This window comes from Gossypium hirsutum, chromosome A05, assembly GCF_007990345.1.
Source record: "Gossypium hirsutum isolate 1008001.06 chromosome A05, Gossypium_hirsutum_v2.1, whole genome shotgun sequence".
NCBI lineage: Eukaryota > Viridiplantae > Streptophyta > Magnoliopsida > Malvales > Malvaceae > Gossypium > Gossypium hirsutum.
The window spans coordinates 101006173-101078261 of NC_053428.1; the positions used below are offsets into that span (position 1 = coordinate 101006173).

The 72089-nt window shown below is 34.2% G+C and overlaps 3 protein-coding genes and 1 long non-coding RNA gene across 4 annotated transcripts; 1 reads left to right on the forward strand and 3 right to left on the reverse strand.

Moving 5' to 3' along the window:
* Positions 1 to 21861: 21861 nt before the first annotated feature.
* On the reverse strand, positions 21862 to 25000 carry LOC107961459 (uncharacterized). Its single transcript, XM_016897585.2, has 8 exons — positions 24754 to 25000; positions 24299 to 24473; positions 24108 to 24202; positions 23772 to 23877; positions 23313 to 23530; positions 23120 to 23162; positions 22766 to 23010; positions 21862 to 22557 (listed from the first exon to the last, which is right to left on the reverse strand). The coding sequence occupies exons 1-8, from the start codon at positions 24924 to 24926 to the stop codon at positions 22167 to 22169; spliced, it is 1446 nt and encodes a 481-aa protein (XP_016753074.1). The 5' UTR covers positions 24927 to 25000; the 3' UTR covers positions 21862 to 22166.
* An 8130-nt stretch (positions 25001 to 33130) lies between these two features.
* LOC107961460 (uncharacterized) lies at positions 33131 to 33925 on the forward strand. Its single transcript, XR_001701297.2, has 3 exons — positions 33131 to 33369; positions 33598 to 33656; positions 33779 to 33925. It is a non-coding gene; the product is annotated as an uncharacterized lncRNA (long non-coding RNA).
* A 21580-nt stretch (positions 33926 to 55505) lies between these two features.
* LOC121228980 (secreted RxLR effector protein 161-like) lies at positions 55506 to 56017 on the reverse strand. The gene is made up of 2 exons (XM_041112033.1): positions 55846 to 56017; positions 55506 to 55759 (listed from the first exon to the last, which is right to left on the reverse strand). Exons 1-2 carry the CDS (start codon positions 56015 to 56017, stop codon positions 55506 to 55508), a joined length of 426 nt encoding a protein of 141 aa, XP_040967967.1.
* A 4414-nt stretch (positions 56018 to 60431) lies between these two features.
* On the reverse strand, positions 60432 to 67377 carry LOC107960970 (AP2-like ethylene-responsive transcription factor At1g16060). Its single transcript, XM_016897216.1, has 8 exons — positions 67148 to 67377; positions 66990 to 67072; positions 66735 to 66743; positions 66569 to 66657; positions 66275 to 66348; positions 66055 to 66105; positions 65883 to 65959; positions 60432 to 60973 (listed from the first exon to the last, which is right to left on the reverse strand). Exons 1-8 carry the CDS (start codon positions 67366 to 67368, stop codon positions 60432 to 60434), a joined length of 1146 nt encoding a protein of 381 aa, XP_016752705.1. The 5' UTR covers positions 67369 to 67377.
* Between the last annotated feature and the right edge of the window lie 4712 nt (positions 67378 to 72089).

Here is a 72089-nt window from a genome sequence, read left to right on the forward strand (position 1 = left end):
ATAACGTCACCATAGCCCTCTGATATGTTGCCCCTGCATTCTTTAACCCAAAAGGCATCACCTTGTAACAGAATGTTCCCCACATCGTTATGAAGGTAGTTTTCTCCATATCTTCCGGGGCCATTTTGATCTGATTGTACCCCGAGAATCCATCCATGAAGGAAAACAATGAATGTTTTTCCGTGTTATCCACCAACGTATCAATGTGTGGTAAGGGAAAATTATCTTTAGGACTTGCTCGATTTAGGTCATGATAATCCATGCACATTCGTACTTTGCCATCTTTCTTTGGTACCGGGACTATGTTAGCCACCCATTCTGGATATTTAGAGGCTTGTAGGAAGTCAGCATCAAATTGTTTCTTGACTTCCTCTTTTATCTTCAACAACATCTCAGGCCTCATCCGTATTAGCTTTTGTTGAATAGGCTTGCATTCTGGCTTTAATGGGAGCTTATGGACCGCTACATCTTCATCCAGTCCTGGCATGTCCTGATATGACCATGCGAATACATCTTTGTATTCGCGGAGCAAAGCAATCAAATTATGCCTGGTGCCCCCTGAAATAGAAGTCCCAATCTTCACTCCTTGCCTCCTTTCTTCAGTTCCCAGATTTATTGTTTCAACAGATTCTTGATGAGGCAAAATCTGTTTATCCTCTTGTTCCACCATTCTTAGCAAATCAGGAGACGAGACATAGTCTTCAGCTTTTTCTTCGGCTTCGAATTCTCCTAAACAAACAGCCTTCTCAAATCGATTTCAGGACTCGTAACGGGTTTGTTCATGCTGTTGACATCTAAGCACCTGAAAGTTGAATGGAAAAGGGAACTATAGAGGGGCATCCAAGTATTGAAACCAACAAACGAAATGTTATGGCATGGGATGAGGCAAATGTAAGGATTGGCTATGACATGAGAAAATGATTATGAAATTAGTGATAATGTGAAAGATTATGACGAAATGCATCTTCATTGATATTCATTTGAATGATAAAGAGCGAATGCAGGCTCTTACAAAAGAATTCTATTATATCTAAGGACATAACAGAATGTTAACGTTTGAGCATTACTCTGAAGACTTATAAACTACAAGAAGATCCTCGACAGTCCAATTGTTCAACTTGAAACCCAGGGGATAAGGGAGTATCCTTGAGACGTCTTTACTTGCGTTAGCTTCTTTGTCAATGACATTTATACTGACATTCTGAAGACCCCTTTCAATTAATAACAGCGTGCTTTGTATATTATCCTGTCTGGGGTATATCATTCTTGCAGATGTAAATGTTTTTGACAAAGGAGGGTACGTTATGGGCTCCCATTCTATTTCTCGGCCCAAAGTTCTCGCGATCCTTCTCTCCTGATCCTTCTTCCACTGTTTTCTTCTTTGACGCATGTTCGGCTGGAACCCTAAACCGTATCGGGCCTTGTGGTGCACTGGCTTTAGGGCCCAGACTATTCCTTGCAGGTACCTTCCCAAACCTTTCCTTGCTCGGGCTTCCTTTCCTACAGTCAACTTGACACCCATCTTGGTATTTCTCGACAGTTTTGGCTCGGGAATTCTGTTTCCCTCAGCGACAAATGTGGCATTGACAAATTCAAGAGATCGGAAGGAACATTCCATAGCATACTTACTCACTTTAATATATGGTGCGTCGGTAGAAATAGATGCTACAATGTCTTCTTCTCCCTCGATAGTGACCAAACAGCCATCCATGATGAATTTCACCTTTTGATAAAGGGATGATGGGACCGCTCCAGCAGAATGAATCCAAGGTCTTCCCAATAGACAATTGTATGATGGTGTAATGTCCATGACTTGAAACTCAACATCGTATATGTAGGGACCCACTTCTAAAGGGATCTCAATTTTTCCCATAACTTCTCGTCTTGTTCCATCGAATGCCCTTACTGTAGAATGGCAAGGCCTTAGATAGGACAAATCCATTGGAATCCTGGAAAGTGTGGCTAAAGGCATGACATTGAGTGCCGATCCATTGTCGATGAGCACATTCGGTATTATATAGCCCTTACAACGGGTTGTGATATGCAATGCTTTCACTGAGCCTCTACCATTGGGCGGTATTTCATCATCATTAAAAGAAATAAAATTATCCGCATTCAAGTTGTTCACCCACCTATCCAGTTTTTCAACGGATACATTATTTGCCACATAAGCTTGATTTAACACTTTCAGCAGAGTGTTCCGGTGTGGTTCTGAATTCAACAGCAAAGATAATACCGAGATTCGCGCTAGCTGCTTACTTAATTGTTTTACCACGTTGTACTCACTATGCTTGATAAATTTTAAAAATTCTTGTGCTTCTTCCTCGTCCACAGGCTTTTTAGCTTCTTGTTCAAGCACAGTTTCATACTCATCTTCAGTCACATGCATCGGTGCTTTTCCTTTCTGTTTCAAGTCACTGTTCTTTACTGATTCGACCTCTTTTGAATAACATCTTCCGCTACGAGTGAAATGACCTACTTCCCCAACGCTTCCAGTCATGGCTTTGGGTTTTTCATCTTCAGGTGTGACGATATTAATGTCATATTTCCATGGTACTGCTTTATTGTCCTTGTAGGGGAAAGGAGATGGTACCTCGATTATCACTTTTGGTTTCACTGGTTCCTTCTTCACGTCATAATAAATTATTAACGGTCGGTCGGCGCTATACGGACAACCTGACGATTGATTGTCAGAGGTACATACTTCTTTCTCATTGGCCTCTTCGCCTTTATAAAAAATCCCAATCTCCTTATTGTCCATCATATTTTGCAGTAATCTCCTGAACTCTTCGCAGGATTGAATATCGTGCCCCTCAATACTATGGAATTCGCAAAAACTTGAATCTTTTGTATTCCTTCCCTCGAATACTCTGTTAAGATGACAAAGTGAACCCTTTTCAACTAGCACCTCCCAGATTTTCTGCAGAGGTGTTCTTATTTCAGAAACCCGTCTTCTACTTTGTCGTTTGTCCTCCTCTCCTACTACGCTCACATTCCTTTCGGCGTGGTTTGGGAATGGGTTCCCGGATGTACCGCCAGTGCCATCAAATCGCAGAATACCCGCATCGATAAGTCCTTGAACTCTCCTTTTGAAGGCCAGGCAATTTTCCGTAGAGTGCCCCTGGTTCCCGGTATGGTATGCACAACTAGCATTTGGGTCGTACCATTTTGGGTATGGAGGTTTAAGGGGTGCCATGTAATTGGGAGATATTAATTGCTTCTCCAGAAGTTTTGGGTACAGTTCCCCGTACGACACAGGAATAGGGGTGAATTGCTGTCTCTCGGGATTGGACCTTGTTGGTCTTGGTTCATTTCTGGGTTGGCTTTGAGTGGGTATAGTGTTTTGTGGGAATGAGGTGATGGGTCTTTGGTTGTTCGTGGTGTAAACGGGATAGGAAGGAGATGGTGCTTGGTAGTAAGGGTTTTGAGGGGGATAATAGAAATTTGGAGGTGGATAATTTCAAGGTCGGGGTTGGTTCGGATATGGATTAGAGGCATAACGACTTCCCATTCCCACCATGTGGGCTTCTAGTTCTTTCTTCTTCATAGGTGCTACCCTTTTTGAACCTTATGAGCCTTCCATTCTACCGCTCTTGACAGCATTCTCTATGAGCTCACTAGATATTACAATATCCGCAAACTCTTTCGTGGCACTTCCCACTAATTTGTCATAAAATGGCGTCTTTAAGGTGTTGATAAAGAGAACGGTTATCTCCGTTTTTGTTAGTGGGGGTTCCACTTGGGCCGAGACGTCTCTCCATCTCTGCGCATACTGTCTGAAGGTTTCTGATGGCTTTTTCTCCATCATTTGCAAGGTCATCCGGTCTGGCACTATATCTGACACATGTTTGTACTGCTCGCAGAATGCTGACGCCAAGTCCTTCCAGGATCGAATCTTTTCTCTACTGAGTTGGTTGTACCACCGAAGAGCTGACCCTGTTAGACTATCTTGAAAGCAATGTATAAGTAGTTTATCCTCGTTCACATAACCGGTCATTTTTTGACAGAACATGATGGGATGTGCTTTTGGGCACCTTGTCCCATCATACTTTTCAAAATCAGGCGCCTTGAATTTCGGAGGCAAGATTAGATCAGGTACCAAACTGAGTTCTTTGGCACCTAGTGCGGAGAAGACTTCAGTGCCTTCTATTGCTTTGAGTCTTTCCTCTAGACTTCTATATTTTGCATCATGATTATCCAATTTCAACTTGGCTACCTCTGCTGGGTCGTCCAGATCTGGAACTAGTGGATCAGCAGGGCTTGCCCCTGGGTTCGACACGAATATTCCTTGCCCTAGATTAGTGGGTGGAGCAGGTGGCATAGGTCGTTGTTCCAAGACTGTGGGTTCCCCTTGAGTATACCCTCTTTGTGTTGTATATGCGGGTGGTGGAGTGAATCCTGGGGGATAGAGTGGATCCTGATCGTGGTGAATTCTTGACTGATGTTCCATAACATCGGGGTTCTGCACGGGTCCTTTTCCTTTGACCAAAGTTGTCATCATCTCCATCATTTTGGCCATTTGATCTCTTTGCTTGAGTGATTCCTCTCGAGATCTCACCATTAGGTCTCTCGTTTCTTATTGCGATTTGGCCAGTTGCTCTTGTAATTCCTTTTGAGCCCTTTCCGTCCTTTCAATTCTCTCATTGAATTCAACCTCCATTACTCTAGCTTGTCGGCGCGTTTTATACGGATGACGTGGTTCCAGTCTTGTGGTATTACAACTGCGAATTATATATTTTATCTTCAGCGACCAAGTATGGGATATGCAATGAATGAATGGAAGCATGAATGAATGCATGAATGTCAAATGAATGTCAGTCATGAATGAATATGCAAAAATTTGGTGTTAATTTCAAGATAGCCCCTATTTAGGCATTTCCTTAATCAAAGGAGTCTATTACACAACGTTTCGGTCACTCGTATAATTGACTCCTCCATTAGAAACCCCTTTTTGGCAACCAATCTCTAATCAACACCTTCCTAACAAGATGCCTTCGATGCATGATGAAAAATAGAAATACAGACAAACGACCTTGGTTAGCGCAACACATATAAACAGAGAAAAACTGTGGAAAATCTAACAAATTAAGCTACTTGGTCCAGTGGACTCGATTCCCTTACTTAGAAAGCACAAATGTAAAAGAAATAGAAGGTAAGATGTGCTTTTCCCGTGTACTTATTTCGGTGACTACTAAACGAGCGGAGGTTCGGCATGGCTTTAGTTGGGTGGCTCGTATGGTTCACTATATGCAATTTTGGTTCTAGATGGGTACTCGAATCGTCTGCACTGTCATCTACTAAGATTAGTACAGAGCCTCGGTCATGGCCCATCATAGGCTTACGAGTTCAATTTGAGGGATTACATTTACTTATGCCTATGCGGAGGGACAAGTTAACTCACGAAAGCATAAGTCATATGTAACCCGAAAGTATTCACTAGCCTGTGCGGAGGGATGAGTTAACTCACGAAGGCGTAACGTTTACTTTCACTTAAACGGACGGAGCCTGGGTAGAGAGCTCATGTTATGCGAAAATGCAAGTGCACGGTGTGTGGGGAAAAACTCAAACCTTTACGTTTTACTTAAAAAACTAAACCAAAACTAAAATCACAAAAATTTAAAGTTGAAAAACAACCGGATAAAACAAGTTAGAATATATACAACACGATGCAAATGCATGATTTTTTGAAAACAAAAAATTTGAGGATCACGACTAAATGTTAATTTGAACAAGGAACTTTGAAAATTTTGACAACGCGAGTTTAATTCGACTCGACTCGCAAGTTTGGTCCCCAGCGGAGTCGCCAACTGTAGCAACGTAAAAAAAAAATTTAGTTTCGCTTGGTCACTAATTGTGGCGATTTATTAAGTATTTGAAAACCAACTTTCGATTTTATTAGCAAAGGGAGTCGCCACCGATCCTTTTTATAGGTGTGATCGGACACCTAATAAAATTATTTTAAAACAAAAAGAAGGCCAAATTTAGATCTACGTGAAAGTCCAGAGAAAAATTGGGGTTCGGGAGTCAGTTACGCGCGAGGAAGATATTAGCACCCTCGCGACGCCCAAAATTGGTATCTCATAAACATGTGTTGACTTGATTTTCAAAAATACGAGTTCAATATAATATTTAATCGTGATCCGATTGAAAAATGAGAATTTTTAGTTTTTGATTTTTTTTAGAAAGGGTGTCCCGTTTTTTAACACAAGCCGACGAATTTCACCCAACATAGCAATGAAATCGATGGCTTAATATTAAATCGGTACATTGCCTTATTTTTTAAATTAATTAAAACATGAGAAAAAATATTCCTAAAGTGAGAAATTAAAAATAGATAAAGGACGCAAAAAAAATGATATCATTAATGAAAAATATTAACATGGAATACTAGAATATTAGAATAACAATAATAATGATATTTACAAAATAAAAACAAATCATGTACTAATAATAAAATAGGAAAAATGATATATTTGGTAATAATAATATAAAATAATATGTACATAAAAATACATATATATGCATATAATAAAAGTATGTAATAATAATAATAATAATATCTACAATAAAAGAAAATATTAGGAAACGTACATAAAAAATATATACATAAAAAATTTACAACAATAATATAAAATAATGATATGTACAAAAATATATATATACATATGTACATAAAATATACACTAATATAATAATAGTTATAATAATACTAGCAATAGTAATAATTTGTAATAATAATATATATACAATATGGTATTTAAATATATATATGTATATATAATAGTATTTAAGAATATATACATAAGAAATATATAACTAATGGCATTAAAAAATATATACATAATAAATATAAAATACCTAAAAAAAGAAGGGGGAAAGAAGAGAGAAGGGAGGGGGGAAAGGAAATCCGGCCAAGGGGGGCCGATCACCGGTCGATCGTCGGTCGCCGCTCGTCGTCGGCCACTGCCGGCCACCGTGGGCGGTGGCCGTAAAAGGTAAATTTTTTTTAACAATATATGTATATATAAAGAAAGAAAAAAAACAGCACAAAAAAAAAGAAAAAAAAGATTCGAAAGAAGAGGAAAAAAGAAAAAGATGCAACTTTTTTATTGATGTTTCTTTTGTGTTCAAAATTTGAAGGGATTTTTGTGTTTTTTTTCAATCTTTGTAAAATCCCCCCTTACATGATTTTGAATGGCTTTTTATAGCCATCTTCTACATGATTTTCTATTATTTCTTTTTCTATTTTGTAGGTGGTGGTGGTAGACAATGGATATAAAAAATGGGAGGAAAAATGGGGCAAGTGGGAAAGTGGCTAGGTGGCTAGGGTTTCTTGGTTTTTTTTTTGGGGTTAGGTTTTTCTTTTTTTTTTGGGTTAGGTTTTTTTTTGGGGGGCTTAATGGGCTTTTGAATTGGGTTTAATATTTGGGTTTTATAATAGGTTTGGGTAGATGTAAATGGGTCATGAGTTAAGGGTTTTAGTGGGTTTAGAGGTTTGGTTGAGTTTTGATATAATCGGGCCCGGGCAATTTGGGCTTCTACAAAAGATATTAAAAGTTAATTCAAAAGATAAAAAAAAAATTGTACCAATTTAAATAGATCTATACACAACGATATAATTCAGTATTGATTGAAATATATTAAAAATATTAAAACTATCAAAACACATTAAATTTTTTACATGAACTAATTTTAAATTATTTGGTAGTAATTTAAAATCTATTGGTACATATGGGATGATATCTACCATCATATTAACCATAAATAAAATAATATTTTAATTGAAAGATAAATTATTTAATTATGTTAGATCATAAACATGGATAATCTATTTTGGACCAAACATTGCAATATGAAGAATAAATGGTTCTGCAATGAAAAAAAAAAGTCCCCCTCGGAAGAAGTGAGTTTAGGAGCAAATTAAGGTTTCTTTATATCGATTTTCAATGCTTAATATAACAAATTGATATGAATTTAAGGAAACTATTCCCCTACTTTAATCATATTTCATGGACCACTTTTTCTTTTACTAAATATTCCTTGATTTTATTCAACAAATTTGTCTAACTTTCCTTCTAAAAAACTTTCTTAAATACATTAATTATATTATTAATAAACTATATAAAAATTCTCATTTTAGTCACTAAAAATAAAAAAATTTATAATTTAGACACCCACGTTATATAGTTTGTTCATTTCGGTCACTCTTATTACAAACTCTAACAAAAATCTTATATAACTTTTTTTTGACATGTAGACCAATCATAAGATACTACAATTTATCATGTTATAAGTGTTACATACTACTTTAAAGGATTAAAATATAATTTTTTTCAATACTATTTATTAACCAAAAAAAAAGAAAAAAATTAAATAATTGAAAAAACCCAATAATCCAAACCTCATCTTCTCCTCAAATTTTAGTTTAGACTTGGAAAAGAAAAACAATAATACAGCTGATGTTGATTATTGGACCCAAATTATCCTTAATCTCATTATTAACTTTTAGATTAAAAAATTAGAAGACATTTTTATCAAACTGGGAACTAGTGAATTACCAAATGGGAAATGGTCTAATCCAACAAGAAGTGAAGTCGTTGCTGAAGTTATCGTAGCAGCAAAACCTTGAATAATCTGATCATCACAAGTTTGAAATTCAAATTTTAAGTTAAAATTTAAGATGAGGTCTGGATTTCTTGGTTTTTTCAACTATTTAATTATTATTACTTTGATTAATAATTAGTATTGGAAAAAGCATATTTTAGTGCTTTAAAGTGGTATGCAACACTTATGATATCGCAAATATAAATCATGTAGCATTTAATAGTTGGTCCATGTGTCAAAAAAATATCATATAAGATTTTTGTTAGAGTTTATAACAGGAGTGAGCAGAATAAATGAATTATGTAACCCAAGTGCCTAAATTGCAATCTTTTTTATTTTAGGTTTCTAAAATAAGAATTTTTTATACTTTGAATGGCAATTTGTAAAATTTACCCATATATTAATTTTGACCTTTTCAAGGTGGTTAGCTAAATCAAGACTTGACTAAGCGGAGTCTCACGACCCTTTTGGGGCGGATTATTATTGTTTTCGAAGACAAATTAAAATATTCTTTTATATGTAGAATATTAATAAAATTAAATAATATAATTAAGAAATTAAAACATGATAATATTTAATTTTAAAATCTTGATAATTGATGCTAGAATGATAAATTAATTTTTTATAAACGTAATAAAAAATAGATGAAAAAAATAAAATTATATACCGAATATTAAAAACCTGCAAGTAATGCAAATAGTCCCTAAAATTGAGACTAATATAAAAGAAAAAAAACTAATAAAATTGATTTTAAAATAAAATATAATTAAAGAAATATGAAAATATTATTTATTGTGATAAATAATATGTTTTAGTTATTATTTTAATATTATAAAATGTTGATATGTGGATCAATGAAAGTTGCCATTGCCTGTCGTAACATAAACTCCTTCACTTAAAAATTATTTCTTATTTTACATTAAAATTTTACATTAAATAATATATTATACATGATTAATATGATTGTCATATTCCATTTTTATTTTATATAAATTTTGTTGATCAAATTCTAAGTTAAATTAAAGTTATTTACTTGATATAAAAAAATGAAAATAATATATTTTTTAATATTAGAGTAGAGAAAAAAGATTATAAAATTTGAGTTGGAGTTCGTGTGAAATGAAACCAATACTTCATAGAATATTCTTAATACCAAGTTTTACACTAAATATCAATAAAAGTTATTTTTTTGAGGTAAAGATTTGGATATTTGATTTTCCAAAATCTCGTGATTTTCTTTTGGTTTCATTCCACTAATAATTAATTAGAGGTGGGATTTTTATTTTATTTTTATGTAAAGCTCACGTGTGAAGATACTTATGCATTTTCAAGTATTACCCATAAAGTTGATATGTGAGTTGATACGTTGGGTAAATAATTTATATATAACATGATTTCATTTATAGAGTAAATGATATCTTTTCAACGGTATTATATGATTTATGAAAATGAAATAAGATTATGTGTTATTTGTTTGGGAAAAATTATTTAACTATTATTATGATAAGTACTTATTATTTTTAAAATAGCAGATATAATAATGATTATAAAATAAAAAATAATAATTAAATTAGGTAAATAGATTTAACCTTAAAGAATCATGGATATCCGACAATTTTATTGAATTGAAGCTTGATAATATAAGTAGCTTTTTTGTAATTGTATATAATGAAAATTTAGTTAAGATATTTTTAGTGTTTGACTCTATGACTAAATAAACTTGTAATTAATAGATAAAAATTCAAACTTAACTATAAGTTCTTTTAGTCCTGATTTATGTTCAATCGATCCTTCTACTTGTTCATTTAAACTTTGAATGGAGTGCATACACGAGTTTTAAATTTAAAGAGCATGACTCACATGCAGTCATACAGACACCGAAGCTTATATACAGTTGACCAAATACAAAATTCCATGCGATTGCAAAATGCACACATACAAAATTTGGAATCAGACATACAAAAATAGAGTACCGAATCAGAAATGCTTTTACACATACACAAGCTCAATATCAAACTTCATCAGGTCTTATCATCGGACGAGGTTTCATTTCACAAAGCACATTACAAATACGCTTGATCAAAACGAAAGTTTAACACTACATTTTCAAATAGTCACGCGACCTTAAGCCGGATCAGAGTCCCTAACACTCATATAGAGGCACCAACAAACGTTGGACGACATAAGAAAAAGAGCGAATCAATTTATGCTACAATGCAAAAATCTGCGTAACAGGGCCACACGGCTGGGGTACACGGCTGTGTGGAAGTGCCTAGGCCGTGTGGGAGTCAACACGCCCATGAGGAGGGACACACACCCATGTGGAAGGAGGCACACGCCCGTGTGACCCAAGGACATGGCCATTTAAACAGGCTGTATAACTCTCTGTCCAATTGTACTAAAATAAGGTGCAGGGCAGGCATGGTCATGTTTCCAGAACACACACCCGTGTGGAAATTGACTAAATCCCCAAATCATCCACATGGCCATGTGGTATAAAAATTTGCCCAGAAACCCTAATTCCCAAATGCACACGACCGTGTGAACTACCCATGTAGGGTATACGTCTGTGTGGTCACGAAACCACATCGGATCAGGCTGCAAAACGTGCCTTTGATGCCGAAACGATCCCCTGCCCTCAATAATTCAGAAATATATAAAAAAAACACACATAATTGCAAGCTATTCCACGATATTCGACCTTTTAATTGGTCGATTTCAAAAGCATACACACAACGTTGAATTTCACAGAAACAAATTAAAAATCCGATAACGAAAAGGAAAGGTTTTCGAACACCTACACGAAATTACTGAATTTCACAAAATTGAATCTACAATTCACAATTAAATTAAAAGAGGTTCAAACCCACACATTAATTCTCGATAAAACTCCAAACAATCTGTGAACCACAACACCCTCTATTTCACATTCAATTGTATCTCCTTTTAGAACCCGAAACGATTGAAGATGATGAAACCTCAACGACGCAAAAAGAAAATTCGTGAGAGAAGAGGGAGAGCGAAGAAAAAGAGAATGTGCATAGAACTTTGGAAACCCATTATGTGAAAACTTTCTATTTCCTCCGAAAAATAAAAATAAAACAATAAAAATAAATATCTAACCTTTTAAAACAAAACAAAGCTTAACCAAAATAATTTCCTCAAAACACATCTATGGATTCGAACCCAGGACCCTAAACTAAACTACCACACAACCCACCACCAGACTAATGGGCCCATTCTAACGCTAAAACGTGGAAACACGTATAATTGGTCAAACTATGCGCTGACCCTAATTACAGAACTCAAAACTTTTAACCTCCAAATCTAAGGTGTTATAAAAAAAGACCAAATTTTTTTTGTTTTTCAAATTTCACTGCATCAATTAAACCATATTTTTTTTCATTTTTTTCTAATCATATAAATTAGATACATATCATACGAACATTTTGCTTATTATTTTGAGGGTTATAGGTTTTCAATATATAAAAGTATAAAAGTCATACAAACACAGTCTTTCACTTACTCATGATCAATGTAAGTACACAATGTACATCAAAAGTATTGATACAAAGTATGAATGAAGGTGGAACAAATGGAAAAGGGAATGGTATGGAGGAAAGTCGGTTCACCCATATCAAGGTGAGAGCCAGAAATGTAGGAGAGTAGAGAGGGGAATAGAGGGGAAAGGATGATGCTTGACATCTTAGGGTTCGTTGGGAGGAATGGAGAGCACCTCCTCTACGTTGTATTGTGGTAGTATTTATGAGTAGGTTATGGTTCCCGGGTGGTCTCCTCTTGAGGAGAATACACCCGTTAGCAGCGAGTGGCCTCACAGAGGGTCTAATCAGGTGATTAAGGATGGATGGTCCCTTACATAGATGGTATAAAGCACGTGAGTGGTTGGTCACTGAGCAACCATCTGGACAGTATAAGGCGAGTGAGTATTCGTGGGTCTTTTTGGTCCATCTATGGAAACCAATCCTTGGCATTTGAAAATTGGATTGGATTTGTGTGAATTAATAAAATCCTTAGAATGTGGAGATTTGAACAAGATAGTATTGTTGATTTTGAAAAACATATCTTCGACTCACTATACGTTGATTGTTATTGATGTAATAGTTATTTTCTAGGAGTTACTTTGTATTCACATAAATTTCATGTTAGTTAGTTGAAATTGATATATGTTTTGAGGCTTGGTCAAGTTATGTAATAAGAGCTAATTGAGTGAATTCTAATTTTTTTATTAATAAACTATTTTGTGGGAGAGTGTAAATTGTTTTTGTAACCATTATTGAGTGTTTACTTCCCAAGTACTCAAGGGGAAGATTTGGAGGTAAGTGTTCTAGTCTTTAGGCACGAAGGTGAGATTTATATATTTATGGAGTGATAGAGTGTGAATTACTTGTTATATTGTGGATTAAAGATGGTGAAATTACTCATTGAGCTAGGCTCTGTGACACAGAGAAACCAAACTACGTAAACAAACCTTAATGTTATCTTTTTTTTATTTTCACAATTTTTTGCAATGCCAAACTGTGGTGGTCATTGCAGTCTAGCACCTTCACTGCATTTTCAATTGGAGCAAATAGCTAACTCAAGGTAGCACCAAAATCTTAAATAGTTTTTTTTAAATATCGAGTGGCAAAGAGTCCCTAAAAAAATCCACAACCTCTATTAAAGGTCACTATATGAAAGCAAGGTAACACCTCAAGTTGTTTTTACCCTACTAGAAACACTAAAATATATAGACTTTTTCAGCACTAATATATGCAGTTCCTAAGTAATTTTTGTCAAATTTTATACTTTTATTATAAAATAATTCATTTGAATTTAATTTATAAAACATTTTGAATTTTAGTTATTTTTATAATAATTTTGCATAGTTTGGGTTATTTTTAACAATTTGGACAAAATTTGGAAAATCAACTCGATAGTCACCTTGAAAAAATTAATTGTCGAGGCATCGTTGGATTAGAATTTGATGAATTAACAACCATGGAGGACTTAAATTTATGCTCTTGGATTTTATTGAATCAGTTGATCCGATTAAATTTTTATCGGAAAAAGTAGACAACCTGAAATGAAGAAAAAAAGGGCCTGAATTGAGTAAATAAAGAGGGAGGATGGACAAGCCCAAAAGAGCAGCCCAAATTGTCCCAACTTGCTGAGCAAATCCGCTAATTTAATTTGATTTTAAGACTTACAAAATAGCCCCTAAACTCTTTCCAATTGTCGTTCCAACCTCTCATCTTTCTAAATTTTTCATTCAAACCCCAAGCTAAAAATAGCAAACTCATTCAACTACTCATTCCACTTAGCATGGCCCACCATATGAATGGGGATTTCATGCTATTTTTAGCTAACTTGAGCTGCCAGTTTCACACAACACACATCATTCACTCATATTTTCTTTCATTTCTCTCTTTCACTCTCTTTGCCTTTCATTTTCTTCCCCATTCCCTTTACTGATTTCCCCTCTTGAGAAAGAGCTAGCACGTCTCTTGGAGCAGTAGCAATCAAGCATTCTTGGAGGTCATTGATTGACAAAACAAGTTGAGAGGAAGAGGAGCATGCTAGTCTGGCTTCGAAGAGTCACCGGGATTTGCCTTGTAGTTCTCTTCTCTTTATCTTTTAAATTTATTTTGTGATCATAAACATGAATGTTTGTTATTTTGATGCTTCTATTTTAATTAAAATGACTTAAATCTTGTTCGTGTTAGATTAATTACATTTTGTCCACTTAAATTATTAAAAACGTGTTTGTGTTGTTATAGGCCTTGGTAATTTGTCCAATTAGATAAAACCATGCCTATATTATGCTTGCATTTTAATTATAAAGTAATAAATGAATTAATTAATAATCGGATTGAAATTTTAATTAATGGATACAATATCTAATTAGTGCATGTTTAATCTTCTAAGGTAAACGAGGGTTAAATTAGCAATCATATTAAACAATATTCTTGCGTTGCATAACTTGTAAGATTGTTGTGATTAAATTGTTCAATTTAGAAATATATTTAATTCACTCTGTCTTATATTTTCTTATGAATTGATTAACTAATTCAAGATAGGAATATGTTTATTTGATTAATTCAATAAGTATGTATGTGCATTAGTTAGCAAAAGGCCAAGTTGCCGTGAAATTATTTGTAATAACATGAACATAGTTTTAATAATTCTAAGTTTCTAACACACTTATGTCATATTGATTAAAACCTTTTTTTAGAAATTGTGCATTGGAATTATAGTTTAACTTTAATTGATCACTTAGTTAATTATTAGTTTCTAGATCACCTCATTCAAAACAATTATTTCCCTCTACCAATTTGTTTAATTTTTACATTTCATAAATATTTTCTTGCACAGTCCTTGTGGGTATAATAACTCGACATATTTATCACTTTATTACTAGATACGATTATGTACACTTGCACATTTCCGTCGTTCCACCTACTTGCACCCTAAGGTAGGTGTTTACCCCATCTGATACACAAGGTAGGATTTACTCAATAGGACAGCAAATACGTGTATGAGCTATTTCCACAATATGAGTTAAGTAGCTCATAAACTGTTTCTTGTTGAGTTAATGGTGATACACTCAAGGCTAGTTTAATTAGTAACTTTATAAGAAGCTCTACTAAGTTAAATTAGTGACCAAAGTTAAACAAATATTAACATGCATGATATTTTGAAAATTATGAATTCACATATTAATTGGATGGATTTTTATACTCTCGCTATCTGATTATGATTTTCCTAAGATGACATAATACAATGGATATAGGAATTATCATTGTAAATGTTACTGTGTAGAAAACAAAGGTTTTTATGTAAAGTAACATATATATCATACAAAATGTTATCTTATTTTACTAAATGAAAGCTTGCTATTTTCTTGTGCATATAAATGGATTTGTGGTTATTTTTATTTATTTATTTCATAATGACACCAAAACCTCTTATTTTTCAAACCTTACTTTTGTTGCATATAAACTTGTAAATTGGTCTAAGCTATGAGAAACATAAATTTGTGCTTGATGAGGCTTGCCCATCAAAATCTCAACTTGGGACAAGAAATTGCTAAAATGTGGCCAACAATGTAGTATGTTGCTATATACCTTCAAGTGTTAGCACCACTTTACAAAGGCAACATAAGAATTATCATGAAACAAAGAGATCATGAATAATTTGGAAGACATGTTTGAAGGCCAAGCTACTATAGATCGTTAGTCCATTATCACTAATTTAATGAACTCTAAGAAAGAGTCTAGAGCCCTAGTAAAGGATTATATGCTTAAGCTTATGAGATGCTTTGCTAAAGTAGAGGACAATGAGGCCGAGCTTGTCTACAATACCTATATCGAGATGGTCTTTAAAACTTTGTCTACGAACTTTGCATGTTTTAGGTCGCATACAATTTAGGAAACGGAGAACTGGATCTTACACGACTCATGAAATAGCTTCAATGTTATGAGCTAATGTTGAATGATGTGGTGAATATTCAACCCATCGAGAGGCAAACTTAGGAGTCACATCATCTTTTCCTAAATTACTATAAGTAAAATTATTTTTAGTAAATTTATGATTTTGAGTTGGTATCCCTTAATTGAATGATATTAAGCTTAATTAATTGATTGATGTTGAAGCAATAGTTAGAGTGCTAAAGGTGGTTGTTGTTTGACATCATAGATCAAGGTTTGAGTTTAAAGGGTGAAGCGAAAAAAATTTTTGAAGACGAGAACTAAATTATAAATTTTTATAAATTAAATGAAATTTCATATTTGAATGAACATATAATTTTATAATTTATAGAGGGGTTCAACTATTAATTTATTATTTTAGAATGGTCATAATTGAATTATAAATTTTTGGGAGTCAAAATTATGATTATATTAATTTAAAATTTTATAATTTCTAAAGGGGCTAAACAAAAAAAAAATGCCATTTTTGGAGGGGCCTACTTGCCACTTGGCAATGCTCTTGTCGAGTCCCGTGTCACACCTCCCTTCCCCAAATATGTAATTAAAAATTTTATCATACAAATTCTATCATATGTGGAAACTATGTGTTTAGAAAATAAAAGCGAGTTTAAAAATTAAAACATATAATAGATAACTAGAAATTCTATCACAGGCGTATGTGTATAAAAATCACTGATTTAGAACGCAAATATGTGTTTAAAAATAACATATAATAATTAATGAAATGTATAGTTTGAAACTAATTAGTACATCAAATTAACAATACTAAATGAACTACAATTGTTTATAATGGTGTCATCAATTGTGAGTTAGTGTCAAGTTTACTTGCGACACCAACTCAATCAATAATATTATCTATATATATAAATTTGGTGAATAAAAACATTCTATGTTAAAAGTGAATTTCTTTTTAAAATTTACTTAAGAATTATTATTAGTGTAACTATAAAAAATGTATATTAAATTCTTAAAAATAGAAATGAAAAAGTTATAATTTAAATATACGAAACATAAGGAGAAAAAAATATTTGTAAAATTATTAGTGGGAAAATGAAAACAAAGAGGTGGCAAATGAAGTGGTACAAAAATGAAGTGGTTGTTGCAAAGTACACATCCACCTACCTAGTATTGTAGAATTGGAATTTTAATATTACCTTTGATTTTTGTGTCCCACTGAAGTTTATAAAATGATGAATCATATTTATATTAAGACCTTAGGCTACCATGTGGATGCTTTTCAAAACCCAAATCTCCAACATCTTTTATTCTTAATTAGTGCGACAAAACCAAAGGTAGCATGTGCAATTTCCTTCTACAAATCATACTTTGATTTGGTTCTGTTTTTTCATTGTAATAATTAAATAAATTAAATTTTTTATACGGAATTAATCCAAATTTTGGAGATAATCAAAATAATCCAACTGAATTTGATTAATTTAGTTCCATTTGATTGGTCTTGATTTAATACAAACTGTCCAAACAGATAAATACACCAAAAAATACAAACTGATCTTAACAAAAGACTCACTTGAAGAAACCCCCCCCAAAAAAAAGAACAAATAAATATATATCTCGGTTCCGTCGGGGAGGGGGTGGATTGGTGGCATGGTGGACGTTGGAGGCCCTCCGGTAGTGGGTGAACATCGGGGAGGGGCTGGTGCTGCTTTTAGTTTTAAGGATTTTACATTAGATTTAGGAAGAAATGAAGGGAAGGCCCCAGAGTTTTAGGGATTTTTTAAACTTAACTTTAAAATTATAATTAAATTAATTATTAAATTGAGTTTGATTTTGATTTTCTATATTTGGGTTGGGTTTATATTGGTGTGATTATAAAAATATTTTTTAATCTTCAAAAGATTGATTTATTCAATTATTTCGGTTTAAGTTTTTAAAATCAAAATTGAATCAAATTAATTATTTAAGTCAAAATAATTAATTAAATTAATTGAAAATTCAATTAAATATTTTTTTTGATTTTTTTAGTTCGATTTAATCAGTTTAACCAATATTTTGCACACCCCTACTTTGAAGGTGAAAAAAACACTCTTACTTGGCTTCTTTTAAAAATAACGGTAAACTATCTAGTTGGTCACCTAATCTTTAGGGTACTTTCATATTAGCCACTCAAAATGAAATCCTTACAATTTAGTCATTTAATTTTTAGGACGGTTTCATTTTAGTCCCCCAAGTAGTGAATCTCTAACAGCGGTTAACTTTGTACATTATATCATGTTTGCACTTTCATTTTGGTCACCTAACTTTTATGTCGCTTTCATTTTTGTCACCCAAAAAATATTTTTTTTAATATTGATTGAAGTAAAAAAAATCAAAGATTAAAGTGAAAAAACAGTAGAAAATAAAATAATACACAGAAATTATCAAATTGAATTCAAAATTTGGGTTTAAAATATAAATTTTTAAATAATAAAATTTAAAATTATAATAGCAAATCAGTTGAAATTATCAATGTATATAAAAAAATTCAACAATTTATTTGATTTATTTGATGTTTTGAAACTATTTTTTTAAAAAATATCAATGAAAATTATTGTGTTTAATAGTTGTCTAAGAGACTTAAATTTCTTTTGATTATATGATATTGAATCTTTCATGCTAAATTAAAAGTAAGGAAAAATCCTTACAATTAATTTAATTAATTAATTTTATCTTTCAATCCAAACAAAACTCATAAATTTTTTCATCACTTCTTTATCTAAACAAAGAACAAACAACTAATTTAATTAATTACAAGTAATTTTTCTTTACTTTTAGCTTACCATAGAATATTTGAAATTATATAATCAAAAGAAATTTAAATTTCATAGAGAATTATTAAATATAAGTTATTTGAGTTGATTCTGTTTAGCATAAAATAAAATTTTAAAATTTAAAAGGAGATTAAATTAATTATTTTTAATATTATAGTAAAAATTTGGATGACATTGTCAATGGATAAAAAAATTGTTTATTCAACTTGTTTTGATGTTTTGAAAATTAAAATTTCAAAAAAAAAAAGAAATTTAAATTTTGGCAATGGGAAAACAAGTAGAATTTGGTAATTTTTGTATATTATTTTAGTTTTTAGCACTTTTTACTTTAATTCCTGATTTTTTTTAGCCCAACCAATACTTAAAAGAAATATTTTTTGGATGACCAAAGTGAAAGTGTAAATATTATGTGGCATGTACAGTTAACACCATTAAAAATTTAACACTTGAGTGACTAAAACGAAAGTGCCGTAAAAATTGGGTGACTAAATTGCAAGATTTCATTCTAAGTGACCAGGATAAAAGCACCTTAAAAATTGAATGATCAAATAGGTTGTTTACCCTAATAATAATGATTTTGTTTACAAACTACCCATTTTTTTGTATATTTATCATGCCATAATTATATTTAAAATTTCTTATATTTAAAATTTTAATACATTGATAATTTTTATTGACTTTTTTACGTAAATATTTTTTTAAAAAAATTACTTGTGTTTAGAACTATTTATCAAAATAATATGAAATAAATAGTATTTTAGCAAATTTAATATGATTGGTAGTAATTTGAGAATCTCGAAGCTCAACTGTGACAATTTGGGATCCCGAGGTGACAGGTCAGACATCAATTTGACAAGATAGAGAATATTTAGTCTTTAATGTATATAGCTTTTGTTAATTTGGATCTTAATTTTTTTAGACTTAAGTGTAAAAAGCCTTCAAACGATTTCAAAAAAAGCAATAAAGCCCCTATATTTTTTTTGCATTTAACTGGGTACTTAAACTTTTAAAATGCATAAAAAAAGCTTTCAAATTTTTTCAAAAAATGCAATTAAACCTTCTTCTTTTTTTTTTCACTTAATTAGGTACTTAAACTGTCAAAATGCCTCAAAAAGATCATCTGATGGTTAACTTTAATAGTTGACCATTAAACTTAACTTTAATAGTTGACAATTAAAGCAGTTGACAATTAAAGTTAATTGTCCTTAATTTTTTCAGTTAAAGCTACACTGTGCCACAATCACAGCGTGACATGTGACAAAAAAACATAAAAAACTAAAAATCAATAAAAATTATAAAGATTATTAAATTTTAATAAAAAATATTAAAAATTAAAAAAATATATATATTGTAAAAAAACCATAAAAATGTAAAATTTTATAAAAAATCATAAAAGTATTATAAATTAAAAAAAAGGCTCTTTAACCATTAAGTTTAACCGTTAACTGTTAAAATTAACGAGCCTTAGTTATTTTTTTCTAGTTAAAGCTATTACATGTCACAACATAGCGTGATATGTGACAAAAATTGATAAAAAATAAAAATCAATAAAAGTTATAGTAAAATTATAAAGTATTTCTTTTGGTACGATAATTTTTATAATTTTTTTATGAATTTTATATTTCTTTACATTTTTGTAATTTTCTTACGACTTTATAAAATTTTATAATTTTTTTCTATATTTCCATATATTTTATAATTTTTTCTATTTTTACTAATTTTAAATATTTTTATATTTTTTTATTAAAATTTAATAATTTTTATAGCTTTTATTGATTTTTATTTTTATCATGTTAGGCTTTTTTGATGCATTTTGGCCATCTAAGTATTCAATTGAGTGCAAAAAAAAAAAGAATAAAATTAGGGGCTTAAATTTTTTTTGAAAAAGATTGAGGGCTTTTTACAATATTAAATCTTTTTTATAGCTAAATTTGACTATCAATTTATTAAAAAAGAGTTAAATCACTTTTTTTTTTTAAAAATACGAACTAAAACATTTTTTTAATAATGTTGATGTGGCAATCCATGTGTCCTTCATAAAAATTCAAAAAGAATAATTTAAAATTATAAAAATACTCAAATATTAAATAATTTCAAAATTAAAAAAAGTTAATAAAAATTCAAAAACTAGTGTGAGTACATGTGAATTGCTATGTGATCTGCTATGTTTAATAATATAACGTTTTAGTTTGTATTTTCGTTACTAAAACAACAAGTCAATTTTTTGAAAGGTTGGTTAATGATAAAATGTAACATTTTTTTAAAAATTGAAAGCCAAATTTAACTTAAAAATATAAAGATCAAATTAATTAAAATATATATAAAAATTGAGAACTAAATTTTACATTATGTTTAGAAAATATAAAAATATCAAAACATATTTTTGATAAATAATTTGTGATCCATATATTATGATAAATAATAATTATTTTCGTATTATTATATGGATTTCAAGATGTATAATGCATTTACATAGAATTAGTATTTACATTATTATCATTTTTAATTATTTTTTCAATTTCTTACAATCATCATAACCGTAATTTAACAGTGTCGGGGTTATTAATTTATTATTGTTGCATTACTTTGGCTAGAATCTGTCACCATTTTCAGTTACAGCATGATCGTAGTTGGAATCCACTTACTAATTTTTTATTTTATATTTTTATATCGTAATAAATGATAAAATTTTGGTCTTTGAAACCCCTGTTTATGAGGATTGAGAGGTTGACTATCATTAAATTTGATATAAATTTTCTTATTAATTTTTTTTATATAAATTTATGAAATAGGAAACTAATGAACATAATATTTGAAAAATGTAAATGATGCATAAAAGAATATTAAATTTAATTAACGAGATCTTGATTTAATGACAAGTTAAGATTTTAAAAATTTTATAATTTTATATTTGAATCTTATTTTATTTTAATTTAAGTCCGCATAGGTGAGCTGTATTTTATTTCAAATTCAGATATATTTTGATTATCAAGCCATTATTCTTATTGTAAACCAACTCTTAAATATTAACGAAAAACCATTGATGATGGTTTACAAGCATCACATTGATGGATTTCGAAAATGTTGAATGAGGTGAACCAATTATTGGAAGATGATGGAAGTTGAGGGAGCAAAGCAATTTTGTTCGAAACTTTCTAGGAATCTACACTTGAAGCTGAATCACATGCGTTATGGCCCAATAGCTATGGCATAATTCCGTTTCCCCCAAAAAATGGGCCGAGCTTGAAAGAGAGGTGGGCTTGTTTTGACCTTTTGTACAAAAACGGCTAAATCTATATACACAGCATCATGTTTCAGCCAATGATTCTTTGTATATATGATCATGTACCTCAAAAACCGTTCCTAAAGCGGACGAGTTGCACTGGAGAAATCGGCAAAATGAAATAAATCCCCTGACTCCCACATGACAGGCAGCAACAATTCTACATGCATTTACGGCCATGGCTGAACAACCACGGTTAAATCTATACTGCGGTTGAGTACAAAAGAAGGATATTGTTTTTTTGCCGGTGTCTGTCTCCCAAGTTTCAACAATGTTACTCTCAAATCCTCCGGTAATTATTTTATACGGATCCATGTGTAAATGTGTTACTGGAGTCTGATGACGACCATACAACTCAGTGACTGGTTCTAGTTTCCATCTCTCCTGCCCTTTCCTGATATCCCAAAGCATTGCCCTGTGCATTAAGTGTACTCTTATCTCATGTTAGTTTCAAAAACAGACGACTAAAACCTGTGTTCAACATATGGAAAACTTTCCATTGTAACAACACCGACTTACCATTAATATAAGTTTACAAGTGCTCATAACAGCAAACGAGGTAAGACAGTAAATGAACCAATATATTATTCGGAAAAATGAAATAATTCATCTTTTTTACTTACTTATTCAATCCGCCAGTACAGACTAAAGATTTTGAGGGCATAATCGTGAGAGAGAATATTTTTGGTTTGCATATTGCTGCAGTGCTAACTTTTTGCATTATTCTCAAATCGAGTACTACGACAGAAGAATCAGCTGCGACATAGAGTAAGTTTTCATGGCATTTCATGTCCACAGGTTTACGGCGCACAGAAGTCAATCCCACGCAACGATTATCTGATAATTTAGTTGTGTCCCAAACTCTCACCTGTTTGTCCAACAATGGTGAATTAGTTCAGAGAGAGTACAAGCATGAAAGTAGAAATCAAGTGATCTTAAGATACGAATGTTCAACAAGTAAAGGTGGAAAAAGATACCTTAGAATCCCCTGACATAGTCACTAAGTTTGAAGGTTTGTTCCTGGAAATTGTTGGAAAAATCAACTATCGATTATAACTATAGAAAATATAATCAAAGATATAGAATATAAACCTCAAAACTTTCATAATGTCTGTTTGTAAGTTTTAAAAATGGAGAAAAAAGTAATCTTTAAAGGAAAAAGATTCATACCCAACGACTGACATCCATTTAACAGGTTTCTGATCCCCGCAAAATTTAGCCTTTAAAGCTTGTCTGTACCGTCTACCACTAGAACTAAGGGACCAAAGGCAAATAGAACCATAGTGCTCACCACTCGCCAATACTTTGACGTCGCCATTACCTAATAATTTATCAGACATGGTATGAACAGCAGCATGCCAACCTCCAAACACCCGTCGGCAAGCACCCTAGAAAGAAAGCATGCAATCAGTATATTTCAACAATTAACGGAGGCCAAGAAAAGCTTACGCCTAGAATTCTATTTGAAACCTGAGCAAAAAAAAAATAAAAAAAGTGTAATAACAAACAACCGACAGGAATTCCTTATAATATCTATGCCCTCCTGCTCAATGCAACGAAAACAAAAGCAAGGTTATCAAATACAACTATGTCGAAACAGGAAAGGCAAAACAATGCTTGGCACAGTACCTTCCACCATAGACGAATTGAGCCGTCGCAATTAGAGGTTAACAAAACATTCTCTTCTGTTTGCGCCTCACTTTGAGCTAAACTAGTTTCACTAAGCGGAAACAATCTGCATTAGGATCATCTCATATATTAAAAATAATTCTAACCTTCTGTATATCGGGATACCCCCATTTTATGCCTAGTGTCCAAAAACATTCTGATGTAAATAAGTATAAATGTTACAAAAATGTCAACAAATTATAACAAAGAAAAACATGATTTGTACTATAAATGCAATGCGGGTGACTGAATGCAGATAATGTCAATTATACAAGGATATACTTCAGATTGTCTCACCTCAAGCATGTAACTCTTGAGTTATGACCAGGCATTGTAACTAATGAGCCTCCACTCATAATGCTGTCGATTTTGGCCATCTTTATCGCAGGACCCTTAGTAAATGAGCTTATGTAAGTTTTTCAATGGCCAACAAATGCAAAGCATCACAAGAGTTAAAACACATGATTACGGAAGCTAAAGGGTCATACTTGAGAAAAGATTATATCATTCTTATCAAGAAGTATATTGTCGACTGAGTAATATCCTTCAGCAAACAAGCTTGCAACAAAAGGATCATAATATTTAAACTGATGCAGCGCGGTACGCCGATTCAAATAGGCCTTCCTCACTCCCGATAAGGGGAAATTTTCCGGCCAAAGCTCCCTAGTTCAATTGAATAGAATAACAAATCATTAAAAAATCCATCTAACAAGAAAAAATTGGATAGATTCATGAGTTTCTGGTTTCCTTTGTTACAGTTTCTTCTAACTTCCTTTACCAAATTCAATACATCTTTTTCAATTAATTTTACTCATATTAAAGAAAATGAAAGTCCAGCCTACAAAAAAGTTGCCTCAAATTAAAGATTCAGTATAAAAGTTGAGAACCGTAAACTCGGCCAAGCAAATTATATGAACATTGTGAAGAAAAAGAAAAAAGAAACCTGAAGCGGTCGAGCCAGATAGAGTCGGAGTAAGCAAATGATTTGAGAGATTTGGAGGACATGGCGAGGTTTGAGAGGTCCCGAAGGCTAAGGAAGGAAGCGCAATGAGCAAATGAGTCATGATCCAAATCGGTAATCCCCGTAGCCATCGTCGCCGGTTGCTCCTCCGCCATCTTCTTTCGATTCAAAGATTTAGAAAAAGAAAGAAGCTCTTCTTGCAATTTCAACTTCTTTTCAAATTGCCAATCAAAATGGAGGTAACGCTTCGTTTTGCATATATATATATATACATATATATAAAATTCAATTCAATTATTATTTTTTGTTATTATGTATGGTTAGAATCTACTACAGGTCCCTGCACTATTTTTTTTTACTTTTATTTCCATTTTTTATTTTTTCGAATTTTAAAATTCAGGTCTAATTATTAATATTGTTAAAATTTATTAGAGTGACATTTTAAAATGAAAGAAATATTCACTTAATAGTCATATAACAAAAACAAAATTGTAATGAATTTGACTTTTAATATAAAAGTTGTAAGTGTGTCAACATTTAGACGTATATTTCAACAATCTTTCACGTTAAAGGGATCCATTTCAACATTCTTTCTCAAAATGACGATCATTCACTTAGTTACTACACTTTAGCTATTAGGAATCTGATTATCTTTTACAATAAAAAAGCAAAGCAACTTATGTAGATTCAAGTGTTAAGGCTTGGAGCTCTTACTTCTATGGCTAAGTAGGGTGCACATTGTTGGTGATGGTATTAGCTAGTAAATCATGGGACACTTTTAGTGTTATATCAACTATGTATTGATGGTTGAACAAATTTCTAATCTGTTGTGGACCAAAGTCATACTATCTTTTTCGTAAGAAGATTTTGTGATACAATTCACTTTCAAGATTGTTTATACTCTTCAACATAAAACTCCAAAACAATATTCTTTACATAGGGCTGAATAAAGTTGGTAATACCGAATAAATCATTTTTCTCCAAGAATGCATCAATTTCATTATCATAGAACCTTTCTCTTCAATGTTGTGATGTTTAATGAAGTTGTTTTTATAAAAAGCCAAATACATGTTAGCATAGGCTATTAAGAGAAAGATTTACTCTTGCTTCTTCTTAAGAGATACTTCTTCCTCCTTAGCTTTTACAATAGCTTCTTAGAGCATTAAGGAGATACCAACTTCTTCCATTCTCTTGTTCCCCTAGTTAACAATTTAGCATTAATAACTAGGATGCTTTAAATATATAAGTACTCGAGTTGGAGTATAACTATAGGTAGCTTTAATGGTTTGGGTAATTTACCCAACTAGTTGGCTCTTTTATCTTTCTTAAAACTTTACTACACAGATTAGCTGATAGCAAGATAAAATCGTGTTTTTAATGTATTTATTTTTAGCTAATTATCGAATAAGGTGCTACTAAACTTGGGTTTTTCTTATCAGGAATGAAGTTGGTATGTTGAAATTCAAAATTATACAAAAGAGGCTAAATTGGAGTAAAAAGCAAAGATGAGGGATAGATTGAAAGATTGAAGATTTGAAGCTTGGTTGGATAAAGATTAAAGATTTGAAATTAGCTAGATAAAGATCTAATTATTTTTTATTTTGTCAAAATCCTATAATTAGTTTAAATTTGATTTTTAAATTTTGATTTATTTAGTGTTAATGTTTGGGAAAATCTATCTATATTTTAGCATTGGAAGTATGTATAAATACCTGGTAGCTATAACCACCGGAGACTTGGCTTTTGAATACAAAAATTTCCTTTCTTTTCATTTTTCTTCGTCAATAAGCATTTGGCAATATGTCAATCCTTTTCCAGTTTCAATATTTTGGCTAATTTACCTTCTAAGTCCCTCCCTTTTCCACTAAAATCATTTCTAGAATCCATTGAACATGATTAATTTCATGTTTAACTAAGTACCTTTTAGCTTTAGTCTAATTATCGCTCCGACAAAGTAATCGTAAGATATGAACCCATACTAAATACTTTGCAATTCGGTATCTCTCCAGTATATGGGATAGTACAAATTCTTCCCTTAAAGTTGATTCAATTTCAATTCAAAAAGCACGTGTTGGGTTGGAATTGTTTGACGTACAATTGGGAAGTTGAGTCAACTGTGTTGTATTCAAAATCCCGCAAATAAATTGGCGTGTTCAAGTGGGAGAAACTAGTTGGATTCCATTGAGAAAGATAGTGATTAGATTTTAATGACCCACACGATTGAGGTCGTTGATTCGATTTAAGCTTTTCAGATCGCAAGGTTATCGAAGTCTTAAATTACGGGCACATGTCACAGGTCATACCGGAACCGATTACAAGAGGAAATGCTAGTGGTTTGAGGCATCCTCGATCGCTGTAACCAACTTATCGGTTGGAAGGAAAAACCTTCTTTCAAAGATTGATTCAAGTTCGGGGTGTATCAAGGCTAAGGCTAAGCTTAAAAATATTTTATTTATCCATTTATTTTATTTGCTTAAAATTATTTTTGCAATTTCGAATCTTTTGTCATTTTATTACACTATGTATTTATTTTATTATCTTTATCAATTAAAACCCCCTTTTTCATTTTTCAGTATTGCTACGCACAAGTTAGGGGCACGACTGTGATCGCGACAATAATTTTGGTCATGATAAAAGGCAAAATTGGATAACCAGTCATTGTGGATTCAACTCTACTGCTCTATACTGCTATTTAGTGTTACCTCGTCATTGGAATTTATATTTGGTGATTTCGACGCCCATCAAATTTTGGTGTCGTTTCCGGGGATTGGAAAAAAAAAATTCTAATTTTTGTTTGTTTTCTTTGACCAAGTTAGAACCGAGGATTATAAAATTTAAACCAAAAATAGAGAAGTTGGCTCAAACATTGCGAAGAGAAGCTATTCGACGCAGAAAACAACTACATCCCGATTTCGAAGTAGGATCTTATACCAAAGATATTTTCTCATTCGATGAACCAGATGAAATGGCAAATCAAACTATACGCCAACTCGCAGCAGCACCAGATGAACAATAGCCGCTATGCATAATTTATTTGGTAGGAGAAATACCGTTCGAGTTGAAATCGAGCTTAATTCATTTATTGCCCACTTTCCACAGTTTGAAAAATGAGAACCCCCACACTCATTTGAAGGAATTCCACATGGTTTGTTTAAGCATGAAACCAAAAGGAGTATCTGAAGATCAAATTGAACTCCGAGCTTTTCCTTTTTCATTAGCAGGCTCGACTAGGGAATGACTATTTTATTTACCTCCAGGATCTATTAATACATGAACTGTTATGTCTCAATTGTTTCTTGACAAGTTTTTCCCAATAGCTTGAGTAGCCGAATTAAGGAGAAGTATAGTCAGAATACAACACAAAGAAGTAGAGTCACTCTATGAATATTGAGAGATATACAAGAAGTTGTGCACAAGTTGCCCACAATATGGTTTGCCTGAACAGTCACTCTTAGAATATTTCTATAATGGGTTATTCCCTATGGAAATGAAGATAATTGATGCAACTAGTAGAAGAACACTTGTGAACATGACTCCTCAAAGAGCTAGGGAATTAATTTCGACCATGGATGTATATTGACCATCTATAGAACCTACGAGATAGGTTCATGAGCTAAGTACTCCTTCCTTAATAGATAAGATTGACGAGCTTACTAATGTGGTTAAAAATATACTTGTAGGAAAAATGAACCCAGTTCGGTTGTGTGGGATTTGTGTCAAGCCTGATCATCCTACCGACTCATGTTCGATTTTACTTGAGGATAGAACAACATAAGTAGATGTTGTTGGGAACTTCCTAATGCCACCTCAAAAGCATTATGATCTGTAGTAGGCCAAATTTGCCTAGGCCCAAATCAGACAACCAAAAACCAAAACAAAAAATAAAAGTCCAAATTACAAGGCCCAAACGACCCAAAATAAAAAACCCTAAAGGGCCCAAAAGGCCCAAAACCTTAAAACCCTAGTGTCGCCCCTAGTCCTTAGCCTCTACCACCGCCACTCCTCTACTGTCCAACCACCACATGCAAAATTAGCAGTAGAAAAGATAGTAGATAGTACCAAAAATATGAAATATTGTATTGAAATCGGCTATAAAGCCACAGAAAACTCAATGTTTTTTTTTTACAGGAAAATATACAAAAAAAAATTGAATACAAAAATTACCAATCGATTCAAAAACAATAAGGTTTTTTTACATTCATTCTTTTATTATTTTTGAAATATTTATATAGTAATAAATAAAAAAAAATCTTTTACTTTTTTGCCAGTGTCTCGCCCTCCGTCTTGGAAGACCGACGGACCCTTGGGGGTTCGTCGAATGGTTGCGATGAAAGTGAGCAAAAGCGAAGATTTCTTTGTTTCTTTTTTATTTTTGAGGGCTTTTTTGGTCATTTTAACCCCAAATTGAGGTTCTACTCGAAAAAAGGAATAAAAGGCAAGACTTTTGGACTTTTCAGCCACCGTAGACGGCGGCGCCGTCACCGGCGACCGACAGCCAATGGCCGGAGCTAGGCTGGAGTTGGTTTTGTTTTGAGAGAAAAAAGAGACTTTCGTTTTTTTAAAACAAAGGGCTGAAATGATTTTTTTTTGTCAAACTTGAACTTATATACCCATGCGAAACAGTGTCGTTTTGAGATTCAAGTTTAATCGCCAAAACGATGTCGTTTTGATGCAACCTGTGGTCCGACCCGATCCTTCCCTTAAGATCCACGTGTTTTCACCTAGAGGGGATATTTATGCTTTCGGTCGTTCCGCTTTTTTGGCCCGTTGCAATTTAGTCTTTTTTTTTAATTTTACCTATAATTTTATTTTTATTTCATTTTAACCCCCTGTAGGTCGTTTTGGGGACAAGGAATAATTTCCCAATTGGTCCCCGTTCTTTCACGTGTGCTATATTTTAGTCCTTTTGAGAAATGGTGCGCATAAAGATAAGGGATATTTCCGTATTCAGTTAAGGGTGTGCAAAATTCGGGTAAAACCGAAAAAATTCAGGTAACCAACCGAATTCAGTTAATCAATCGGTTAACCGAATTTTTTCGGTCAGGGGTCGATTAATTATTTTTTAATTTTTTAGTTAACAGTTAATTCGATTTGAAACCTGTCGGTTAATTGAATTTTTTTGGCTTAACCGAAAAAATTAATAAATAAAATTATAATATATAAATAGGCCCACTATTCACCTAAACCCAATCCAAACCCAAGTATCCAACCCAACCCAACCCAATCATAAAAATTACAAATAATTTAATAAATAAAAATAAAATTCTAAAACTATAACTAAAACTAAAGTCTAAAAGTCTAAACTCAACAGTGAACAGACGACAGAAAAAAAAATACCTAACCTTCAATTTCAAATCCCTAATTGAAAACTCCCAAAATCTCTGCCAGGCCAGCCTCCTTCCGTCCGGCACTTTGGCGTCTACCACGTCACCATCCATCATTGGCGAGTTGAAGTAGGCTTTTACTAGCTCAATAGTACTTTCACCAACTAAAGCCTTCATTTTAAGAATGAAACTAGCTTGATATTCATAATCCCAATAGATATCAGCTAGTATTTGTATTTACTAACTGCTTCATTTTCATCTTCGCACCCGAACCCGAACCTGTTTCATCTTCATGTAATAACCATTTGACTGCTTCATGTAATAGCAGTGTTCTTTTCTTGCATGGTTGAGATTTGCAAACTATCCAAAAAAACACAATTAATAAACCAAAAAAATAAAAATAAATGATTTTTATTGAATATTTTGATTGAAAAAATAAATGATTCTCATAGTTATGGTTGGGAGTCGTTGTCCAAATGTTGAAAACTCAGTATAAAAATTACTTGATTTAAAAGCAACTGCTCTTTTAAATGAAGGGAAGTTTGGTTGACATTTTTTTTACAATTTGGTTACTGTTTATAAAGTTTATATGTTGAAAAAGCCTTGAGTTGCTTTTTATTGATTTTAACACTATGTATTGTTACTGTTTGCATGTTGTTATAAATTGAATTAAAGTTGTTGTTTGAGTGTTTCAAATTGGGCATTTTCATACTGTCTTAAAAATTGAATCAAGCTGCTATTTTAGTGTTTCAAATTGAGCATTTTCATCCTGTCATAAATTGAATTAAAGTTGGTGTTTTAGTGTATCAAATTGATCATGCTGCCTTAAATTAAATTAACCTGTTGTTTAATGTTTCAAATTGAGTATTATTATGCAATCCTAAATTAAATTAAAGTGTTGTTTCAGTATCTCAAAGTAAGCATTATTATGCTATTGAAAAATTGTTAAGGATGCTACTTGAAAAGGATATTTCATTTCATTCCAAAATTTAAGTATATTTACTGCCTTAATTAATGTCATATATTTCTCATGTTATGTTTTTTAAAATGTGTAAACATTCTGTTTAACTATGTTTTAAAGTGTGCAAATTGTGGCGGTTCAAAAGATTATAATAATCTCTCACATTTTTAACATAATCCAACTCAATAATGTTTTTTTTCTAAAACTCAACATCAAAATATATTTAATATTATAAATGCATTTTAATTTATTATATACTTTTTTCTTGCAGAATGTTAACCGAACCAACATCTATTGAGGGTAGTGTTACATCTCCTATTTTGATAGATTCTGAAAATTCGGGAGTTGGAGCTTTAAGCCAAACAAAGGGGACTACCGGGAAAAGAAAAGCCACTCATCAAAGGTTAGAAGTTTGGTCTCACTTCACTAAGATTATTAATGGTAAGGGTGCAAGTAAGGCTAAATGTAATTATTGTCAAAAGGAATTTTGTTGTGATATGAAAAAAAACGGTATAGGGTCATTGAAATATCATATTGGTTCATGTAAGAAAAATCCTAGTAATGTTGTTGACACTAGTCAATGACAACTAGTTTTACCTAGAAAGGGAGTTGAAGGGGGGGAAGGGAATCTTTCAACTTGGAGATTTGATCAAGAAGCATGTAGGAAAGGATTAGCACAAATAATTGTGATTGATGAATTACCTTTCAAGTTTGTTAAAAGTGAAAGTTTTAAGAAATTTATGTTTGTGGCATGTCCTAGGTTTCATATTTCTTCACGAACTACTATGATTAGGGATGTTTATCAATTGTATTTAGATGAAAGGGTCAACATAAAACAACTTTTAAAAAGTTCTTGTTCTAAAGTTTGCTTAACTACTGACACATGGACTTCTTTGTAAAGAGTTAATTATTTGTGTATCACTGCTCACTTTATTGATAATGATTGGAAATTGAATAAAAAGATTTTAAACTTTTGTCCAATTTCTAGTCATAAGAGTGAGTCCATTGGGATGGTGATTGAGAAATGCTTGTTGAATTGTGGGATTGATAAGTTGTTTACTATTACTGTTGATCATGCAAGTTCAAATGATGTTGCTATTGGTTATTTGAGAAAGAAATTTAACCCTCAGGGGGTTTAGTTCAAAATGGTAAATATCTTCGTATGAGATGCATGACACACATTGTGAATTTGATTGTTGTTGAAGGTTTAAAGGAAATGAATAAATCTGTTGAACGTGTTAGGGGGCTGTTAGATATGTAAGACAATCTCTAGCTAGATTACAAAAGTTTTAAGAGTGTGTTGTGGTGGAAAAGATAGAGGGCAAAAAGATGTTGTGTCTTGATGTTTGTACTAGGTGGAATTCGACCTACTTAATGTTAAACACTGCTCAGAATTTTGAAAGAGCTTTTGAGAGATTTGAGGAGCAAGATACAAACTTTAAGGCTGAACTTGAAAGGGGAGAGGGTTGGCCTAGTGTGGATGATTGCGATAATGTTAGAAACTTGAGGGATTTCTTGGAACATTTTTATGAAGTCACTTTGTGTATATCTGGCACTTCATATGTCACATCCAATATTTTTTTTGATGAGCTTTCTGAAATTGATATTCTTTTACGAGATGCTCAAGTAAATAGTAATGTTGATTTCAATGTTATGGCCATCAAGATGAAAGAGAAGTATGATAAGTATTGGGGTGATATTGATAAGATGAATTTGCTTATGTTTGTTGCTTGTGTTTTAGATCCTAGACAAAAACTAAAGTATCTTGAATTTGCACTTAGTGAAATGTCTAGTTTTGAAAAAGCTTTTAGAATGATGCAAAAATTGAAGGAATCTTTGTATGAATTGTTTGATAAGTATAAGCCTCCACTTCATAGTACTTGTAGCCAATCGAGTGTGCTAACACATGTTTCTCTCGGTGAACCACAAAAAAAAAATGGAAAGGCAAATGCAAGCTTTGTATAAAAAGCGTGAGTTGAAAATAAAACATCTGAGTTGGATAATATCTAGCTGAGGCTAATGAGAAATTTGTTGAAGAATTTGATATTTTGTTGTGGTGGAAAGTAAACAGCCTTAGATTTCCCACCCTTTCAAAAATAGCCATAGATATGTTAGCTATACCGGTTTCTACGGTTGCTTCAGAGTCTGCATTTAGCACCGGGGGACGTGTGCTTGATCAATATAGGAGTTCTTTAACTCCTAAAATTGTACAAGCTCTTGTATGTACTCAAGATTGGATTCGAAAATCATCATCATAAGAAGACATCAAAAAGATTGAAGAACAAATCCAAGAGCTTGACAAGATTGAAAATGGTATATTTATTGTTTTATTTTAATAGTTTCAATTTTTTTACCGTATCACTCCTACTTATTTAATTGATTCAATGTTTAGACTTTTCTTGGAATGCAAGACATCAAAAAGATTGAAGAACAAATCCAAGAGCTTCACTAGATTGAAAATGACATATTTATTGTTTTATTTTATTAGTTTCAATTTTTTTACCATATCACTCCTACTTATTTAACTGATTCAATGTTTAGACTTTTCTTGGAATGCATCAGAGCCTACCCTAAATTCATAAGCTTTCGTGAGTTGAAGGGTATGCTTAATATCTTTTTCTTGTTAACTTATAATCTATTCGTTTGTTTATATTATTTGATTTTTTTTAAATGCATATATTTCTATTATATGCTAAATTTTTGCACTTGTTTTTTTTGGTAGGTTTAATGCAAATGGAGATCTTTTGGAGAGAAGAAATGGATGCAAATAGAGAATATTAAAGACTTACATTTCAATTATGTGTTAATTTCAAGACTTATGTAATGTTTTTAATTATGTAGTGATTCAAAGACTTATATAATGTTTTTAATTATGTAGTGATTCAATTTGGTTAATTCGGGTAATTCGGTTAATTCGATTAATTTTTAACTAAAAATAAAAAAAACCTATAATTCTCAGTTAATTTGGGGAACCCAATCGAATTAACCGAAAAAATTTCGGTTCGGTTAACGGTTAAAAATTTTGAAAGGTCGATTAATTCAGTTAATGTTATTTTGGGTCTGTTAACCAACTGAACACCCCTATATTCGGTCCCTGTCCTTTTTAGCGCGTTGCACATTGATCCTTATCAGTCTTTTTTTTATTATTTGCAATTTATGACCTCCAAATTTTGTTTAGATTTCAATTAAATCCTCTTTTTATTTTATTTCAACTTTATACTGTTTATTTATTTATTTATTCATTTATTTATTTATTACTTCCTTTTTTTACACTTAAATAATAGATTGTTTATACTCTTTTATTTGTGTATTTATTATTATTATTGTCATTATTATTTTATTTTTATTTCTTTTCTCGTTATTTTATTATTTCTTCTATTATTTTCGACATTTTCATGTCATGTTTATTTATCTTCTTTAATCATACATTTTCCATTTTTTTATATTAATTTACCTTATTTATTTTATTATTATAATCATATATTATTATTATAGTATTCCTTTATTTACTTATTATTTATCATTCTAATATTCTACTCATCTAGCCATTTTATATTATTTCATTATCACTATACGATACATTATATTTAGATATATTTGCCCGTTTTATTTTGTACCCGAATAAGCTAAATATATATTATTTTAAATATTGCATTCATATTTGCAAGAGGCATAAAAAAGAATTTTTTTTTTAAATCAAAGTAATGTTCATTATTTTGGAATTAGAAAAGTCATGTTCTTAACTTACAGAATATGGCTTCTTTCTAAAACCAAGATAGTCGAACATTAACTTTAAAATAAAATAAAAACTAGATTTAAATGATGATTAAATGACGTTCATTTTTGTTCTCGAGGATCTAAGGCATTATGTCCTAACTTACGGGACATGATTCTTTCTTCTCGATTACCTGAAATAAGCCTCTTTTCGTGAAAATTAATTTAGTAATGTCTTAATAAAGGATCGTCTTTTAAAATCTCTTCAAATTTTCAGTTTTCGAAACTAAGGACATCAAGTAATTAATTAGGTACCAATTTTGGGCGTAACGAAGGTGCTAATCCTTCTCGTGCGTAACTGACTTCTGAACCCGTTTTCTAGATTTTTGTAGACCGAAAAACATTATTTTAATAAATCAAACCTCTTATTAAAACGATCAAATTACGAGGTGACCCGATCACAGATCCTAAAAGTGATTGGTGGCGACTCCATTTTCATTTTTTTAAAATAGAAAGTTGATTTCAAAAAAGGTTTCGACAGATCGGCGACTCCACTAGGGACAAAATAAGAGAAACAAGCCGCGAGTTGATTACTTTTTGGTCTTTTTTTTCGAAAATTGATAATTTGGTTTAAATTTACGATTCATTTATTGCATTTCATCCTTCATGTTTTGATTTGTATGTTTTCTGCATATTTCATTTGCATAATTGTTAGATTTTGCCTTTCTTAAGTGGGAGTGAGAAACTATTTCTTCGTGAGGTCTTCATCTTCGTGTAAGATAGTGGATCGTTTTCGGGATACATCCGTACTTATGTCTTCGTAAGATCTTCATCTCCGTATAGCCATAGGGAAATGTATTCCCCTGAACTGAACTCGGTCTGTATGAGCCTATAATGGGTAAGGACCGAGGAATCTGTCTGTTCAAGTACCCTTACTTTAGAACCGAACCGCTTATAATGAGCCCTAAAAGTCTATTCTAGGTAGAACCATACCAAACCCTAGTGGTCACCCAAATAGGTGCTCTATATTTTATTTCTTGCTTTGGATTTTAGCTTTATATGAAATGTACTGACTTGTTTCGTTTTGTTTTGGCTGTGGTTGCATTGCATTTTCATCATAAAAAAGGGTGTTGATTCACATTCGGTTGCTAAATAAAGAGCTTGTCATGGAAAATGAATTTCTTGATAAAGTGGAAGACAACACGGTCACACGAACATAGCCCGAGAAAAAGAAACAAGAGAAAAGTGACAGCCTATGAGAGGGGCAGGTTAAAGATATGGACCGCATTATGAGCGAAGCTTTGGTTCGAGTACGAGAACTGGCTGACCACTTGTAGACCCAAGCCATTCAAAGCCTGAAATATGAATCAGAGTCAGATCGGGGCTGAGAATTAACTTTGTTTCTTTGGGAAAGTTAAGGTTTTGAGTGTGAAGGCGAGGCCGTATATGTATCTGCTTTATTTAAAGAAACTTGTTTTCTAGAAAAGTTGTTCTAATGGAATTGAACTAGAATCAATGTCTTTTTGCATGCATCTTTTACATTCATTAACATTGCATCTCATTGCATGCAATAAGTTTCATTAAATCCAAAAGTGCGTCGAGTTCAGAACTATAGTACAGAGCTTGATGGATAACAAAGAGTTGAAAAGGGAACTAAAAAAATTGTTCCTACATCCCCGGAAGTGTTCTGAACAATTGGATTGTAGAGGGGACCCCTATAATTTTTAAGACCATTTTAGAGTAATATTCAGAACACATCTATTGCTCTAAACTTGGGAGCAATAGGAATCCTTTTATGAAAGATGCACATGTCCACTATTTTTGTTTCAATAAAATACATCTTTGTGTCTCGTTTTGGCAAACATTCTTTTGTTCTTTCTATTTCATTCGCACTCATACCACACAGATAGTTATTCTTAGATTCATTTTTTCTTTGGGTCTTCCTGTGTTTCTATAACATATTTTCAGATATCAATGATATTAGCAACGCTTCTACTGACTTAGAATTCCCTTTGAGCAAGATATGTGTCTAGAGGAACCTTAGGACTTTGAAGATGAGCGAGATTATAACTTGTCTCCTGATTTGTTAATGATGGTAAAGCAAGATGAGAAACAGATTCTACCTCACAAAGAGTCAGTAGAAATTTTGAGCTTAAAAGGCGAATAAGAAAAGAAAGAGGTGAAGATCGGGTCTTACATCACTGCAGAAATAAAGTGAGACCTCATTGAGTTACTCTAAGAATTCAAAGAAGTTTTCGCATGGTCATATCAAGATATGCTTGGGCTAAGTACTGATATCATGGTACACCGACTTCCCATAAAGGAAGAATGCAATCCAGTTCAATAGAAACTCTGAAGGATAAGGCTCAATGTTATGCTAAAAATAAAAGAGGAGGTCAAGAAGCAATTCGATGTTGGTTTCTTACAAGTGGTTAAATATTCGGAGTGGGTAGCTAACATAGTCCCCATCCCCAAGAAAGATAGGAAGGTACGAACGTGTGTGGACTATAGGGAATTAAACAAGGCCAGCCCGAAAGATAATTTCTTGTTGCCTCATATCGACACCTTAGTGGATAACACAGCAGGTTACTCACTGTTCTCCTTCATAGATGGTTTATCCGGATACAACCAGATTAAGATGCATCCTGAAAACATGAAAAATACCATAGTCGTAACCATGTGGGGAACATTTTTCTATAAAGTGACATATCAAAGAGCCATTGTAACATTGTTTCATGATATGATACATAAGGAAATTGAGGTTTACATTGATGATATGATAGAAAAATTTTGAACAGAAGAAGAGCATATAAAAGTCCTGAGGAAATTGTTTTTGAGGTTGAGAAAGTTCTAGCTAAAGCTCAATCCAACAAAATGTACCTTCGGGGCTAGGTCAGGAAAACTGCTAGGATTTTTAGTCATTGAAAAAAGGGGATTGAAATCGACCCGGGTAAAATCAAGGTTATATAGGAGTTGCTGCCACTGTGCACTCAAAAAAAGGTTTGAGGTTTCCTAAGAAGACTAAATTACATCACCTGGTTCATTTCACAATTAATTGAGAAATGCGACCACATATTCTGTCTCCTTAAGAAACACAATCCAGGTGTATGAGATAAAGAGTGTTAGAAAACTTTTGACAAGGTTAAACAATACCTTTCCAATGCCCTAGTGTTGACGCCACCTAGTCCAGATAAGTCACTGATACTGTATTTGACAGTATTTGAGAATTCTATATGATGTGTGCTTGGCCAACACAATGAGTCAAGAAGAAAAGAAAGAGTGATATACTACCTCAGAAAGAAATTCACTGAGTGTGAGACGAGATACTCGTCAATTAAGAAGTTGTGTTACGCCTTAATCTGGACAACCCGAAGGCTGAAACAATACATGTTGTACAACACAACCTGGCTCATCTAAAAAGTGGACCCTCTAAAGTACATGATGGAGTCGTCTACTTTAAATGGAAGAATGGACCGGTGGAAAATTCTGCTTTTTGAATTTGATATAGTCTATATGAACCAAAAAGTAGTAAAATGGAGTGCAATAGTAGATTTTCTAGCTAGTGGAGCTCTAGAAGATTACGAGCATTTGAATGTTGATTTCCCGAATGAAGATTTGTTGCATGTTGTAACCATTAAAGAAGATGCTCAAGATAGACATATTTGGAAGCTAAATTTTGACGGAGCTTCAAACTTTGTGAGTAACGGAATCAAAGCAGTCCTGGTATCCTCAAACGAAGATCATTATCCTTTCACTAGTAAATTGGATTTTGATTGCACGAACAATATGGCAGAATATGAAGCATGTATCATGGGTATCTGTGCAGCCATAGAACGCAAGACCAAAGTGTTGGAGGTATATGGAGATTCTGCACTAGTAATCTATCAACTTAAAGGTGAATGGGAGACAAGAGATCCTAAGTTGATCGAGTATAAAAGGCTGGTCCTAGGGTTAATTGAAGAGTTTGATGACTTTACTTTCTACAACCTTCCGCGAGATGAAAATTAAATGGCTGATGCCCTAGCTACTCTAGCTTCCATGGTCAAAGTGAGTAAAAAGAAAGATGTAAAACCTATCCAGATGAGTATTTATGAGGCTTTGGCTCATTGCTACAACATTGACAAAGAAGAAGAAAAAGATGATCACCCTTGGTATCATGATAGATATGTGAAGAATCGTGAATATCCGACCAAGCAACTGAAAACGATAAAAGGACTTTGAAAAGATTGGCCATACATCTTAAATGGGGAGATCCTATATAAATGAAAAAAAGGATCAGGTGCTATTAAGATGTGTTGACGCTATTGAGGCTAATAAAATCTTGGAAAAAGTCCATGAGGGTGTCTGCGAACACATGCTAATAGTTTTACAATGGTTAGGAAAATCATGAAATTAGGGTATTATTGGTCCATAATGGAAGGGGATTGCATTAGTTATGCCAAGAAATGCCATAAATGCCAAATTTATGGAGACAAAATTTATGTACCTCATTCACCTCTTCATGTTATGACTTCTCCATGGTCTTTCTCTATGTGGGGCATGGATGTCATTGGACCGATCTTTCCAAAAGCTTTCACTGGGCATCGATTCATCTTTGTGGTCATCGATTACTTTACCAAATGGGTAGAGGCCACTTCTTACGCCAATGTCACGAAGTCGGCAGTCAGCAAATTCTTGAAGAAAGAGATCATATGTCGGTATAGAATGCCAGAAAGGATCATATCTGATAATACATTGAATTTGAACAACAGCACGATAGCGGAGGTCTGTAGTCAATTCAAGATCAAACACCACAACTCGTCACTATGTCGCCCAAAAATAAATGGTGCAGTTGAGGCAACCAATAAGAACATTAAAAGGATCATGGGAAAAATGACTGAGACTTATAAAGATTGGCATGAGAAATTACCATTTGCCCTCTATGCTTATCAAATGTCGATCAGAACCTCCACTGGGGTAACGCCTTTCTCACTGGTTTATGGAATGGAGGCGGTTTTTCCCATTGAAGTCGAGATTCCTTCCCTCTGAGTTTTGTCAGAATTAAAGCTGGATGAAGTAGAATGGATCCAATCCCGATATGATCAGCTAAATTTTAGTGAAGAAAAGAGGTTGAAAGTTATCAGTCATGGTCAGATGTACCAAAAACGAATGATACGGGCTTATAAAAAAATGTTTGTCCTAGAGAATTCCATAAGGGAAATCTGGTATTGAAAAAGATTCTACCCATACAAAAGAATTTTAAAGGAAAGTGGATGCCAAACTAGGAAGGACCTTAGTTGTAAAGAAGGCCTTTTCTAAAGGAGCGCTGATTTTTACCGAGATGGATGGAAAGAACCTACATATTCCTGTGAATTTGGATTCAATCAAAAAATACTTCACTTAAAAAGAAAAGGAGAGACCAATTTGAAAACTAGCAAAAGGGCATCTTGAGACCAAAGGGGTTTTGAGTTGAAAACCCAAGAAAGAGCAATTCAAATTTTGATCGAAGATGGGGCATGGTAGTCTTGTCCTCTCCCAATTAACAAGAATGAGGGATGCTACATCTTGAGGCAAAAAAAAAAGTATTCTAGGTCTTCTAAACACAAATCAAGTTCAAAGGGTCCACGAGAAGTTTGTACGGAGAAGCTCATGCTATGATATCTAGGGCAGTTGTTTTCATCTTATTCATTTTGTATTTTAGTAAATTTTCTATTTTGATTTATCTATTCATTTTGAGCTTTACTCCCAATAAATTTCAACCTTAACCACCACGATCTTTTTCAAGCATTTTTCATTGAAATAACGATTAATGGACTAGTAATATTCAAACAAAAGGATTTTTTTTTGCATATTACTCTGAAAGGCTTCTAAATAGTGCAAGGACCTGAAACAGAACCACTAGTTAAAACTAACCAAACTTAAGGGTTGGAAACATTTGAGAAAGAATAGTCTAAATTGTGACTATTTCTTCGGATATCCTGTTAAAGATACCAGCTGAACAAGAAGGCATGGTAACACATCAATGATAGAACCTTAATGAACAACGAGTAATGACAACCTAAGCATTAAAAAGGGATCATTCTCAAAAAATGACATTATGCATTCATCCAAATATCATTCATACACATCTAGTTAAGAGCATTTGATTCATTCTGATCATGACATCCTAACCACTTGGCATCAATAGGCCCATCAAATGGATTCTACAGGTCATGTTCCCCAGAAAATGGTGTAACAGATCAGAGAAACCATAAATCCCATACCTCTGAAGTTGCAGTGGGACGGATTGAAGTTATAATGGCGAATCTTATCTTCCTGAAGTTGCAATGGAGTTGATTGAAATGATAAGTCCTATACCTTTGAAGTTGCAAATAAAATCTACCATAACAAGTCTTATCTCCCTGAAGTTGCAATGGAATAGGCTAAAGCTACAGGCTACAAATCTTATCTCCCTGAAGTTGTAGTGGAGCAAATTAAAGCCACAAACCTTATCCCCCTAAAATTGCAATGGAGTAGGTTAAAAAAATAACAAATCTTATCTTCCTGAAGTTGCAGTGGAGTAGATTGAAATTATAAATCCCATACCCCTGAAGTTGCAGTGGGATGGATTGAAGTTATAATGGCGAATCTTATCTCCCTAAAGTTGCAATAGAGCAGATTGAAGCCACTAATCTTATCTCCCTGAAATTGCAGTGGAGCAGATTGAAATGATAAGTCCTATACCTTTGAAGTTGCAGTAGGTCGGATCAAATCTACCATAGCAAGCCTTATATCCTTGAAGTTGCAGTGGAATAGACTAAAGCTACAAGCTACAAATCTTTTCTCCCTAAAGTTGTAGTGGGGTGGGTTAAAGTCACAAACCTTATCTACCTAAATTTGTAGTGGAGTAGGATAAAAATCACAAATCTCATCTCCCTAAAGCTGCAGGGGAGCAGATTGAAGCTACGACTCTTATCTCCCTAAAGTGGCATATGGAATGGATTGAAGCAACAATTCTTATACCCTTGAAGATGCAGTGGATTGGAATGAGGCTACTTGAAGAAAAGAAGCACTAAAAGAAGTCGAGACTCGCCAAGACCAGGCAAAATTGACCTTTTTTAAAATCTTTGCTCCATTACCGTTACACGACAATGAGTAAAGAGGGGCAGCCGTAGCGGGCCAAATTTGCCTGGGCCAAATAAGACAACCAAAAACCAAAACAAAAAATAAATGTCCAAATTACAAGGCCCAAATGGCCCAAAATAAAAAAAAAACTTAAAGGGCCAAAAAGGCCCAAAGCTTTAAAACCCTAGTGCCGCCCCTCGTTCCTAGCCTTTGTCACTGGCACTCCTCCACCGCCCAACCGCCATCTGCAAAATCAGTAGTAGAAAAGACAGTAGACAGTACCAAAAATATGAAATACTGTATTGAAATCGGCTATAAAGCCACAGAAAACTCAATGTTTTTTTGGACAAGAAAATATACAAAAAAAATTGAATACAAAAATTACCAATCAATTCGAAAACAGTAAGGTTTTTTTTCTTACATTTATTCTTTTATTATTTTCGAAATATATATCGTAATAAATAAAAACAAAATATTTTACCTTTTTTCCGGTGTCTTGCCCTCCGTCTTGGAAGACTGACGGACCTTTGAGGGTACGTCGAATGGTGGCGACGAAAGTGAGCAAAAATAAAGGATTCTTTGTTTCTTTTTTATTTTTGAGGATTTTTTGGCCATTTTTAATCCGAAATCGCGGTTGTACTCGAAAAAAGGAACAAAAGGCTAGACTTTGAAACTTTTCGGCCATCGTGGAAGGCGGTGCCGTCATCAGCGACCGGTGGTTGCCACGGTGGCCAATGGCCCTAGCTAGGCCAGAGTTGGTTTTGTTTGAGAGAAAAAAAGAGGCTTTCATTTTATTTTTTTTAAACAAAGGGCTGAAATGATTTTTTTTGTCAAACTTGAACTTATATACCCATGCGAAACAGCGTCATTTTGGGATTCAAGTTCTGACGCTAAAACGACGTCGTTTTGACGCAACCTGCGGCCCGACCCAATCTATCCCCTTGGATCTGCGTGTTTTCGCATGGAGGGAATATTTGTGCTTTAGATCCTTCCGCTTTTTCGGCTCGTTGCAATGTAGTCCTATTTCATTTTTTTCTTTTAATTTTACCCTATAATTTTATTTTTATTTCATTTAACCCCCTAGAGAACGACGTCGTTTTGGGGACAGGGAATAATTTCCCAGTTGGTCCCCGTTCTTTCACGCGCGCTATATTTTAGTCCTTCTGGGAAATGGTGCTCATAAAGACAAGGGATATTTCCCTATTCGGTCCCTGTCCTTTTTAGCGCGTTGCACATTGATCCTTATTAGTCTATTTTTTTGTTATTTGCAATTTATGACCCCTTAATTTCGTTTAGATTTCAATTAAATCCTCTGTTTATTTAATTTCAACTTTATACTGTTTATTTATTCATTCATTTATTTATTTATTACTTCATTTTTTACACTTAAATATTAGATTGTTTATACTCTTTTATTTGTGTATTATTATTGTCGTTATTAATTTATTTTTATTTCTTTTCTCGTTATTTTATTATTTCTTCTATTATTTTCGACATTTTCGTGTCATGTTTATTTATCCTTTTTAATCATGCATTTTCCATTTTTATTTTTATTTACCTTATTTATTTTATTATTATAATCATATTATATTATTATTATTATTATCATAGTATTCCTTTATATACTTATTATTTATCATTCTAATATTCTACCCATCTAGCCATTTTATATTATTTCATTATCACTATACCATACATTATATTTAGATATATTTTCCCGTTTTATATTGTATCCGAATAAGCTAAATACACATTATTTTAAATATTGCATTTGTCTTTGCACGAGGCATAAAAAAGATTTTTTTTTTAAATCAAAGTAATGTTCATTATTTTGGAATTAGAGAAGTCATGTTCTTAATTTACAGAATATGGCTTCTTTCCAAAACCGAGATAGTCTAACATTTACTTTAAAATAAAATAAAAATGGGATTTAAATGATGATTAAATGACGTTCATTTTTGTTTTCGAGGATATAAGGCATTGTGTCCTAACTTACGAGATATGATCATTTCTTCTCGATTAACCTGAAATAAGCCTCTTTTTGTGAAAATTAATTTAGTAATGTCTTAATAAAGGATCTTATTTTAAAATCTCTTCAAATTTTCAATTTTCGACACTAAAGACATCAAGTAATCAATTAGGTACCAATTTTAGGCGTAATGAGGGTGCTAATTCTTCCTCGTGCGTAACCGACTCCCGAACCCGTTTTTTGAATTTTTGTAGACCGAAAAACATTGTTTTAATAAATCAAACCTCTTATTAAAACGATCAAATTATGAGGTGAGCCGAACACACCTCCTAAAAGTGATTGGTGGCGACTCTATTTTCGTTTTTTTAAATAAAAATTTGATTTCAAAAAGGGTTTCGACATGATCCATATTTGAACATGTACAATATAGGGTGGATGGACCACCCAAATTTAAGCTATTGGTCGAACTCTCGATATAATCAACCATATCGACCAATGCCACCTTCGCCTCAACAATAATAACCTCTAAAGTCATCTCTTGAAACCATAATAGAGAGGTTAGTTGTTAGCACTAAAAAGTTTTAAAAAAAAGAGACTAAAGTGCATCTCTAAGAAACAGATCAACAAATAAGTAAGCTAGCGCATAGAGTTAGTCGTTTGGAGAACCAAGAGAAATTATTGTCTCAAACTGAGCCAAACCCACGTTAAAATGTGTGTTATGACCGTAAAAGATGGAATAGTGCTAGAATCAGTACTTGGCACATGTCGTGATCATGACATTAAACGAGAAGAACAGAAACTAGAACCAACAACTCCTATGGAGTCGGCACCATCGAAACCATTCATTGTATCACCCCCATTCGCTAAAAGGCTTGCTCAAGGTAAAAAGGAACGAGAGGAAAAATAAATCCTTGAGACATTTCGAAAGGTAGAAATTAACAGTCTCTTATTTGATGCAATTAAACAAGTTCCACGTTATACAAAATTCTTGAAAGAATTGTACACCGGAAGAAAGAAACTCTAAGGAAACAAATGGATGAAAGTGAGAGAAAGCATTTTTATAGTATTACAAAGGAAAATCCCGCCTAAGTGTAAGAACCAAGACAGGTTTTCTATATCTTACAAAATAGGTAATATTTGCATAAAGAAATCCATGTGTGACTTAGGAGCATTTATTAATGTAATGCCTTTATCTATTTTCAAATTACTAAACACGGGTTATGTGAAAGAAATAGGGGTGATTTGGCAGATAGGTCATGTATGTATCCAGAAAGGGTGTTGGATGATGTCCTCGTCAAGGTAAATGAACTAATTTTCTTGTAGATTTTTATATATCATCGGCATGGAGGATGACAACTTAAAAAATTCTTCTAATATTCTGTTCATGAGACCATTTTTAAGCACTACATGTACGAAAATTGATGTTCGAAGTGGAACACTCACTATGGAATTCGACAGTAAGGTGATAAAATTTAATGTTTATGAGGCGATGGGAAAACCCAGTATAATGTTGAATATTTCTAGTGTTGATATTACTTAACCACTAACGAAATTTCATTTTGAATATCTTGAAGAGGATGAGTTACAAACTGTGCTTTGAAGGAATTTAGACCTCAAAGTTTTGGATAAATTGGATGAATTAATGACGTTAGAAGAGCCAAATTGTGAAGCTCTTATTCGCATGGAGGCCCCAAAATTAGAGCTCAAATCGTTTCCAAAACATTTAAAGAGTTCGATAGAGGAAAAGGCAAACCCAAACAGTGAAGCTCAAAGACGCATTATTCCATCAATAATGGAGGAATTCATGAAGTGCTTCAAGGACAATGGGAAAAGGTTGAAACCCTTCTACTGGAACTTCCGAGTGTAGGTAATGGAAGAATTAATTCTTAAGCAGCCAAACGAATAACACTCAGGTCGTCGAGCTAATGATGTTAAACAAAAGCGCCTTTTAGGAGGCAACCCATATTTATTTATTTTAATTTATTTAATTTGAATTCAGTTTAATTTATGTTGAAAATAAAAAAATAAAGATTATTATTTAATCTATTTTATTGTGTTGTTTTCTAGGAACGATGGTAGAGGATGTCCTTTTTCATCAAAAAATAAATCAGATTTGAACTTTTATGTTGTGGGCACGACTTGTCAAATTTTGATGCTGCCATTTGTTGAAAGATACACACAAGACCGAATCAATCAGAACCAACCTGAACTGCCCAAACCACCCTCCGTCAAATAAACATGGGGAGTACACTTAACCCTTCTATTCATTATTGTTTTAAAATAGCATATTGAGGGCAATGCGGGCTAAGTAGAGGGGTTCGTAGGACATGCCATGCTATTTGTTCTTTGTATATGCTCATTCACTAAGATAATTCCTCAGTTCGTTTCAGAAATGAACCTCTAATTCTTATGCTAAGTTCATTTAAATAATTGGGTGAATCATGAATAACTATTTCTTACTTGATTAATAAATATTTTGTAGAATTAAATATGTTATGGCTTAGTCAATGTTTCATATAAATTATTGGTTCTTTTAAACTTGCCTAATGAAAGTACTAATTTAAATGAATAAATAAAAATCTGTTAATGGCTTTGTTAAGAGAAAATATTTGGAAATGTAACCAAATTAAGTAACCGGGATGAGGTGCTTGGGTTGTCATCTCATTTCGCATAAAAAGATTTGAGTGATCAGCCGAAACTTGTAACACTCTGCTAATCGAGCTGCCTTAAGAAAAGAGAAATAAATTCATTAGGTACATGCCAAATTGAGTAACCGAGATGAGGTGCTTAGGTTGTCGTCTCATTTCGTATCAAATTATTTGGCTATGTCTCGAATTCGTAAAAAAAAAATGTCAAGTTGAGTAATCAAGGTGAGGTGCTTGGGTTGTCATCTCATGTCGCATCAAAAGACTTGATCATGTCACGAATAAGTTTAAAAAATATAATAAAATGAAAATATATATATTGAGTACAATTATCTTGCAAATTTGATTAAGCCTAAATTTAATGAAGTAGTTGAATTTGACATACAGTTCGAGATTTTATAAAATGCTTATTGATTGAGTCTAGCAATTATTTATTTTTGATTCACCTAATTGTTTGCATTATACTTGATTGAGAAAGAGGGTTTGATTTCGAAAAGGATTGTCGAATGATTTTTAGTAGACATCATGCTTGAGAACAAGCATCAACTAAGTGGGGGGAATTTGATAGCAAGATAAATTTTTGTTTTTAATGTATTTATTTTTGGTTAATTATTGAATAAGATGCTACTAAACTTGGATTCTTATCAGGAACGAAGTTGGTATGCTGAAATTCAAAATTATATAAAAATGGGCTAAATTGGAACAAAAAATAAAGACGAGGGGTAGATTGAAAGATTGAAGATTTAAAGTTGGCTTGATAAAGATTAAAGATTTGAAATTGGCTGGATAAAGATCAAATTATTTTTTATATTGTCAAAGCCATGTAGTTAGTTTAAATTTGGTTTTTAAATTTTGATTTATTTAGTGATAATGTTTAGGAAAATCTAGCTATATTTTAGCATTGGAAGTATGGATAAATACCTGGTGGCTATAACAATTGGAGACTTAGCTTTTGAATATACAAACTTCCTTTCTTTCTTTTCATTTTTCTGCGTAGTAAGCATTTGGCATTTTATCAATATTTTTCCAATTTCAATATTTTGGCTAATTTGCCTTTTAAGTCCATTCTCTTTCCACTTTTCACCATTTCCACTAAAATCATTTCTAGACTCCATTTAGCATGATTAATTTGGTATTTTCTACCTCTCCGGTATATGGGATAGTACAAATTCTTCCTTTAAATTTAATTCGATTTCAATTCAAAAAGCGTTTGTTGGGCTGGAACCGTTTGGCGTACAGTTGGAAAGTTGAGTCGATTGTGCTCTACTCAAAATCTAGCGAACAAATTGATTTGTTCAAGTGGAAAAAGCTAGTTGGATTCCATCGAGGGAGATAGTAATCGGATTTAAACGACCCACACGACTGAGACCGTTAATTTGAGTTTGATTTTTCAGATCGCAAGGCTGTTGAAGTCTTAAATTTCAGCCACATGTCACGTGGTTAGAAATTCGACAAGGGTCGATTTGCAGGTCGTACCGGAATCGACTACAAGAGGAAAATATGGTGGTTTGAGGCCTCCTCGATCACTATAACCAACTTATCGGCTGGATGAAAAAAAGCTTTTTTCAAGGATCTGTTCAAGTTCAGGGTGTATTGAAGCTAAGACTAAGATTAAAAAAATTTATTTGCTTAAATTTATTTTTGCAATTTCGAATCTGTTTTCATTTTATTACTCTACATATTTATTTATTTTATTATCTTTATTAACTAAACCTCTCTTTTTCATTTTCAGTATTGCTACACACAGGTCGTGGGCACGACTGTGATCGCGACAGTAATTCTGGTCACAATAAAAGATGAAATTGAATAACCAATCCCTCTAGGTTCGACCTTACTGCTCTATACTACTATTTAGTGTTATCTTATCGTAGGAATTTATATTTGTTGGTTTCGACGCTAGCAATAATCACAAATTTCAATTGTGTATTTTATTAAATCACTTTGGAAAAAGTAACCGAGTGTAGAAATCAAATCAATACAACCGATCATGTAAAATGTAACACCCCAAACCCGGCCTAAAAGTTTGGCTCGAATCTGGCGTGTCACATTGAAGTGTTTTTCGGAAACCAAATTTCCATTAAAAACCCTTCTTAATAATTAAAAACTTATACCCTTTTTAAACCTTGTTAGAAAACCTCAGCTGAATAACATTCTTAACAACTTTGTAAAAATCTTGGTAGTTTCGGAAGCTTAATTTAAAAACAATTGCAAATAGGTGATGTTTTGAACAACCGTAGTTGCTTTGGAAAACCGTGTTCAAATACTAGCAATTATAAGAACAATAAATAAAATTCCAAATTTGAAATCCAGAAAATTACAATGGCTTTACTATAACCCACATAAAAACATTTAAAAGTAATAATCAAAACTGTAACATAAACAATGTGTGTGGCTTCCTCCGAGCCCCTCGCAGCTCCGATCTGTCTAAGGCTGGAAATTACCTGAAAGGTTAATAAACAGGGTGAGTTTACGAAAACTCAGTGTGAAATCCCCTACTATATAAAAGGAACAGTCAGTCATATAAAAGAATTAAAAGTCTGGCCCCAGCCCTACTTATAGTTTCAGTATCAATTGGGCCTTAGCCCATTATAACATATAGTACCAGATGGGCCTTAGCCTATTACAGAAGAAGAAACATTATCAGAACTAGAATCAAAATGAGAATCAGAATCAGAATCAGGTGACAGAATCAGAATCAGAATTAGAATCAGAATTAGGTGACAGAATCAAAACCAGTATCAGGTAACAGAATCAGAATCAGAATGTGAATGCAATCCCAACCCAATCTAGCCATCACACCACCCGTACCAGCCCATCACACTAGGTGGGGAATAACTCAACCTACCCAGCCCACACACCAATATGCAGCAAGGCTGCTAATAACGGAATATTATGGCAGAGCCACCAAAATCAGATAATGTAGCAAAGCCACTTAACAGAATACGTGGCACAAAGCCATCGATAACGGGTCTATAATTGGTACGAAGCCTACAATATCGATACGAAGCCCACAATAACAGCACACAGCCATAATCAGGTTGGCATAAAGCCATATGTAGGTTGGTGTAAAGCCATAATCAGAATAATTGGCTTTAAGCCATCGGTAGCTGTATCATGTTAGGCACATAGCCATCAGCGACGGTAATATAGTCGGCACACAGCCTTGAGTAAATATGATCGACACAGAGTCGTCAATAATCATATATTGGCACATAGCCTTAGGCAAATAAGTTTGGTACACAACCTTCGGTAACATGATCGGCACTCAGCCATCGATCGGTCCACAGTCGTCTCGGGCGACCTTATCAAATCAATATGAATATACGGCTCTTAAGTCTTCGGTGGATCCACAGTCGTCAAGCAACCATGCGATCCTAACAGATCAGATCTTCCTCCGTACAAAATCCCAACCCATGCAACATGTCATGTATGCAGAATGTCATGCCCATATTTGAATCAAACAATCACAGTCAAGTCATTCATATCACCAACATATATTCACAATCAAATCCGTCAACCACACAGTCCAAGTCAGTCACTTGCCCACAAGGGCAAAACAGTCATTTAACACCTTAGGGGCAAAATAATAATTTTACCCCACAAGGGTATCTCAGTAATTCTACCCTACAGGGGTATTTCGATATTTCTACCCTACAAGGGTATTTTAGTAATTCTACCCTACAGGGGTATTTCAATAATTTTGTAAATCGAGGGTAAAACGGTAATTCTGTAAATTAAGGGTACTTTGGTAATTTTACAAGTCGAGTGTATTTTAGTAATTTGGTAAACTAAAGTATTCTAAACAAGGATAACAATACGAATAGGCCTAAAGCCCATTCTCGACCCAAATGAGTCCACACGCTCGTGTGGCCCTTTTAGCCCAAATCTAGCCACAGATATGAGATTCACCTAGCCTAGTCCAATATTTACTACATAATCAAACAACTTATCCAATTGGGCCTGTAGGCCCATTAGGCCCACATGGCCCCTTTCGACCCGTCCCGGCCTGAAGTAGCCATCTTACAGCTAGAGTAGTGAGAAATACACACTTGATAGGAGACTGGAGTTAATCCACGCTCCGAGCACTCTTAGCCGTTGCCCAACCCAAACGAGCACGCCATAAAGCAAAAGGGATCAGCCAAGAAAGGTACCTTTACTCTCCTCAAGGTTCTCTCTATTTAAAGCCAGCTTCGCATCCACCCTTATGTTAGCTTCCCGATGTGGGATTCCTCCATCATCAGAGTTTAAATTCAACACCAACTCTTGCCGCCCCTTGTTGGAAAAATAAATGCTCTTTGATTGCCATGAGTTTCAAACCCTGGACCTCCTTGCCTACTCTATGACGCCACCTTCCTACCTCTTATGCGGCGCTACTTTGCCACTAGACCACAAGGCCTTTTGTGGCATAATTTCTCCAACAATATTCTTAAGGCCTACCTACTACACCCAGGGTTTGATTCACCTTAAACCAAAATTTTTGCTAGAGTCTAAGTTTGAACCCAGGACTTCTCCAACACTTCTCAGCACACTTAACCACTAAAACAAGCCTTCATTAATGAAATTTACATGCACAACAAAATATTATAAGCTACCTTCAACTGCTCCCATGCTCAAGGCCCAAAACTTCTAGGCCCAAATTCAGGGTGTTACAACTCTACCTCCCCTAAAGAAATTTCATCCCTAAAATTTCCATCTAACAGTGTAGTCATGTAACATCTACCCCACTACGCTACCGCTCCGCACTCTGATCCTACTATCACCATCACACTTTAACTAGAACTTGAAACATCTCATAGGTACAACACTTATTCACTGAAGCAGACACATATTTATCACACATATATACAATTTTTACATCCAAACATTACATCCACATAAAATAAATACCAAATTTAAATTCAGACCAATATCTAAGGAATCCACAGTATTTCAATTTCTAAACAGGCAAAAGTATTCAGAAGACTTACGGATTCAGCGCCGGAGACTCGGTGTGCCACACTTTTTAAGAGAAATACTTCAAACAGATTACGTGGTTGAAAATAATTTTTTGAAATTCAACCCTTGAAAACCCAATCCACAGCCGAGTTGTTGCAACCCAGGCTCTGATGCCACTAAATGTAACACCCCAAACCCGGCCTGAAAGTTTGGCTCGAATCTGGCGTGTCACATTGAAGTGTTTTTCGAAAACCATGTTTCCATTAAAAACCCTTCTTAATAAGTAAAAACTTATACCCTTTTTAAACCTTGTTAGAAAACCTCAGCTGAATAACATTCTTAACAACTTTGTAAAAATCTTGGTAGTTACGGAAGCTTAATTTAAAAACAATTGCGGATACATGATGTTTTGAACAACCGTAGTTACTTTAGAAAACCGTGTTCTAATAATAGCAATTATAAGAACAATAAATAAAATTCCAAATTTGAAATCCAGAAAATTACAATGGCTTTACTACAACCCACATAAAAAAATTTAAAAGTAATAATCAAAACTGTAACATAAACAATGTGTGTGGCTTCTTTCGAGCCCCTCGCAGCTCTGATCCGTCTAAGGCTGGAAATTACCTGAAAGGTTAATAAACGGGGTGAGTTTACAAAAACTCGGCGTGAAATCCCCTACTATATAAAAGGAACAGTCAGTCATATAAAAGAATTAAAAGTTTGGCCCCAGCCCTACTTACAGTTTCAGTATCAATTGGGCCTTAGCCCATTATAACAGACAGTACCAGATGGGCCTTAGCCCATTACAGAAGAAGAAACATTATCAGAACTAGAATCAAAATGAGAATCAGAATCAGAATCAGGTGACAGAATCAAAATCAGAATTAGGCGACAGAATCAGAATCAGTATCAGGTAACAGAATCAAAATCAGAATATGAATGCAATCCCAACCCAATCCAGCCATTACACCACCCGTACCAGCCCATCACACCATGTGGGGAATAACTCAACCCATCCAGCCCATACACCAATATACAGCAAGGCTGCTAATAACAGAACATTGTGGTAGAGCCACCAAAATCAGATAATGTGGCAAAGCCACTTAACAGAATACGTGGCACAAAGTCATCAATAATGGGTCTATAATTGGTACGAAGCCTACAATATCGATACGAAGCCCAAAATAACGGCACACAGCCATAATCAGGTTAGCAGAAAGCCATATGTAGGTTGGCGCAAAGCCATAATCAGAATAATTGGCTTTAAGCCATCGATAGCTGTATCATGTTAGGCACATAGCCATCAGCGACGGTAATATAGTCGGCACACAGCCTTGAGTAAATATGATTGACATAGAGTCGTCAATAATCATATATTGGCATATAACCTTAGGCAAATACGTTTGGCATACAGCCTTCGGTAACATGATCGGCACTCAGCCATTGATCGGTCCACAGTCGTCTCTGGCGACCCGTGTGACCTTATCAAATCAGTATGAATATGCGGCTCTTAAGCCTTTGGTGGATCCACAGTCGTCAAGCAACCATACGATCCTAACAGATCAGATCTTCCTCCGTACAAAATCCCAACCCTTGCAACATATCATGTATGCAGAATGTCATGCCCATATTTGAATCAAACAATCATAGTCAAGTCATTCATATCACCAATATATATTCACAATCAAATCCGTCAACCACACAGTCCAAGTTAGTCACTTACCCACAAGGGCAAAACAGTCATTTAACACCCTAGGGGCAAAATGGTAATTTTACCCCACAAGGGTATCTCGGTAATTCTATCCTACAGGGGTATTTCGGTATTTATACCCTACAAGGGTATTTCAATAATTCTACCCTACAGGGGTATTTTAATAATTTTATAAATCGAGGGTAAAACGATAATTCTATAAATTGGGGGTACTTTGGTAATTTTACAAGTTAAGGGTATTTCAGTAATTTGGTAAATTAAAGTATTCTAAATAGGGATAACAATACGAATGGTCCTAAAGCCCATTCTAGGCCCATTTGCTCGTGTGGCCCTTTTAGCCCAAATCTATCCACAGATATGAGATTCACCTAGCCTAGTCCAATATTTACTACACAATTAAACAACTTATCCAATTGGGCCTGTAGGCCCATTGGGCCCACATGGCCCTTTTTAGCCCAAAGTAGCCATCCTACAGCTAGAGTAGTGAGAAATACACACTTGATAGGAAACTGGAGTTAATCCGCACTCCGAGCACTCTTGGCCGACGCCCAACCCAAACGAGCACGCCATAAAGCGAAAGAGATCAGCCAAGAAAGGTACATTTACTCTCCTCATGGTTCTCTCTATTTAAAGCCAGCTTCGTATCCACCCTTATGTTAGCTTCCTGATGTGGGATCCCTCCGTCATCAGAGTTTAAATTCAACACCAACTCTTGCCGCCCCTTGTTAGCAAAATAAATGCTCTTTGAGAACCATGAGTTTCGAACCCTGGACCTCCTTGCCAACTCTATGACGCCACCTTCATGCCTCTTATGTGGCGTTACTTTGCCACTAGACCACAAGGCTTTTTGTGGCACAATTTCTCCAACAATATTCTTAAGGCCTACCTACTACACCCAGGGTTTGATTCACCTTAAACCAAAATTTTTGCTAGAGTCTAAGTTTGAACCCATGACTTCTCCAACACTTCTCAGCACACTTAACTACTAAAACAAGCCTTCATTAACGAAATTTACATGCACAAAAAAATATTATAAGCTGCCTTCAACAACTCCCATACTCAAGGCCCAAAACTTCTAGGCCCAAATTCAGGGTGTTACATAAAACATATATCAATGAAGACATAAATGGAATAAAAAAAAGATGGTGGCAAACTGCAAAGTTTATTGTTGAATCTGATATAGACCCTCAAGGAAAATCGAAGGCCGTGGCATTCAATGCTCCTCTACTCTAGTTCAAGGAAAATCAAGACCGAAAATAATCTAAAAATGAAAGAAAACTGAAACAAAGAAAGTCTAAAATACGTGATTTCTCTCTCTACTCTAATTCAAAGCTCCTCTAATTTACCACATCTTCTTTAGGGTAAAAAGATGAATAGGATAGGAAAAGATCAATACACCATTGGTAAACATGCAGTGTTTAAACCCTTTCTTTGATCGCTCTGTCTTTCGCTTTCACTTTTCCTTTCTTTCAATCCTTTAAACAAGTAAGAAAACCTTATATATAAAGTAAAAATACAAGTTAAATAAGCCCTAAGATGAGTTCATCAACTCACAGACAAAAGCATTTAGTAACAATTTATTCGAATGAAGTATGAAGCTCTGTTTGAAGCTAGAGCAACAAAGCAATAAACAACCAACGAAAATAGAATCAAAAACAAAAATGTTGAAGAAGAAAAATGAAGTTGGCTTCCCATTCATTTCATTTAGCAAAAGTAACATATATGTTACAATAAAATATGACAGTTACCTAATGAATAACTGCTACCACTAACATGACTAAAACTTAGCTTAAGTTACACACAAAAGAAGCTGACATATAAGCCATTACATCAAATTCAAGTCATCAACAAATCCTACTAACTTTAAAGTCAAATTACAAAGCAACTGAGAAAGTTACATATGAACAAAATAAACAAAATGTTGCTGCTCCTCTGGTTCAGCTTGGATGCTGGCCTGCACACTAGTTTACTGTTGGTTTCCTGTTGCACTGCAGGCCAAAGTTTAACACTCCTTCTTGGACTGTATGCAACAAACACAAATCCTTATTCTCAAAGCATCAAATCATGTGGCACCTAGTGACTTTGTTAGAATATCAACAAACTAATTTTCTGAGCTATAATGAACCAGATTCACTTCGCTCAATTGTTTAGCCTCTCGAACAAAATGAAATTTAATATTAAAATGTTTAGTTTTGCCTTGAAAAATAGGATTTTTAGCTTTGGCAACTGCTGACTGATTATCAACTTTGATCTCAGTAGCTTGAATCTGTTCTTCATTCAGATCACTTAACAACTTCCTAAGCTAAATGGCTTGATTAACAGTTGCAACAACTGTAATATACACTGCTTCTACTGTAGATTAAGTAACAGTTTGTTGCTTCTTTGAGCTCTAACAGAAAAATTTTAAGCCAAGTGTAAAGAAATAGCCGGAAGTACTTTTCATGTCATCAATGGACCCTGTCCAATCACTATTAGAATACCCTATCAGCTTGAGCTCTTTTCCCTTCTCAAACTTCACTCTATAATTCAAAGTCTCTTTTATATATCTGAGAACTCTTTTTGCTGCTTTAAAATGGACAACATCACAAGAATGCATAAATCTGGACAGTAAGCTAATAGCATACATGATATCAGGCCTAGTAGCTGTTAAGTAAAGTAAACAACCTACCAAGCTTCGATATTCCTTCTCATCAACTCTTTCATGACAGCTGTTGCTGTTAATTTCTCACCTTGAGCCACTGGTGTGCTGACAGTTTTGCAGTTAGACATATAAAACTTGTTCAAGATCTTCAATGCAAAAGCCTGCTGACTTATGAAGATAGTATGGTCTGATTGATTCACTTCTATGCCATGAAAATATGTCATTTCCCTAAAGTCAGTCATCTCAAAAACATTCTGCATCTACACTTTGAACTCATCAATCAGCTCTCCCTTGCTTCCAGTTACAAGTAAGTCATCCACATAAAGTGAGACAATCAGAAGAGTTTCATGTTCTGACTCATTCACATAAAGTGTAGGTTCACTAACACTTTTCTCGAAACCCAAGCCTAGAAAGTATGAATCAACCCTGTCATACCAGGCCCTTGGTGCTTGCTTCAGACCATACAAGGAATTTTTTAGCTTGTAGACCTTGTTCTCTTCATTAGGAACTTTGAACCCCTCTGATTGTTCAATAAAAATTTCTTCCTTGAGGAAGTCATTCAGAAAAGCAGACTTGACATCCAGCTGATGTACTTTCTAACCCTTTTGAGCTGCTAAGGCAAACAAAAGCTTTATTGTGTCTAATCTTGCAACAGGAGAAAAGGTCTCAATGAAGTCGATCCCATACTATTGGCTATCACCACAAGTCTTTCCTTGTGTTTGTTTAAAGAGCCATCAACATTGTATTTGACTCTAAATACCCATTTTACACTAATAACTTTCTTCTGTTCTGGTCTTTCAACTAATTCTCAAATGTCATTCTTGTGAATCATCAACATTTCTGCTTCTATGGCCCTTTTCCAACACTCTTCTCTAGCAACTTCATCAAAATTTGAAGGCTCAACTATTGCAGCATCACATCTTTGATAAATGTCTGTAATGATTCTTGTGCCTCTTACAAGTTCATCATTAAAATTATCATCAATTGGCCCTTCTTCAGCTAGTTTCAGATTGATGTCTAGCTGATCTTCTTCATTTAGACTTGCATCTGTATCACTCCAGTTCCACACTCTTCCTTCATCAAATTTTACATCTCTGCTCACCATGATCTTCTTTGTTGAAGGATCAAACACTCTATAGGCTTTCTTGGTGCTGCTGTAACCAACAAAAATCCCTGGCACAGATCGTTTTTCAAGTTTGGTTCTCTTCTCAGTTGGAATGAGAGTATAGTAGACACAACTAAACACCTTTAGGTGTGACACTGTTGGTTTGATATCATGCCAAGCTTCAAAATGAGTCTTTTCTTTAACTACATTGGTTGGCAACTTGTTGAGCAAGTACACTGAGGTGTTCACAACCTCAGCCCAAAATTTACTTGGCAATTTGCATTCAAATAACAGAAATCTGGCCATATCAAGTACTATTTAATTTTTTCTTTCACAAACTCCATTTTGCTCAGGAGTACATACTGTTGTTAGCTGATGATGAATTCCAACTTGCTCACACAGCTTCTGGAACTTATCTGACAAGTACTCAGCACCATTATCTGATCTCAAAGCTTTGGTCTTCCAGCTTGATTGGTTTTCAGTTAAAGCTTTGAATTTGCCAAATACCTCAAATACTTCAAACTTTTGCTTTAAAAAATAGACCCAACAGAAATTGGTTAGATCATCTATGAACTGCACAAAATATCTGCTGTCATTCAAAGAAGAAGTCTTCATTGGTCCACAAATGTCAGTATGAACCAATTCAAGCTTGTCTTGAGCTCTCCATGCCTTATCGACTGGAAAAGGCAGTCTTGTCTACTTCCTAAGTTGGCAAATTTCACAAACATTATCGCTGACTTCAACTCTAGACATGTCCTCAACCAAATTCAATCTGTGCGGCAGACCAAGTGATTTATAACTAACATGGCCTAACCTCTTGTGCCATAAACTAGCTGTGTCAGTAGCACTAGTATAGGCCTTCATTTCTAACTGATTCATGTTCAACACAAAGTATCTTTCAGTCATGGCTACTGTGACTAATTATTGACCAAATAGATCTTCAATAATGCAAGAGTTCTTCTTAAAAACAAGTGAATAACCCTTCTCAATTAACTGGCCAATACTAAGCAGGTTTTGATCTATATCAGGCACGAAAGGTACATCTGAGATTACTTTGTTATGAGATTATTTTGTTACCTGAGTGTGTCTGATCACTATATTTCCCTTGCCTCTAGCTTTAATGAGGTTGTCATTTTCAACTTTGACTTTGGACGTAAACCTTCAGTCAAGATTCTTGAACAACCCTTCATTTGAAGCCATATGGTGAGAGCAACCACTGTCAACTAACCAGTTCTTGCTGATTTTGCTTGAGATTGCATAACAAGATACAGAGAAAACATGCTCCTCTTGAGCTTGAACATCCTCAGTAGCTTGAGCTTAGTTTTGCTGCTGAGTTTATGACCTTCCTTTGTTTTTACAAGATTTCTCAACATGACCAAACTGTTTGCAGCTTCTGCATTAGATATCTGGCCTGTACCAGCAGTACTTCTCTATGTGTGTGGACCTTTTGCAGTGAATGCATGATGGAAATTTCTTCTTTCCAGCATCCCTCTTTAGTTTCTCCTTTTTGTCAAGCCATTGTTTATTCCTTTGGTAGCTTGAACTTGAGCTTTCTTTGGCTTTAGCTTGGAAAGCTCATTCTAGATGCTCCTCCAACCTGTTGGCCCTCCTCTGCTCAAGTGCATATAGAGAGTTTACCAACTCAGACAATAATATGGTTGATAAGTCCCTCGAGTCCTCTAAAGAGGAGATCTTTGACTCAAATTTTTCAGGGAGAATTGTAATAACCTTTTCAACAACTCTGCTCTCACTAAATCATTACCAATGAGCCTAATGTTGTTGACTATGGCCATTATCCTATCAGAGTACTTCTTGATGGTCTCTGACTCTTTCATCTTCAAGTTCTCAAAGTCTCTTTTGAGGTTGATAAGTTGCTGCTACCTTATCTTGCCTGACCCCATAAACTCTTCTTTCAACTTTTCCCATGCTTACTTTGGTGAGTCACAAGCCATTGTCCGAGTGAAAATCACATCGGATACTCCATTTTACAAACATGCCATTGCTTTGTGCTTCTTGGCACACTCTTCACTATGTTGCCTAATCTGTGCAATGGTGGGATTGGCCCTCAATGGAGCTGGTTCAGTTTCATTCTTGACCACATTCCATAGGTCATGTGCTTGCAGGTAAGTTTTAATCTTCACTACCCAAATGTGGTAGTTCTCACCAGCAAACACAAGTAGTGGTGGTGTGAAGGTCATCTTACAGCAACAAAACAACAACTTCAACTTCTTTCTCTTTAAGTTTTCTCCATAAAGAAATATACCAACAGCAGAGACCCTCAAAGATGACAGGCTCTAATTACCATTTGTTGGGGTTTAGTAACAAATTATCCGAATGAAGTATGAAGCTCTGTCTGAAGCTAGAGCAACAAAGCAATAAATCTGAATGAAAAATGAAAGAAGCTTGAGCTTCAAAGACTTGAGACTTGCAGGAGAAACAACCAACGAAAATAGAATCAAAAACAAAAATGTTGAAGAAGAAAAATGAAGTTGGCTTCTCATTCATTTCATTTAGCAAAAGTAACATATATGTTACAATAAAATATGACAGTTACCTAATGTATAACTGCTACCACTAACATGACTAAAACTTAAGCTACACACAAAAGAAGCTGACATATCAACCATTACATCAAATTCAAATCATCAACAAATCCTACTAACTTTAAAGCCAAATTACAAAGCAACTATGAAAGTTACATATGAACAAAATAAACAAAATGCTACTGCTCCTCTAGTTTAGCTTGGATGCTGGTCTGCATGTTGGTTTGCTGCTGGTTTCCTATTGCATTGCAGGCCAAAGTTTAACAAAAAGTTATGTTTGGACCAGTAGCTCAAAACTAAGCCTTATAAATATAATTTGGACCTTGTTGTGATACCCATAACTTGATAATGAACTTATCAACTATATATAAACGAAGTATGTTCTTTCAAAATACTGTTATCTTATTAAAGACACAATTGCAAAGTGAAAGAGTTGGACATCTTATGCGAAAGAGTTCTTCGGATACATGCGTTAGAGATAGTCTTAATGCAACTGGGAGATATATGTTGAGATATGCTCTAAAGCCAATTCACTTAACAACCATATCAAGTTAAATATTGTTAAAACTGATAAAAGAAGGCTCTTTTTCATGTTAATGGCATGATTAATTGACGATCATGAGACCACTAATTGGGTCAAACATAATGGACTTGAAAGCGAATTATGATGATTCATAATTATGGTATCATATTGCATCAAAGTTGTGTTTCTAAAAATGTTCTTGTTTAATGTATTGTAGATGTTATCATATTTCTTTCCCAATATAGAACAAATTCTCAACCAAAACTACAATCACTCGGTTTTTTTTAACAAGAAATTGTAGATTTTACTAGCAATCCATCCACAATTTTAGCTAATTATAATTAATTTACAACTTTTCATATTTACAAAGCACCCAAAACTAGATGTACCTAATTTCATCTATACTGGTATAAGAAAATATCCCTCAAAAAATTTTGAAATACATAGATAAACTTGAAATTTTTTTAATATATTCTTATTACGATGCTGGTTATGGTTGATCATTAAATGAAAGAGGACCCTCTTTCTTGCAATTCCATGGTATCTTTCATAGAAGAGCGAAAAAATGGGAATTCAGTACCGATTCCATTATAAAACAGCCCACAGAACTCATCATCATTACCTGCTAAGTGTTTGTTCTTCTCTTCATTTTCATCAGGACTACCACTTTCATCTTCACACACATTTGCCACATTTTTTTCAACCAGATCTCGGAATATGGAAGATCGAAGGAGCAAGCCTAGTGCCGTAGTTGATGAACACTTGTTGGAGTTCATCACATGGATCTTGCTTTCAACAACTTGTTTTGGTGAAGAGTTCAAGTAATCTGCAGTAGAAGAGTGGTTAACTGAGGGCTTCGATTCCTCTCCCGGAGTGCTGGCTTGGCTTGGTAATATCACTGGTTCAGGTTCTACCGCCATTGGCAGTGATTCATTAGGTTTTAACCATCTGATATAAGTACTTAAATCAAAGTTGGTCACTGCATTGATCCCTCTGTATTCTATTGCTGCAATGTCGTAAGCTCGAGCAGCCTCTTCTTGGGTGCCTGTTAATGAGATATATACTCGGGTGTAAGTGTTAGATACTATTGCAGCAATGGTTAGCATGTAGCAATCACATGTTTTATTATTATTATTATTATTATTATTATTATTTGGATGTAATGATGTAACTTAGTTGTATTCCAACTAAGTTTGTTAGTGGTAGTAGGTGGTGATTTATTTTAAGTGGATATAATGATGAAACTTAGTTGTATTCTAACTAAGTTTGTTAGTGGTAGTAGGTGGTGATTTATTTTAAGTGGATGTAATGATGAAACTTAGTTGTATTCCAACTAAGTTGTCAAGTTGTAAGCTTGTATAAATAGGCTTTATGCCATTTTAAAAAATGAATGAATTCAATCAAGATTTCATCCATATACTCTCTATTTTAGCTTTGCTTAAAATTTATTTCATTTTTCTTCTTTGTTTCTGCCGCAAGTCTCGATTCTTGCTCGGCAAGCTTTTTGTTGAACCTTGCTATTTTTTGCACTCAGCTCCAACAATTGGTATCAAGAGCCTATTTCTTAAGGGATCTGTTATACAAATTCATGGCTTCATCAAGCTTTTCACCAGCTGCACCTCAAGTCTTCAATGGAGAAGGCTACCACATATGGGTGGTTAAAATGAAGACCTACCTACAAGCTTTCGATCTATGGGAGGTAGTCAACTCAGATGTTGAACCAGAGCCACTTAGAGGCAATCCAACAGTGGCTCAAATCAGGCAGCATGCTGATGAGAGGACCAAGAGGCACAAAGCCATGTCTTGCATCCAGAACTCAGTGTCAGATGTGATTTTCACAAGGATTATGGCCTGTGAATCACCAAAACAAGCCTGGGACAAGTTGCAAGAGGAGTTTCAAGGGACAGAGAGGACAAGGCAGCAACAGTTGCTGAACTTAAGGAGAGATTTCGAGAATTTGAAGATGAAGGAAGAAGAAACTATCAAGCAGTACTCTGACAGGATTATGGCTGTGGTTAACAGCATAAGGCTCCTTGGAGAGCAGCTCAAGGAAGCTAGGATAGTGGAGAAGGTTATTGCAACTCTGCCCGAGAGGTATGAGGCAAAAATCTCATCTCTCGAGGACTCAAGGGACCTGTACACCATCTCCCTGACAGAGTTGATCAATGCTTTATATGCTCAAGAGCAAAGAAGAGCAAGCAGACTGGAGGAGCATCAAGAAGGTGCCTTTCAGGCAAGAACAAACACTGCCTACAAAGGCAAGAAGGCCTGGAGAGACAAGCCAAGGACTGATGTTGCAAGAAAAGAGGGTCAGACTTGCAAGCACTGCAGAAGGGCTGGTCATCCAAAAGAAAAATGCTGGTTCAATCCAGATGCTGTATGTCAGCATTGTAAAAAGAAGGGTCATGTTGAGAGAGTCTGCAAGAGCAAGGCCAAATCAAGGCAGAGTCAGTTTCAACAAAAGAAAGCTGAGGCTCGAGTAGCTAAGGAGGACAGTGACCAAGAGGAGCAAGTCTTTGCTGTGTTATGCTCAGCTGCTCAAGAAAGGTTCTCATCTGGTTGGCTTCTAGACAGTGGATGCACCAACCACATGACACCTGATGCTGCAATCTTCAAGTCTTTAGACAGAAGCTGCAGAACTAAAGTCAAGATAGGAAATGGACATTTTATTCAAGCTGAAGGCAAGGGTGATGTGCTGATATGCACCCCACATGTGCCAAAGTGATTTCAAATGTGCTTTTGGTGCCTGAAATTGACAGAAACCTGCTCAGCATAGCTCAGTTGCTGGAGAAAGGTTATTCTGTTGTGTTCAAAGACAACCAATGCCAAATCAATGATCCAAGTGGATCCAAGCTGATGGCAGTTCCTATGGCTAATAAGAGCTTTGTAGTTGACTGGACCAGGGAGTCAGACATTGCCTACACAGTCACATCAGATGAATCCAAGCTTTGGCATCAAAGACTGGGACATGCCAACTTCAGATCGATGGCTCGAATGGTCAGAGAGGACTTGGCTGAAAACTTCATCAACTCAGTGGATCATGATGATGTGTGTGAAGTGTGTCAGCTAGGAAAGCAGGCCAGACTCCCATTTCCCTCGAATCAAGCTTGGAGAGCCTCTGAAAAACTCCAACTGGTGCACACTGATGTGTGTGGCCCTATGAGGACTGAGTCATTAAGTGGAAACAGGTACTTCATACTGTTCATTGATGATTTTTCAAGATATTGCTGGCTTTACTTCCTAAAACAGAAATTAGAGGCGGCCTCAGTGTTTTGGAAGTTCAAGACTGCTGCTGAGACTGAAACAGGTTGCAAGCTGAAGTCCATAAGGTCTGATAATGGGAATGAGTACACTTCAGCTCAGTTCCAAGCCTTCTGTGATAAGGCAGGCATCAAACATCAACTTACCAACACATATACACCTCAGCAAAATGGTGTAAGTGAAAGGAAGAATAGGAGTTTGATGGATATGGCCAGGTGCTTGATGATTCAGAAGAATCTGCCTAAAGCACTATGGGCAGAGGCAATTAACACTGCAAACTACATTCAAAATAGGCTTCCAACCAAGGCCTTGGATCAGAAGACTCCATTCGAAGCCTGGTTTGGATTCAAGCCATCACTGGCTCATCTGAAGGTCTTTGGATGCATCTGTTATGCTCATGTACCTACTTTTGTCAAAAGGGACAAATTGTCTGAAAGGGCTCGACCTGGTATTTTGGTAGGCTACAGCACTGTTAAGAAGGGCTATAGGATCTTGGATCCTTCAACAAAGAAAGTGTCAGTCAGTAGGGATGTGGTATTTGATGAAAAGTCATGTTGGAACTGGGAAAAACATGAACCTGAGGAAGTTTCAGAAGGACTTGTAGCAGATCAAGCTGAGCCAGATCAAAATGTTCCTGAAATGGACATTGATGATGAACCAGTTAGAGGAACAAGACCATTGACTGAGATTTATGAAAGAGCTCATGTAGCCATAGCTGAACCAAGCAATTTTGAAGAGGCTGAAGCTCAGCAAGAGTGGAAGCAGGCAATGGCTGAGGAGATTAGCATGATTGAGAAGAACCAGACCTGGGAATTAGTTGAAAGGCCAGTCAAAAGGAAGATAATTGGGGTGAAATGGGTGTACAAAGCCAAGCAAAATGCTGATGGTACCTTGAACAAACTGAAAGCAAGGCTAGTTGTCAAGGGGTTCAGTCAGAGGTATGGCCTGGACTACCTGGAGACCTTTGCACCAGTGGCCAGGCTAGACACCATCAGATTACTGATTGCCTTAGCAGCACAGCTCGAGTGGAAGATCCATCAACTCGATGTGAAATCAGCCTTTCTGAATGGTTTCTTAGATGAAGAGATCTATGTTGAACAACCACAAGGGTTTGAGATAGCTGGCAGAGAGCATATGGTCTACAAACTGAAGAAGGCCCTATATGGCTTAAAACAGGCTCCAAGGGCCTGGTATAGCAGAATCGATGGCTACTTGACTAATTTGGGATTCGATCGAAGCAAGAGTGAGCCAACACTGTATGTCAAGAAGCAAGGGACACAAACACAGCTCATTGTATCCCTATATGTTGATGACCTGCTGGTGACAGGAGGAGATCGAGCAGTGCTGGTCGATTTCAAGACCAAGATGCAAGAAGTATTTGAAATGTCTGATCTAGGGGAAATGTCTTATTTCCTTGGAATGGAGGTGACTCAAGCACAAAATGGGATATTTCTAAGTCAGAGAAACTTTGCCACAAAGATTCTGACCAAGTTTTCCATGCAAAATAGTAAAAAAGCAACTAAAACACCTGTTGCTGTTGGAGAAAAACTATCGAGCCAAGGTGATTTTGAGAAGGTTTGTGAAACAACCTACAGAAGTCTAGTTGGTTGTCTGTTATATTTAACTGCCATTAGACCAGACATAATGTATGCTGTAGGATTGCTCTCAAGGTTCTTGCATTGTTGCAATAAAAAGCATTTACAAGCTGCTAAGAGAGTGCTTAGATATGTCAAAGGCACTTTGAGCTATGGTTTAAGGTACAGCAAGGAAGGAAATCTGAAGCTGGTTGGCTACACTGATAGTGACTGGGCTGGCTCAATAGATGACATGAAAAGCACCTCAGGGTATGCTTTCAACCTTGGTTCAGGCATGTTTTGCTGGAGCTCGAAGAAGCAAAGTCTGGTGGCTCAATCTACTGCTGAAGCAGAATATGTGTCAGCTGCAAGTGCTATCAACCAAGCCATTTGGCTAAGGAAAATCTTAGCTGATTTGAAAGTGCATCAAAAGGAAGCTACTGAGATCTTCTGTGACAACCAATCTTCAGTTGCAATTGCTAAAAATCCAGTGTTCCATGGAAGAACAAAGCATTTCAGCATCAAGTTGCATGTTGTTCGAGAAATGGAGCAAGCTCAGGAAGTGAAGCTGATCCATTGTAATTCTGAGGATCAACTTGCAGACATTTTGACTAAAGCCCTTAATGTCACAAGGTTCGAATGTCTAAGAAGGAAGCTAGGTGTTTGCTCCATGCAAACCAAGGAGGAGTATTGAAGCAATGGTTAGCATGTAGCAATCACATGTTTTATTATTATTATTATTATTATTATTATTATTATTTGGATGTAATGATGTAACTTAGTTGTATTCCAACTAAGTTTGTTAGTGGTAGTAGGTGGTGATTTATTTTAAGTGGATATAATGATGAAACTTAGTTGTATTCCAACTAAGTTGTCAAGTTGTAAGCTTGTATAAATAGGCTTTATGCCATTTTAAAAAAATGAATGAATTCAATCAAGATTTCATCCATATACTCTCTATTTTAGCTTTGCTTAAAATTTATTTCATTTTTCTTCTTTGTTTCTGCCGCAAGTCTCGATTCTTGCTCGGCAAGCTTTTTGTTGAACCTTGCTATTTGTTGCACTCAGCTCCAACAGATACAAATATGTATCTATCTGGGGTCCAAATATGAAACTTACTGTAAGTGCCAAGATAGAGATATTTGTTTCCAAAGACTCTCCCTATTCTTGCTTCCCATCTTCCATTGTTATGGTGCCTGCATGTTTTTATCCAAAGAAATCTTCAGTTCTTTGAGTTTTGGCACTAAAAAGAAAAAATAAACCCTAAAATCTAGACAATGAAGAAAAATACCTTGCAACTCCCCTATACTTGGATACACCTCTTGAAAACCCACTGCTCTTTCTGTAACAAATAAATTCCAACGGCTTATTCAGTAAAATTACCTTGAGTAATAAAACAACTAATTTAGAAATATAATATATATATATATGATTGTTCTTAAACAACCTAATCAAAGATGAACTCCTAGATGGATGTACCATTTTGTGATTGGTAGATAAAGCTTCCTTACCTTCTTAATGAGGCCAAGTACTCCTCTTTTGTGAGAGTCTGCATTATTTCAATCTCTTTCGCGTAATCTGATATCTGCAGAAATTTTCAAGCGAGTTAGATCAGTTGTTTATATAATACTTTACTAAGTTAGTTCCACTCGAAATATGGGATAAGTCTATATGTTTAACATGATTATATTTAAAAAAAAATAGTTTTTCAAATATTTGGAGGATTTTTAGTGGTTGAAATGCTCATAATCATATTTATGTATACATAAATAAATAAAAAAAAGGAGATTATAAATTATACATACAGGAAAATTGGTGAAAGTGGAAGTCCCCCAATACTTAAGTGCAGCTAAATCATAAGCTCTTGCAGCAGCTTCTTCTTCATCATAAGCTCCTGAAAATATTCAATTGTTATTTAGTACGAAAAAGATGAGTGAAACTTGAATTAGCAGTTAAATGATGTGCACTCACCAAGATAAACTGCAGGGATCCATCCCAAAAGAGTCCATTCCACCACAGGAATGAATGGAAGGAATAACATAAAATCATGTAAGTACCATGAATTCAAAATTATAATGAAAGAGAAGGGAAATACAACAAATAAATAATTGAATACGAATCTATATCTGGATTCATTTAGTATAGGAATGTTACTATCTAATTCTAAATCCACATCTGACTTAACAATAGTGTCGGATATTCAATTTTGTAACACAGTTTAATTACCTTGTTTCCCTTTCTTCTTCTGTGAAATATTCCAAGAAAGCTTATCCCACAAATGAGCTTCGTATCGCCCAGTCCATCGATGCCTGTTCATTTTCATATTAATTCGATGGTTACTGTAATTTTAGATATCCCCAAACACCTATTTAATTTTGCAGTACCTGCTAACTCCACGAAACCTTGAACTTCTTTTGACAGTGGTAGCAGTAGCAGTAGCAGCGGCATTGCGTTGCTGATGACCATCTCGATTGTCGAATGCAACCGATACTGCTGGATCTCTTCGCCTTCTTTTGGCACATCTTATACCCTCAACTTGGACATTCTGACTGTCTCCAAGCCCTAGGCATTGTTCATCGTTAACCATCCCCATTTCCATATCCATCGTTTGTTTTCCCTCTCTATGGCTGTTTCATCTATAGGGGAATCACGTAAGAAGTCGTCATGGTATATATAATGTGCTTAATTAATTATCAATTTTGGATTTTTATGTTTTCGTTATATGATTATATAATTATTTTCTGGTTTGAAAACAAGTTTATCGATCATCACTATGAGCCATTAAGGCAATTTGCAATGTTCATATTCTGTTGGCCGACCTATATATATATATATGTATGTATCTGAAATCTACGTATTCACTTCACCAAGTCGGTTACTTTATATTTTTATGATATATGAAAAAGTAAACAAGTAAAAAGAACTATCTCGAAAATGTTACGTGAAGATTAACTGAAAGTATACTATAATTACATTAATTGAAGTATTTATAAATTTAATCCTTGCTTATTTACAAACATTATTTTTATATGCTTTATATATATAAGTCATTTTAAAGAATTAAGAAAGCATGAAATTGCTTCTTCTTCTTTCTTTATCTAAGAAAAATTCAGATGTCGGTAAAATTTCACTATGGTTAAATCAGACAAGTTTTAGACATAACGAAGTATATGTTTTGGTATGCCAACAGCTTCATTGGTTTCCCCGTCCATTTCGTTAAAAAAAAAAAAACACTATAAATATTCCTTTTGTGATGCTCAAATTTTACATTGAGAGAACTATATATGTAAAATCTTAAAAAGAAAAATCATTTGTCTGTGAAATTTTTTAATCAACACAAATAATATCTCATAAAATACATTTTGTAAATAAAATCATATAAATTTTGAGTTAAAGCTAACAATTTGACTCGGTATACCAGTAAGACAGTGGGCAGAATGGGAGTTTGCTTCCCTTACCAGCTCTAATTGACTGAGTTTCCTATGGAATCAACCAGCAAAATATTCTTGTAAACAAATGTAAATTTTTTTTTTACTTTTTTTTATTTTAAAGCTGGAGAGTAGCACAAGAAATTCTTTTTGGATTTTAGGAGTATGCGTTCGATCAAATCGAGTGAAAAAAATATCGAGTTAATTGAGTTGACGAGTTCTATTTTATCATCCTAACTCGATTTTAATTTTTTTTTTGAATTGAATCGAGTGAAATAAAATTCAAGTCGAATGAAATTTTTCGAGTTAAATTAAAAAACTAAACATGTCAAATTAAAATCTTGTTACGATATAAGTAATTCCGTATTAGAACACATAAATTTGAAAATATATATATTTGAAAACTTTTTCAAAGCAAAATAAAAATGAATAAGATTATGATAAACTTGAATAATTAATTAACTTATTTAGGTCCCAAAATTATTGTTTTAGAAAATTTTAAAAACTTTAACTTTCTTTATATATTCTTTAGATTTTTTATATTATTATAATTTTTAAAAAATATAAAATTTGATTTTTTTTATAAATATTTTGATTTTTTGAAAAATATTTTTAATTTTTTAAAAATTTTTGTTGAGAAAGACTAATTTACTCATTTTCAAAATTGGTTGGGATCAAATGGGTATTTACACCAATCTCTTATTCGAATTGTAAGATTCAACTCAAACTCAAAGTACTTATTCAAGTTGACTCAAATAACTAGATTTGATTAACTTGAATTTTTTTTTTTCAAATCGTATCAAGTGTTGCTTACCCATCTTGGATTCTATTTCAAGTTTTTAACTACTCAATTCTGTCATAGTCCACTATTTTTTTGACTGAAAATAAAAATAATGCCTGGAAGTTGATTAATAACCTGCTATTGATTCATGGGTTTTCTCTACTTTCATTTGTTTTGTATGTTCTCATCATAATTTCTTTGCAAAACAAAACACATTACCTTGAGATTTTTTCCAGCCTTTTTTTATTAGAGACAATCAAAACAGCTATATTACCTTAATCATGATCATAATTGATTCATATATATGTCTAACATTGATTGTAGACATGAATACTTAATACGGGTGGTCTATGTTGGGTCCTTTCATTTTATAACTGCTTGCAAGTACACAACCATTGTAGATTGTGTGCATATGAGACATATTAGGTTGTGGATGTTCCAACTGGTAGTCGCTGTCGTGAAATATGGTGAAGGAATGGAGGATGACGGCTTTGTTATTGACAAAGACGAAGGAGGGTGTCCAACAGACTGATTCTGAGAGTGATGAAGAATCTGATGCTTAATGAGAAAGAGGCAATTCATTTAGTTGTGTTGCATGCTTTATCAAATTCTCAGACAACTTCTATCTTTTCGTATCTTCTTCTCTGCTTTCATGTTTTTCTCACAAATATTGTTTCGAATATATCTAAGGTTCCGATTCTTCATTTTATTATTCAACATTCTTTTTTAGATGTATATATGTAAATGTATATATAATCCTCTAAATACATAAAATAAAATAAAAAACTTTTAGAAAATTTGAACAGTATATAACCACAAGTGCAAAAACTTGATACAATCACGTCTATTGACTTTAATTTACTTTCCCATAATACAAACAACAAAAATTTTAAACAACAAAAGGGATTGAGATTATTCAAAATCCATTCTTCGGTAGCATTCAGAAATGTTTCTATGGTACGAGTTATACTGATTGGCTTGGGATGCAAATATCAACACATATATTCCAATAGAATACATTCAAATTTCTTTAAACAAAAAAGAAAAAGTATGGGTAATATTTTGACAAAAATAGGGTAATTTGTTGATGGATAATCTCTTAAGTTTTATTGATAGATCTCAATGTGTATATATATATAGTAGTAGTTGCATGAGAATCAAATTGCTAAAAGATAATATCTAATAATAATATCCTAACATCCCTCTCAAGTTGGAGCATGCAGATCATAAATGTCTAACTTGCTGAGAAGATATTCAAATTGAGATTTACCAAGCGCTTTTGTAAAAATGTCAACCAACTGAATGGAGGTCAGAACATAAGAAGGTGCAATCAACCCATCTTGAATTGCATCCCTAACAAAGTACAATCCACTTCAATATGTTTAGTATGCTCGTGAAATACGGGATTCTGTGCAATATGCAATGCAGATTGACTATCACAAGATAAAGGAATTGCTTTAGGATGATAAACACCTAAGCTCAATAGCAAGGCCTTCAGCCATTTGAGCTAACAAGGAACAGATTCCATAGACCTATACTCAGCCTCAACAGAAGAATAGGAAATAGTATTTTGTTTCTTAGTTTTCCAGGAAATGGGAGATTGTCCCAGAAAGACAAGCCAACTAGTAAGCGAACATCGAGTTAACGGACAAGCAGCTCAATTCGAATCACACCACCCTTTCAAGGACAAATCACTATTAGATCTCAAAAGAATCCCTTGGCCAAAAGAGCCTTTCAAGTATTGGACAACACGCGAAGCCACGTCCCAATGCTTCTGCCTTGGCTTATGCATAAACTGGGATAAGACATGAATTGAGTATGCCAAATCCGGTTTGGTCACTGCCAAATAAATCAAACGACCCATTAATTGCTCTTATGGCTTAGGATCAGACAAAATTGTCTTTGTAGCATGTGCTAATTTATGATTTTGCTTTATTGACGATCCTACGGGCTTTCCTCTCAAAAGACTTGCCTCCGAAATAATATCAAATGCATATTTTCTTTGACAAAGAAATAACCTCAAAGAGCTACGAGCTACCTCTATCCCCAAAAAATATTTCAAAACATTAAGATCCTTTATATGAAAGCAAAAACTAATATACCCCTTAAAAGTTTTCAAAGCAGCGGAGTCATTCCCAGAAATAAGCAAATCATCAACATAAACCAACACATTAACGCGTACAGATCCCTTAGTGTATGTAAAGAGAGAATAATCAGAATATGACTGAAGAAATCCAAATCCTTTCAATGTAGTAAAAAGCTTCGCAAACCAACACCGATGAGCTTGTTTCAATCGATACAAAGACTTGCGCAAACGACAAACCATTCTAAGCTTATCAGGAGCAAAACCTAGAGGAAGCTTCATGTAGACCTTTTCATCAAGATCACTATGCAGAAAGGCATTATGGACATCCATCTGATGTAACTCTCAATTTTTCGAAGTTACAATAGCTAAGAAAGCCCGAACAGTCACCATTTTCGCCACAGGTGCTAAAATTTCATTATAATCAATATCTTCTACTTGATGATTACCAAAAAAAAATAAGACGAGCTTTAAGTCTCTCAATACTTCCATCAGAGTTATATTTAATCTTGTACACACACTTACTACCCAATGCTTTCTTTCTAGGAGATAGTGTTTCTATAGACCAAGTGTAATTATCCTCTAGAGCACAAATCTCCTTTTACATAGCTTTACGCCATCTTGCATCCTTTGTAACCTCTTTAAAAGACTGTGGCTTAACTCTTGTAGTAATAGCTGCAAGAAAATTTCGGTGTTTCACAGTAAATTTGTCATAATTAATATAATAAGCTATAGTAAATGGAGTACCTGAGGAAGGCACTGAAGTAGGTGAGGTGAGACATGGACTATTCTTTATTACAGTATGAGTAATAAAATCCCGAAGCTTCACAGAGGGAAATTTCTCCTATGCCCTTATCCCAATTCAGGCACATCATTACCCAAAGCCCCTTATACCTCCATGTCATTAAAGGAAAAAGAAGATACCACAGGTGTCGAAGAACTCGTAGGAGGCAAACTCAAAGGCTATGGAGTAGCAAGTGAAGGAACTGTCGCGGGTTGTAACACCTTTAATTCACCAAAATATGTATCAAAAA

Bases quoted from the DNA above. Each gene is read 5' to 3' on its own strand.
- LOC107961459 (XM_016897585.2), bottom strand. From the start codon at position 24,926: ATGGCGGAGGAGCAACCGGCGACGATGGCTACGGGGATTACCGATTTG. The intron at 23,531-23,771 runs GTACTGTGCCAA...CTTTCTTTCTAG, and splicing joins CAATTCGTCTATGGTGGAAG to GGTGCTTGCCGACGGGTGTT. The intron at 22,558-22,765 runs GTAAGTAAAAAA...CTTAATGCACAG, and splicing joins TGTACTGGCGGATTGAATAA to GGCAATGCTTTGGGATATCA.
- LOC107960970 (XM_016897216.1), bottom strand. From the start codon at position 67,368: ATGGATATGGAAATGGGGATGGTTAACGATGAACAATGCCTAGGGCTT. The intron at 65,960-66,054 runs GTATTTTTCTTC...AAAAACATGCAG, and splicing joins AAGTATAGGGGAGTTGCAAG to GCACCATAACAATGGAAGAT. The intron at 60,974-65,882 runs GTAAGTTTCATA...TCTCATTAACAG, and splicing joins TCTCTATCTTGGCACTTACA to GCACCCAAGAAGAGGCTGCT.
- LOC121228980 (XM_041112033.1), bottom strand. From the start codon at position 56,017: ATGCAGAATGTTTTTGAGATGACTGACTTTAGGGAAATGACATATTTT. The intron at 55,760-55,845 runs GTGAGAAATTAA...TTTACTTAACAG, and splicing joins CAGCACACCAGTGGCTCAAG to CTACTAGGCCTGATATCATG.